The sequence below is a fragment of the Molossus molossus genome, unplaced genomic scaffold, assembly GCF_014108415.1.
Source record: "Molossus molossus isolate mMolMol1 unplaced genomic scaffold, mMolMol1.p scaffold_m16_p_7, whole genome shotgun sequence".
NCBI lineage: Eukaryota > Metazoa > Chordata > Mammalia > Chiroptera > Molossidae > Molossus > Molossus molossus.
Window position 1 is genome coordinate 27,385,693 of NW_023425401.1, and position 72,089 is coordinate 27,457,781.

The 72,089-nt window shown below is 37.1% G+C and overlaps 1 non-coding gene across 1 annotated transcript; it reads left to right on the top strand.

The window, feature by feature from the left end:
* Positions 1 to 22,687: 22,687 nt before the first annotated feature.
* On the top strand, positions 22,688 to 22,823 carry LOC118620587. The gene has a single exon (XR_004957489.1). It is a non-coding gene; the product is annotated as a small nucleolar RNA SNORA42/SNORA80 family (small nucleolar RNA).
* Positions 22,824 to 72,089: the final 49,266 nt, after the last annotated feature.

Here is a 72,089-nt window from a genome sequence, read left to right on the forward strand (position 1 = left end):
ATACCCAAGCAACTGGCAGTGTTACCGGAGGAATGAGGGGGCCAGATCCCTCGAGACTTGTGGGCAGGAGGTTTTTGAGGTGCAGTCAGAATACACATATTCAGAAGCCCCCACAGGAGAATGAATGGTTTTTATTGGCATGGAATTATATTTCAGGGGTTGTAGCATCTCGGTTCCCTCAGTCCAGTTCTGGAAGAGGTGCTCTTGTGGATTCAGCAAGGTTGGAAATAAGGCCCAAGTCCAGAGTGTCTGCTCCATGATGCTGCTGGGGCAGACATTCGGTCGGCGGGAAGAGACAGACTGCTTATTAAGCTCCGGTGCTGGCCCAGCGGAGTCACCTCCAAAGGCTGAGCCCTGCACCCGGGTTCCAACTGCCTTTTATACATGAGAAGCTTCCAGGTATTTGGGGACTTTCTAGTTCCGCTGTAGTTTTGGTGGTTGGCTGATGCAAGAAGCAAGTGAGACTGCAGAAGCCAAGGGTAGGGTCTCTGCACTGTGAGCTAAGGAGGTTGTCTGCAGCTGGCTTGCCTTCTCAGTGCAGCTGGGCCCCAGATCAGGCATCAGGCTAGATTCAGTCCATCAGTCCATTGTATGGAGTCCACATGGCCATGAGCCACATGGCGAATGCAGAGCCTGGGAGCCCCAGAAGCAATCTGGCGTAGGCAGCGAGAGAAAGAGAGAAAAAAAGAGTTTTCCTCTGTCTAGGAGACTATATATTCAGGTTTCTGGTGCTTACAGTGGCCATGTCTATTCTGTTCACTGACTAGCTCCCAGGTGTGACAAACAGGTAGGTACCTCCCATGTTACTCAGACCTTACTGGGCATGCGTCTAGACTGCCTTTGTTCAGTGCCTTTCCCCCAATGAGCGAATAGACCTGGAGTGCTAAATTAGAGCTTTCTGGCAAGGCTGTATAAATGGCATGCCCATAGTATCTGGTCCTCTCTTTATTCCCTTTCTGTTAATTAATAACCACATTATTGCAACGGTATCAGAAGTACTTCATCATAGCTAGAACATAAAACTTGAGAATAAGAGTGGCCTGATCATACCAGTGTTTATAAATCAAAACGAGAAGTTGAAGTCAATGCCAAGGGCAATGAGAAACTGTTTATTGAAAGCTATTTTGTCCCCTGGTAATATTTATATTTCAGAAAGCTTGGTGTGATTTCTATTTAGATGCTAAATGTCAGGGGTCAAATTTGAGGATGAAGTGGCCAGTTAGAAAACTGTTTTTAGTAATCGAGGTAGAAAATGGTAGAGCTCTCATTTACATGAGTGTAGACGGAAGAAACGTGATGGATTCAATATCTATTTATACAGTAGAATCAACAGAAATGTGTGATTTATTACACACAAGTAGTTGGGACAAACCGAATAGCGTGACTCAGTCGGTGACAGTGAGACAGCTGGGGAATAACAGAGGAGGCCCAGATTGGAGGGAGAAGCAGACAGCAGAAAATAAGTTACAATTTTGACGAGTTGAATCAATAGACTGCATCAGTGTCTCCAGTCAATGGCCTTTGGCATGCCTTCCCAATGGCCTTTAGGCTTGGCGATGGACTTGCTTTGGCACTGGGCAGACCTGACGAGAGCGGAGGCTGAAAAACAGGTTTGCACATCCCTGCTTCCTCTCTTGGATCCCACTGCCACCACAAGAAGCCTTGACTACCCTGTTGGAGGATGTGAGAGACAAGTAGAATCAACGTGTGGATGAAAAAGGGGTGACACACTAAACCTGACAAACTCAGAGGACTACATGGTGGGCCTACAAACTCGGAGACCAATAGTAAACCCATAGGAGGGCTGAACATAAAAATCCTTTACTAAAAGTGGGCCATGGCAGGTAGTCATATCCTAGGCCTATAGCTTTCTTGACAAAGGTCAATCTTTACCTTAAGTGACCCTGTCTGTTGTCTTTTTGCATCTAAGATAAAATACTTTCTTTTCTTGTAATCTCCTTTCCAGACCACTCAGGGCACACGCACCAAACCAGAGCCCAAGACCACAGAACCTCTCGTTGTTATCTTGCCCCCCCATACCATCTCTGTGCTGTAAATGTTACTTATAATTATTAATTATCCTGTCCCCAACATTGCAAAAGAAGCAGGCATCTATTCATTTTACTTTTTATCCTATCCGGGGTATTTCCCTCCTTTGCTTTCTCCCAACCCCTTAATCAATTACCAGTGGATTTCATGTAACCCTCCTTACCTCTCCTCCTTTGTTCCAGGAGACAAAGGCAGATTAGGCAGTGAGGGACTGGACCGGGAAAGAAAGCTGAGACATGGGGGAAGTTTGAGATGACGTGGAGCTCAGCACACAGGAAGGCAACTCAGCACACAGATATCTGGAGGTTTATTCAGACTCTATGTCTCAAAATAAAACTAAACTCAACAGGGGCATTGTGCACCCAGACCAGAAATTCCCAGCCCCCATTTATAGAAATGTAAAGCTCTTGGAAGGAGCACAGGTCAATTACACAACAGCAACCACAACAACAAAAACAGAAAGAATGGTTTCAAGCAAGGCAACAGGATTGTTGAGTGAGTTCTATGAAACTACAGGGTGTGTTCCTATAGCAGAAAGCCAGGTCACCTTAAGAAGGATTACAGAAAACCAAAATTGACTTAGAAAAGAAACCAACAGCAAGTATAGGGATGCTCCAAGGACATTTTCCCCTCTTCTCACTACCAGTCTGGGAGAAGTTGAAACCATCAAAAGAGGAAAGCTACTAAGGCCCCTATAAATGACCTAGGGCTGAACCCAGTCAGGTGGGAAACACAAGTTTTAAAACGTATGGATGTTGCTAAGGTGAATTCCTCGAGAGGACAAATGGGAGGCTAGCAAGACATATATCTGTCCCCAGAAAAAGAAGCCTCACCAGCAACCCACTTGGGTCCCCTCCCTGCTGGGAGGAGTCTGTCAGTATTTCAAATAAACTTTCTTATCGCATACTCATGCTTGGTCAGTAAACTCATACTTCGATTTCACAAGACAAGGAACCTGAACACCGCTGCTTGGTTTCAATTCTAATGTATAAAATAAGCTGCAAACTGCCATTTTCCAGAGCATTTTCTCAATTCACTGAGATTTTTCTCCTGGAAGTTGTCATCAGTTTGGCTCAAATAAACTCATAAAAATTCTCTCCAGATTTGGATGTTTCTTTTTTTTTTTTTTTATCCTCACCCAAGGATATTTTTACATTTATCTTCAGATAAAGCAGGAGGGAAAGAGGAAGGGAGAGAGAGAAACATCGATGTCAGAGAGACACATGGAGTGGCTGCCACCCACATAACCTCAGCCGGGCTGGAGACAAACTGCAACCTAGGTACATGCCCTTAGCCGGGGCCAACCCAGGACTCTCGGGTTCGCGGGCAGACACTCCAACCGCTGAGCCAAACTGGCCAGGGCAGGAGATTTGGATGTTTCTTATATCGACAACCTTGATTTTTTGCATCTGAGACCATCCTAGATCAGCCAAATCCCAGATGACTGACCAGCTGACCACTAACACACAAGGACGTCCAGTTGTGACAATCTGAGCCCAGTCCAGATCTACATAATTGCCTATAGACTCGTAAATGTTTGTTTTAAGCCACTGAGTTTAGGAGTGTTGTTTTAGACTGCAATAGATAATTGATACACTTATTTTGAAGGTTCAATTTTTGAGACGAACACAATTGGATTGTGGGACTAGAGCTCAGAAGAGAGGCCTGGTCTGCAGACAGGGCTCCTTGTCAGCATCAATAGTGCAACCTTACTTGATTGTTTATGGTGAGTTTCCATTCTGACTGGTTGGGCCTGTCTTCTGAGTCATTGATGTGCATGCCTTTTTTTCTTTATTTTTTTAATCCTCACCCGTGGACATTTTTGTATTTATTTTCAGATAGAGCAGGAGGGAGAGAGGAAGGAAGAGAGAGAGAGAAACAGCGACATGAGAGAGACACATTGAGTGGTTGCCACCCACACAACCCGAACTGGGCAGGGGACACACTGCAACCGAGGTACGTGCCCTTAGCGGTAACCGAACCCAGGACTCTCTGGTCCACCGGCCGTCACTCTAACCGCTGAGTCAAACCGGCCAGGGCGATGTGCATGCCTTTTACTGTTCTTCATGTGAATAGAGATTCCAGAATTGTTTGTGTGTACACGGTTAAGAAGCCATGGGAAAGTATAGGATTTCCCTCCAAAGTTAAAAGGGAGGATGACTTTTAGTGAGAAACCAGGTGCAGCCCCTTAGGCAGTGTGGAGACCCCGCCCCTGGCTGTTGTAATTCCCTACATCCGACAACTGCCTAAACTACAGCGGAACCAGAAGCCCCTAAATACCTGGAGGCTTATCATGTATAAAAGGCGTCTGGAACCCGGGCTGGGGGCTCAGCCTTTGGAGGTGACTCTGCTGAAACAGCAACGGTGCACATTAAACGGTCCTTTGTTAATCCTCCAAGTGCGTGCATTCTGTCTCTTCCCACCGACCGAATTTCTGCCACAACATTAGCAGAACCATTAGAAAAATAATATTTAAGGAATGGATGGGGTGAAAAGGAGCTCCGGAGGACCCGGGGAGGGAATGTGCATCAAGGTAAGAGAAAACCATGGCAAGACAGTGTTCACTGACGCTCAGGAGAAAGAATGTTCACAAAGGAAGACGTGGTATAAAACACGGCTGAAAAGTCAACTAAAAATGAGGCTGATTACCTCACATTGGATTTAGCAACATTAAGGTCTTTAATGAGCGTGAAGAGGGCAACGTTATGTAGTGGTAAATGATGGCACTGGGTGCACTTTGATTCCTGTGAAAAATATCGATAGTTTTTGTTTTGTGATGGAAAAAAATTAAATTAAGTTAAATTAAAAAAATAAAAAAGAAAATACTTGTCAGTCATTGCAGGCTGATTTAATTAGAAATTTGTCTCCTGTGATCAGTCAGATGCTCTAAATGTAAATTAGAAAGAGTGAACCAATATCTAAAAACACAGCAGCATATTTTTAATATGCATGACAACATCAGGTCATGGAATGTATAGTGAGCCTCGCCAAGCATACCACATTTAAAAAGCCTCTTGTTTAGAATTCATCCACATTCTCTCAACTCTAACCTGATTACCAGGGGACTTTGTTGTCGTGGAAAGTAATGAATGAATCATAGTTTGTAACAGTATGACAAATTTGAGTTAAGTAGCTTCCCTGTTGGTATGGAGGGAAATAACAACATTGCGTATTCATGAAACCAAGCAGCGGTGTTCGGGTTCCTTGTCTCTCGAAGTCGAAGAATGAGTTCACAGACCAAGAGTAAGCAGTAGGAAAGTTCATTTGAAAAATAGACAGACAGCTCGAAGCTGGGAGGGGACCCAAGTGGTTTGCCAGGGGTCTCTGTTGTCTAGGGGGTAGGTATATGCTTTGCTAGCCTCTGATTGGTCCTCTCAAGGAACTCTGCCTTAGCAACATCCACACATTTTAAAGCTTGTATTTCCCACCTGACTGGGTTCAGCCCTAGGTCATCTATAGGGCCTCAGAGGCTTCCCTTTTTATGAACATTTCAACTTCTCCCAGACTATTAGTGAGGAGGAGGGGAAACGCCCTTGGAGCAGCCCTAGGCTTGATGTTGGTTTCTTTTCTAGGTCCAATTTTGGTTTTCTAGAATCCTTTCTAAGGTGACCTGGCTTTCTGCAATAGGAACACACTTCATGCTTTCACAGAACTTGTTTAGCAGTCCTGTTGCCTTGCTAGAAACCAGCCTTTCTGTTTTTATTGTTGTTGTTGTGTCATTGACCTGTGCTCCTTCCAGGAGCTTCTAATTTGCATTTCTGTAAATGGGGGCTGGGAATTTCTGGCCCAAGGAGGCAAAAGTTGCCAGGTTGATTTGAGTTTTATTAGAGTCCGAATAAACCTCCAGATTTGCTGTGCACTGGGCTGCCTGCCTGTGTGCTGAGCTCCCAATCATCTCAAGCTTCCCCGTGTCTCAGCTTCCCTTCCCATGGTCCAGTCCCTCACTGCCTAGCCTGCCTCTGTCTCCTCATTCACCTATTATTCGCCCCAAACTCTGTATCTTCTCTTTTAATTGGTTGCTGACTGAGAGAGGACAGAGAGTTTTCTGTCAAAGCAGGCAGTCATTAGACTGTACAGTCACATCCGCAAATAAATAGGTGAGTCCAAAGATTTATTATATGGTCCACAGGTTACAAAGTAGTCTTTTTGCATAGTAGGAGATGAGCTATACCGGTCAGAGAAAATGTTTTTTTGGCACTGAAAAATAACTCAAAATGGATTAAAACCTCTATGTAAAATGTTATCAGCTTTTAATACAATGGCAATTTATAGTTTATATTATTATTTGTTTTTAACAGTGATATTTTAAAATGGATTCTAAACAGTTTATTGAGCACCTACAATAAATGACATACCTGCCATTTGCTCGGGATAAAAGTATGCTCCTTGAACTCTAGGCTATGAATAAAAGGACATATTAAAACAATTTATATTCAAACAAATGTTTCATAGGAAACAAAATCCAGTGAGAATATATATGAAATAAAGACTAATTAAATTTTATAAATATTTATTAAACTTCATCCAAGTGCAGAATGTTTTTCTATGCACTAGTATTTAAAAAATGAGTGACTGATTTCCTGTGTTTAGTGAACTTCAGTTTCCCTATTGCAGTTAAACTTGCGGAATACTTACAATAACATTTTTCAAAACCTTGGGCTGACTATAAAAGTAAGACATAATATAAAATTCAAAAAGCAAACATATTATAAAAAGAAATGTAAATCATAAATCAAATAGATAACCATCATCAATATTTTATTATAGTCTATGTTTATTTTTTAAGCAGACACAGTTTAACTTAATATAAAGATTTAAAAAGTTATGTATCTTGAGATATTTAAATTTAATATTATATCACCATTTATTTAGGGCATTGCTTTAAAACTCCAATTTTCTCTTTTGTCTAATATTAGTTAAATGATCATGTCATAATTGTTTGTTGACTCACTTATTATTCATTTAGATTTATTCCTCATATTTGGACACTATATATATATAGACAAAGTGTCTTTTCCTCTGTGAAAGACACTATTAAGTAAATGAAAAGACAGATTACAAAATGAAAGAAAATACATGAAAATCTCATATCTCATACCTGACAAAAACTTGTATCCAGAATGTAAGAACTCAAAACTCAACAGTTAAAAAAAAATTAAAATTTAAATAGACATTTAACTAAAGAGGATACACTGATAGCAAATAAACTTTATAAAATGCTCAATATCATGCGACTTTGGGGAAAAACAAATTAAAATTATGGTGAGATACCACTAAAAACTTAGTAGAATTGTTAAAATTAAAAAAAAAAAAATTGTGACACTACCAAATGCTGTTGAGGATACAGAGAAGCTGGATCACTCATACACTGTTGGTAGGAATGGAAAATGGGGTAGTCATTATGAGAAACAGTTGTCAGTTTTCATTTAGATAAACATACACTTACCATATAACCTAGCAGTCTCACTCTTGGGGTATTTGTCTTAGGATAGCAGTTCTCAAAAGAGCACGGGAACCCAGAGCATATTTCCCACTGTCTGGAGGTGTTTTCGGTTGCTACAATGGGGATGGACAAGGGCACTACACTGTCTCCAGTGGGTAAAGGCCAAGGAAGCTCCTAAATGTCCAACAAACAATGCGCAGGAAATCCCCAACATTGAAGAATTATGAGCCCCAAATGTCAATAGCACCAAGGTTGAGAAACCTCACCTTGGAGAATTGATAACTTACGTTCACAGGAAAATCTATACAAAAATGTTTGTATTAGCTCTCTACTCCATTCACACAATAGAGTACTATATAGCAATAAAAAATAAACTATTGAAGTGTACAACAACTTTGATGAATCTCAAAACTACTTTGTTGCATAAAATAATTCAGCCTCAAAAGGTTATGATCCCATATAACATTCTCCAACAGGCAAAAATAATATGTTAAACAGAGCAATTATACAGATGTTAGAGTTGAGACAGAGTGTGATCACAAAGGGAGAGCACAAGATAGTTTTGGGGAGACTATGGACTCTTATGTATCGGATTGTAGCGATAGATACATTTATAATGTGTTATAATTCATAGTATATAAAAAGGCCATTTTAGTCTATGTTAATATAAAGAGTAATTTTTTTAAAATGTAAAATGCTCTCTCTCCTTTTATATTCAGATGATTGTGTATAAAATTGGTATTTCTTAAATTAATTGTTTTTCAATTACAGTTATATTTTTGTTTTATATGCCTTTCAGGTGTTACAGTATAGTGGTTAGACAATCAGATACTTTACATAGGGTCCCCCCAATATTTCAGGTACCCACCTGGCACCATACATAATTATTACAACATTATTGACTAAATTTTCTATGCTGTATTTTACATTCTTGCGACTATTCTGTGACTACCAAATTGTATTTCCTAATCCCTTCACCTTTCCCACCAGGCACCACCCCATAAACAGTATGGAGTTTATTCAAAAAATTAAAAATGGAACTGCCTTATGAACCAGAGATTCCACTTCTAGGTATATATCCAAAGAAACCCAAAACACGAATTCAAAAGAATATAATCACCCCTATGTCCTTTCTCAAATTTTGATAGTTTGCTATGGAAGCCATCAAGACCTGCAGTTTTCATTCTGGGAAGTTTATAAGCTCTGTGATTTCAGTAGACTTAGGAGTAGTTGGACTATCTAACCATAATTATTTTTGCTTAACCCTTACTCTAAAATGAGGTTAGCTCTTATGGACAAGTTCTTTGAAGGAAATTACTGTGAAGTTGTAGACAGATAATTTCCATGCTAGCAACAGTTCTTCTTGGTTTACAATACTGAAATTTATAACATAAATTTCTCTGCTGTGCTGTCTAAACTTCACTTTTCTCAATCAACAGAAATTGTCAGCAATTGACTTACTCATGGTGCAGAATATTTGTCTTTCTTCTTCACGAAGAGATTGCTTCCTAGAAACCAATACAGAAGTGAGTAGCTTCTTATGAATTTTTGTGTCTTTGTCTTTGCTAATTCTTTGGGACAAACTTGATCCAGGAAAACTCCTGGTGATGTCCTATGCACTCTTTTCTTATTATTCCAAAAAAATATTCGGTTTCTGCCCCTAAGTGTGACACCTACATTTGTAGAACTATTCTATCAGTTTTCTTTCTCAACATCAGTTGCACACAACATTTTTTGATTTAGTAAATCTTTCTTGTATATTGTTATTTGAGACGATATGTGCATTCTAGTTTTGTAGGTGATAGAGTTTTCATTTCTGTTTATTTCCTTGCTATTCTAGGGAGATTTTTGGTTGGTGAAGGGAATCTTTACTGGTGCCATATTCCTCTGTCTCATTTATTTCAGATGAGTGTTTCTCAGTCAAGGATCTGCTGGAGGCCGATTGCATTACTGGAAAGTCATTAATTAATTGATTTCTTTCCCTGGAGCCAAAAAAAAAATTTTTTTTGGAAAGGATAGACTGTAGAAACTGGAGAGACCTTTTCACCCCACATGTGTAAGAAGTAATTAAAACTTTATAATGAAAACTTACACCTATGGCAGTTTAATTGCAGTTCAAACATCTTGATCTCTGGAAAATTAAGTTTTTTAAGAAGAATAAACTACTGAGTTAATTAAGAATAAAAGGAATTTGGGAGTTAAGATTTTTGCTTTAAGAGACTTCCGGTCAAGATGGCGGGTAGGTACACGTGGGATCACGTCCTCCCACAACCACGTCGAAGTTACAACTAAACTACAGAACAACCATCATTCAAAACTGCCTGAAATCAAGCTGAATGGAAGTCCTACAACTACGGAATTAAAGCAGCAGCCACATCCAGACTGGTAGGAGGGCGGAGGGGATGGGCTGGGCCCACACCCACGTGTGGTGGATAAAATCAGGAGGACACCTCGGCTGGGAAGGTCCTCTCTGAGGACTGAGGGATCCCCGTCCCACACCAGGTGCCCCGCTCAGGGTTCCAGTGCCAGGAAGAGAGTCCCCATAACTTCTGGCTGGAAAAACCAGAGGCAACTGAGGCTCAGGGAGGCTGAGGTGGCTGGAGCCCCAGGCAGCTCCTTAAAGGGCCCACGCATGGACTTATCGGACTCTCTCCCTCTAAGCTCAGAGAGGAGGCAGCTCGAGGGGCACCAGAGACATACAGGGAAGAACTGAGCTGTTTGGCACTGGAGCGAGGGCTGGAGAGGGGGCTTTCTCCAGGACAGATGTGCTGTCAGAGGCATTTTTTCCATTGGTGAGCTCTTCCCTAGGGTGGCAGACAGAAGCCATATCTGGGACTCCAGCAACCTGGCTCACACTGTTTGCACCACCCTGGTGATTCCCTGAGGCCCCGCCCCACCAAACTTTCAGGCCCACCCAAGCTGTCACCAGTTTGTTAACTATACAATTGGCCTGTCTTGGATCCTGCTTCCGGTTTTCCTAAATTTTTTCAAACAAGCAGCATCTGGTCTCAGTTAGCCCCATACCTCTCGTTAAGTAATACACAGAAACAAACACAGGGAGGCAGCCAAAATGAGGAGACAAAGAAACAGGTCCCAAATGAAAGAACAGAACAAAACCCCAGGAAAAGAACTAAGCGAAATGGAGATAAACAACCTGACAGATGCTGAGTTCAAAACACTGCTTATAAGGATGCTCAATGAACTTAGTGAGAACCTCCATGAACTTAGTGAGGGCCTCAAGAGCATAAAAAAGGACCAGTCAGAAATGAAGGAGGCACTAACTGAAATAAAGAATATTTTACACAGATACAATAGTAGAGTAGGTAAAGCCAAGAAGCAAACCATCGATTTGGAATATAAGGAAGCAAGAAACACCCAATCAGAACAGCAAAAAGAAAAAAGAATAAAAAAAAAAAATGAGGATAGTGTAAGGAGCCTCTGCGACAACTTCAAGTGTGCCAACATTCACATCTTGAGGGTGCCAGAAGGAGAAGACAGAGAACAAGAAATTGAAAACCTATTTGAAACAATAATGGCAGAAAACTTTCCTAACTTGGTGAAGGAAACAGACATACAAGTCCAGGAAGCACAGAGAGTCCCAAACAAGATGAACCTCAAGAGGCCCACACCAAGGCACATCATCATCAAAATGCAAAAGGTTCATGACAAAGAGAGAATCTTAAAAACAGCAAAAGAAAAGCAGTTAGTTACCTACAAGGGCGTTCCCATTAGACTGTCAGCTGATTTCTCAAAAAAAACTTTGCAGGCCAGAAAGGAGTGGCAGGAAATATTCAGAGTGATGAAAAGCAAGAACCTACAACCAAGATGACTCTATCCTGCAAAGCTGTCATTTAGAATTGATGGGCATATAAAGAGTTTCCCAGACAAGGAAGAGCTAAAGGAGTTCATTACCACCAGACCATTATTATATGAAATGTTGAAGGGTCTTCTTGAAGAAAAAGATAAAAAATATGAACAAACAAAATGGCACTGAATATATATCTATTGACAATTGAATCTACAAACAAAATGAACAAACAGAACAGAAACATTCTCATAGATATAGAGAACATTTTGTTGGTGCCAGATGGGAGGGGGGTTGGGGGATGGGAGAAAAAGGGGAAGGGATTAAGAAGTACAAATTGGTTACTAGACTGACAAACCTCAAAGGGAAGTGGAGTGGGGAGGTGGGAAGAAATAAACAAAGAACTTATATGCATATATGCATAACCAATGGATACAGATAACAGTGCGGAAAAGGTGGGGTGGGGGTCGGGAGTGGGGAGGAGGGGGTCAATGGGGGAAAAATGAGGAACATCTGTAATACATTCAACAATAAAGATAACAAAAAAACAATGCAAATATAAGCAAAAAAAAAAAAAAAAAAGATTTTGCTTTAAGCAATTTAGAGACGATAAAAAAAATAACAAAAGTTGCCCAGTTGGTGTGGGTCAGTGGTTAAGCATCAACCCATGCACCAACACATCACCAGTTCAGTTCCTAGTCAGGGCACATACCCAGGTTGTGGGCCCGATCCCCTGTTGGGGGCATGCAGGAGGTGGTCAATTGATGTTTCTCTCTCTCTCCCCCTCTTCCTTCCTCTCTCACTGGAGAATCAATAAAGAAAAATAAATAAATAAATAACAAAAACTGTTATTTATTGAGCACTTACTGTGCACAAGATACAACTCTGTATTCTTTAAAAAGATGGACTTACTTTCATTTTAAGTAAGTACGTACTACAATTCTCAAATTACAGATGACAGAACTAAGATTTATTGAGATTAAAGAAATATGTTTACTAAGTGGCAAAAAAAAGATAGTCAACTACTGCTAAAAACAGTCTACAGGCAAAGGTAAATGACATTTTACATGTGTTTATTCATTTACTTCTTCATTTTTCTACAAATATATGAATGTGTACTCAGTATTAGGCAATGTGTTATGTTTTAGAGCACAACAGTAAAACAAAATCTAAACAGTTTTAACCCTGGCTAGGTAGCTCAGGTGGTTAGAGTATGGTCCAGATAGGCTAAGATTGTGGGTTCGATCCTTGGTCAACTAATGAATGCATAAATAAGTGAAACAACAAATCGACATGTTTAAAATCTTTCTCTCTCTAAAATCAGTCAATCAATACAATTAAAAAAAAAAAAAAAAAATCAAACCAGCCTCAGTCTTTAGTGAATTCACAGTTGAGTTGAGGAGATAGATGTTCATTAAACAATAACACACATACATGAAATATAACAACTATGATGACATTTGTAAAAGACAAGTGCACAGTCCACAGTCTGCAGAAGTATATAAAATAGGATCCAAGACATTCTGGTGGGTCCTGGCTGAGGGAGAGAATCACCTTTAGAACAGAATGTGAAGAACATAAATGAATTAAGTTGGCAAACGGGTTAAAGATAAAATTTCAGTATAAGAAACAGCGGAGCATACACAATAACCCTAGTGTAGAAGCCCACCACATTTGAGAAACTAAAAGAAATTCAGTTTATTGGGAACACAGAACAAGGAGAAGTAAATGGTGGCTGGTGAGGCCAGAGAGGTTATTGGGATCAGATAGTGTTGCTTTGTAGCCTATGTTAAGCATTTTGGAATCTGTCATTAAGAGCATAGGAGCTACTGAAAGTTTCAAGCAGTAGCATAAAATAATACTTAATCTGCAATGTGAAGATCTTTTTCAAGGTGGGAACTGTTTGAAGAATGTTTTGGTAGTTCAGGTGAAAGATGAGTGTTCTTTGGACTAGAAAGAAAATGTAGATGAACAGAATTGAATTGAATAGAGACATATCAAGTAGGTTACATTGAAAGAACCTGGTAATTAATGGGCTGTGGTGTGATAAAGGTATGAGTTATTGATGATGACTGTCAAGTTTTTGTCTGGGGAATCTTAAAAGAGAGTGTCATGCACTAAAACTAGAGAACACTAGAAGAAAGACCATATTTCTTGCAGAAAACTGAGAGTACGTCTTTGGACATAGTGATATGTATAAGGCACCTTTGAGACAGCCAAAGCTCAATGTCAAGTTGGCCATTTGATATACAAATCATAAATTCTAATGATAGGTTTGAACTAGATATCCGTGTTGATGATCACTGACTCCATAGTTTTGGATGGCATATCAAGAGGAGGTTATTAGCCTAACCAGTGTGGCTCAGTGATTGAGCATTGACCCATGCATCAAGAGGTAGCTGGTTCGATTCCTGGTCAGGGCACATGCCCAGGTTGTGGGCCTGATCCCTAGAGAGGGGCATGCAGGAGGCAGCCAATCAATGTTCTCTCTCATCGATGTTTCTATCTCTCTCTCCTTTCCTCTGTCTCTGAAGAAAAAGAAAGAAGAATGCCAAGCACACTTTTTTAGGCATTCCAACATTTTAAGGCTGCAAACAAAACAAAGAATAACAAAGGTTAGAGGAACTAGAAATGCGTGGTGATGCAGAAGGAGGGAACGTTCAACGATTTCTGACGTGAGGCACTGACATTGCTCTTCTCCCATGGAAAGCCTTTTCCCACTTATCACATGCTCACTTCATCACCAACTTCCTCACCTTTGCACTGAAACTTTTTCTTATCACTTTGATTAAATTTACTTACCCTGGGCATCTCTATGTCTCTGCTTTGCTTTATTTTGTTTTTATCTGATATATTACTTACTTCCTTTTTTCATTGTTTGTCTCTCTCCTCCTCCATGAGTTATGGTGTTTGTAACTTTTGTTCACTGTAGTGGCCTCTATACCCAGACCTGGCATGTGCTATGCCCTTCAGGAATTAATAAGTAATGATGACTAAAAGAATGGATGAATTACAGTAACAAATATCAATAAATGAACAATAACAAATACCAATGAGAGGGCAAACATAAGGCAAGGATTGACACTATTTAACTGGACTTGATGTGGTAGTAGCAGTAGCCAAACTGAAGTGAGTTGGAAAATGAGTGATAGGCAAGCAAACTATGTTAATGAATACAGACGACTCTTTTTAGAAGTAAAGCTATAGAAAAGGAGAAAAATGGAGATGCTAGTAATTGGATAAGATGGAAACTTTGGATAGAAGTTTTTTGTTTTTTTTAAAAAATAGACAAAATATTGAATGTTTAAAATGCCATTGGGCAGATGCTTTTGAAAGGGAGCAGTTTAATGCAGAAAAAAAGAACAACATTGTGTACAGAAAAGATAGTGGAGGACACACTAGGGACCATTAATAAAGTCAGATTTTGGAGAAGGCAACTGGAGGTAGTGGTCTTTGGAGGAGGAGGGTGTCTTTGACTCTTCTATTTTGGAGGAGGATGCAAGGATGTGGGAGGGTTTAGAAGACAATTTGATATATTTGGTAACTAGAAGTTAGCATTCTAAGAATGTCTGTGGTTAGAAGGATATTTTTAATGGAATATTTGAAAAGAAGATTGAAATAGTAGTTTCAGAATGCAGTAGAGCGAGTTGAACCGTGGATTATGTTATGTTTGCTCTGGACAGTGTTGTAATATGCATAAATAGCTTTTACTAAAGAAAAGTATAAATAAATATTTTGGTTTTAGAAAACAGTTTTTAATCAATAAAATACAGACAGTTCATGATTGAGAAATCTTCAAAAACTTCCGGTCAAGATGGCAGCGTAGGTAAACGTGGTATCGCGTCCTCCCACAACCACATCAAAGTTACAACTAAACTACGGAACAACCACCATTCAAAACCGCCTGAAATCCAGCTGAATGGAAGTCCTACAACTATGGAATTAAAGCAGCAGCCACACGAGACTGGTAGGAGGGCGGAGGGGACGGGCTGGTCCCACACCCACGTGAGGCGGATAAAACTCAGGAGGACACCTCGGCTGGGAAGGTCCTTCCTGAGGACTGAGGGGTCCCCGTCCCACACCAGGTGCCCCGCTCAGGGTTCCAGTGCCAGGAAGAGAATCCCCATCACTTCTGGCTGGAAAAACCAGTGGGAACTGAGGCTCAGGGAGGCTGAGGCGGCTGGAGCCCCAGGCAGCTCCTTTTTTTTTTTTTTAATCCTCATCCGAGGACATTTTTCCATTTTTTGTACAGACAGAGTGGGAGGGAGAGAGAGGAAGAGAGAGAGAGGGAAACATCGACGTGAAAGGAACACATCGAGTGGCTGCCACCCGCACAACCAACCAGGGCCGGGGACAAACTGCAACCGAGGTACATGCCCTTAGCGGGAACCGAACCCGGGTCTCTCCGGACCGCAGGCGGACGCGCTAACCACTGAGCCAAACCGGCCAGGGCCCAGGCAGCTCCTTAAAGGGCCCGCGCATGGACTTATCGGACTCTCTCACTTTAAGCTCAGAGGGGAGGCAGCTCGAGGGGCGCCAGAGACATACAGGGAAGAACTGAGCTGTTTGGCACTGGAGCGAGGGCTGGAGAGGGGGCTTTCTCCGGGACAGAGGTGCTGTCAGAGGCCTTTGTTCCTTTGGTGAGCCCTTCCCTGGGGCAGCAGACAGAAGCCATATCTGGGACTCCAGCAACCTGGCTCACACTGGTAGCCCCGCCCTGGTGACTCCCTGAGGCCCCGCCCCACCCAACTTTCAGGCCCACCCAAGCTGTTGCCAGTTGGTTAACTATAGGATTGGCCTGTCTTGGATCCTGCTTCAGGTTTTTCCTAAATTCTTTTAAATGGCCAGCATCTGGTCTCAGCTAGCCCCATACCTCTGGTTAAGTAATACACAGAAACAAACAAAGGGAGGCAGCCAAAATGAGGAGACAAAGAAACAGGTCCCAAATGAAAGAACAGAACAAAACTCCAGGAAAAGAACTAAGCGAAATGGAGATAAGCAACCTAACAGATGCTAAGTTCAAAATACTGTTTATAAGGATGCTCAATGAACTTAGTGAGGGCCTCAAGAGCATAAAAAAGGACCAGTCAGAAATTATGGATGCACAGTCAGAATTGAAGGAGGCATTAACTGAAATAAAGAATAATTTACACAGATTCAATAGTAGAGTATGTAAATCCAAGAAACAAACCATTGATTTGGAATATAAGGAAGCAAAAAACACCCAACTAGAACAGCAAAAAGAAAAAAGAATTAAAAAAAAAAACAAAAAACGAGGATAGTGTAAGGAGCCTCTGGGACAACTTCAAGCGTGCCAACATTCGCATCTTGGGGGTGCCAGAAGGAGAAGACAGAGAACAAGAAATCGAAAACCTGTTTGAAACAATAATGGCAGAAAACTTTCCTAACTTGGTGAAGGAAACAGACATACAAGTCCAGGAAGCACAGAGAGTCCCAAACAAGATGAACCCCAAGAGGCCCACACCAAGACACATCATCATCAAAATGCAAAAGGTTCAAGACAAAGAGAGAATCTTAAAAGCAGCAAGAGAAAGGCAGCTAGTTACCTACAAGGGAGTTCCCATAAGGCTGTCAGCTGATTTCTCAAAAGAAACTTTGAGGCCAGAAAGGAGTGGCAGGAAATATTCAGAGTGATGAAAAGCAAGAACCTACAACCAAGATTACTCTATCCTGCAAAGCTGTCATTTAGAATCGATGGCCATATCAAGAGTTTCCCAGACAAGGAAAAGTTAAAGGAGTTCATCACCACCAAACCGTTACTATATGAACTGATGAAGGGTCTTTTTGAAGAAAAAGATAAAATATATGAACAAACAAAATGGCAATGAATACATATCTATCAACAATGGAATCTACAAACAAAATGATCAGGTAGAACAGAAACATTCTCATAGATACAGAGAACATTTTGTTGGTTGCCAGATGGGAGGGGGTTTGGGGGAATGGGTGAAAAGGTTAAAGGGATTAAGAAGTCGAAATTCATTGCTAGACTGACAAACCTCAAAGGGAACGGGGTTGGGGGGGGTGGGAAGAAATAAACCAAAGAACTTATATGCATAACGAATGGACACAGACAATAGTGTGGGAAAAGGTGGGAGGGGGGCAGGAGTGGGGAGAAGGGGTCAATGGGGGAAAAATGTGGAACATCTGTAATACATTTTACATTCAACAATAAATATTTTTAAAAAATAAAAAATTAAAAAATAAAACCTCTGAAAGCAAAAATAAAAAACTTTTTTTAAAACCAAAAACAACAACAACAAAAAACGAGACAGTTGATCATTTTGGACCTCTAATAAAACTATTTTCTAGTACACATTGATAGTTTCAAATAATTCCCTCACATCAAATTTCAGTGATAAAATTTGATTTGTTTCTGAAAGTACAAATATACTCTTTCTTCTAAGAGCATTTAAAGATTGCTAAGTTTGAAGGTATATAAACTTGCGATATTAAGTTTAAAATATTGCACTTCTCTCTATACATACATATACTCCTAAAGGCAAATGATGCATTGTTGATGTTTGTTTTTAGTCTGCATTGCATTTTAACAAGATAAAACAAAATCACGTGGTTTGCCTTGTCTTCCTAATTGTTTTGAATGGCAATTTCAATAAGCGGCTCAATCTCTAGAATTCCCACTGACACATCTTTCTCCGGAATTTGATCTGTCATTCCTCCAACTAGCAAAGCCTGCAGCCACGCTGGAGAATGGCTTTGTAATATATCTTGAGCTTTAACAAGGAACTTTTTGATGTATTTCAATTATGATGTACAAAGTAACATCTTAATTAAAGAAGAAATTCTGTTTTGAGGCTCTTTAAAGTGCTATTACAGTTTTTGGTTGAGAGCTTCCTCTTAAGATGCTTCTGCCCTCTGCATTTAATGAAAGAGATACGGAGCACTTGGGCTGGAGGCGTGGGGAAGGGAAAAAAACAGCCAAGAAAGGCTGCTGAAGACTCCTGAGGTTGAAGGATAAAATTCGGTTATAAATTGATTATTTTTAAGAGATCAGATTACATCTCAGTAGATATTTCAGCATAGTTCGGCCAGCAGTAATTTTTTGGTCACAATGATCTGAAAAGAACCAAAAATTTTGATTGAAACTAAGGATGAGAGAATTAAACGATGAAAATTAGATGTGATAAATACAGTCTGATATGGTGATCCTGGGAGTACACACAGGAGAAATTCCATTTATATGTGTTTTGTAAAAAAAAAAAACCTTCAAGAAATAGAAAGAAACATTGGCACATGGTTTCATTGGGAGACATACATTTATACACAAATGAAAAATTCCTAAACAAAAGTCAAACCGTCCACTTACACCTACATGTGTTAGGTCATCCAAGCTTTACTCTTGCTTTTTAAATCGATGTAATAGTCTGTGTGATCTGAATACTTTAATTTGGTCTGTGAGACTTTCTGTTCTAGGACAGTAATGCTCCACAGTGATTTTCATGGTAGAACACGCAGAAACTACCATTGAATCAAGTTAATTTTCCATATGACAGCCACCTACATGAATGAAACAGAGTCCATGTCTATAAGGACCTTATATTAATCCCTGTACTTGGTTTAAGGCTTTAATTCACCCACCCTCAAAACTTTCCTAGACGTCATAATGGCATCTTGCTATCTTCCTTATTGATTGTAGTTTCACTCTAGGTCTCAACACAAGTATAACTTTATCAAAACAGTGTTTGGGTATTTCAAAATTTAGCAAAAAAGATTCCTAGGTATATCCAAGATGACCTCTCTCCTTTGTTACAAAATAAAACTTAAAAATCTATCTACCCTTGTCTAGGAGGGAGACTGTGAACATCAGAAAATACAGAAGACGGGCAGTCCTCTCCAGGAGACTGCTGGTCTGACCAGGCCAAGCTTCTCTACGTTACATAAAGAGACTGGGTCTAAGTTTCAGGTGTGCTTTACTTCTAGGGTTCCTTGGTGATGCAATGGCAAGGAGAGTTTGCTTTCAAGTCACCAGTAAGGCCCCTTGGTACATGAACTGTGCAGTGGGCAAATTATTTCATATGTTAATACTTCCTTCTTTAAAAAATTGTAGTAAACAGTGAATAAAATGGTTTTTTGTGGAAGAGTTTTATAAACGATTGAATGATATACAATTGTTACTATATTCTATGTCAGTTGAAGTGTTTATATTAGAAAAGACGTCACTTTGTTGGAACCCATGGCAACAAGGCAATTCCTCCCTGTGGCTGGGCAAGCTTTCGCTTTACAGTTGATTAAAACATCATACTGACCACTGACAAGTGCAAAAACAGGTATACGTCACTGAATTCCCCGTCATACCGCTGTCAAAATGTGTTTGGAATAACAGAAGGAATAATTAGCAACGAAACAGTCTATATTCTCTACTTCCTGTCACAGCACACCAGACCAGAAGCTTTTAAACATTCTTCACACTAAAAAAAAAAAAGGCAAGAATGCAAATTTCATGGAAAGAGTCTTAAACCTGGTATAGTTCATTCTATAATGAAGTTGGGATGCAACATCTATAATGTTCGAACCCACAGTTTTGTTTTATATTTTGTATGTTTGTTTCTTCACTATTTTCCTCTCCCTCTGCCTTCTCTTTGCTTCCTTTTTTTTTTTTTTGACATTAAATTTGACATGGCCTTGGCTTTCAGCCATTTTAAACTCTATTGCAATGCCAACGTTATGAAAACTTACTTGCCCCTAAGGATTATGTAATAAGCTAAAAGAGAAACAAAAATATATTCTAGTCCTGGCCAGGTAGCTCAGTTGAGGGGAGCATCATCCCATACACCAAAATGTTGTGGGTTCGTTCCCTGTTCAGGGCATGTACAGGAGACAACCAATCCATGTTTCTCACGTCGATGTTCTCTCTCTCTCTCAAATAAATAAACGTATCCTCGAGCGAGGATAAAAAGAACATCCTGCAGTGGAATTACCTTGACTATGCTCACAGCAAATGTCTCATTGAAGATTTTTTTGAACAATTACATTTTGACCTTTTGACTTTGATTTTCTTTTCCAAACTCAACCTACTAATGTAGTGCAAAATATTCTCCTTATAACTAGGTAAAATTTGAGGATTTCTTGAAGAATGATTCATCTTTCTCTTTTCAGAAACATATTCTTTTATTTATTTATTTTTTATCCTCACCCGAGGACATTTTTCCATTTTTTGTTCAGAGTGGGAGGGAGAGAAAGAAAGAGGGAGAGAGGAAGAAACATTGATGTGAAAGGGACACATCAAGTGGCTGCCACCCACACAACCAACCAGGGCCGGGGACAAACTGCAACTGAGGTACACACCCTTAGCGGGAACCGAACCCGGGTCTCTCCGGACTGCAGGCTGATGCTCTAACTGCTGAGCCAAGCTGGCCAGGGCCAGAAACATATTCTTTATGAATTTAGGCTTTGCAATAATGCTCCTTAAATATTAAAAATGATTAAATAAACAACCAGGTGCACTGCTCAGAGTTTTGCCCACTGGGAGGATTTCTCTTCATTGCTGTCCCTTCAGGGATGTCCCAGAGCAGGGCTGGAGTTGTCCACTTCTAGGTGATACCGATATACCTAAACCCGTCAGTAAACCAGACCTAACTTTTTTCTTCCTCTGTCAGCTGACTGTAGGCAACTCCCAATGAGGCCGTAGTGCAGGCTGGGAGAGAAGGTTCTGTGGCAAGATTGGGGATTATGGCCATTTAGGCTATTTTATCATGTAACTTATTTATGCCTCGGGGCTTGACTGAGCCTGATCTCATACACATACAACTTTCATCTAATGATGGGTTGCTGACATGCCTGCCCAACTTTGTAGCTTAGTCGATCCAACAACATCCAGTTCATAATGGCAGCTCAGGTTATGTGGTAACTCGATGGTCCATGGTTAAGCGTTCAGTCCCAGCTGAGGCCCAACAGCAAGCCAAAGTTGTTTTTCAAAAACAGAGGAGTTATCCACAGAAGATAGTGGGGCTTTGCTCTAAAATCCTAAGTCTGCAATATGATTCCCCTATAGGAACCATTGGACCTGCTGGATCTGATCAAGCACCCCCGCTGCATCCTTCAAGTCTTTGACAGCAACACTAATCTCTGCAATCTCTCCAGGTATGCAGTATGCAGAGTTGTTTTTCACATTATTTAAAATGTTTGTTTTGCCTTTCATTTACTGTTTTCCTAAGAAGGCATTAGTGAAACTATTTGTAATGCTACTCTAATGCCGGATACATGACACCATGCATCTGTCAGAAGTCACTAAACTTCACATCACAAAATGTGAACTGGAATGTGTGTATGCAGATGTAGAAAAATAGTGTAAGAGATCAGGGGTTCTCAGGATGGATTGCAGAATGTGACAAAGCAATCTAACTGTACTACAAATGTACAAAACAATATCATTTAAGGGTTTGGGGGGATAGTACTGGCCTAAGTAACACTGGAAATAAGCGAAGTATATGACTAAAGGCCAAAGAAACTGATCGTAAACAATATGCTCTAGGTGATAAAGTCATTCCCAGTTTAGTAATTCTGATATACTATACACATATACGGAATTAAACAATGAAATAAATGGATGTATGAGCCAGGTTTTTCACCATGGGAGTGAGAAGTTACAGATAAGCAAGAGCAGGATGCTAGGATGAATTAGAGTTGGAAACTTGAGTATGAACTTAAGTTTAGCTTAATATACAGATTGTTACACTTAGAAATATTTACAGATATGTGCATATGTGCAGGTAAATATAAACACATATGCTCCCTTTCTTCATTACCTGAGAGGGCCTAAACAACAGCACTCTACAGCAACAAGCACATTTGACCTAGGTTTTGGTTTCTGACACTAGTGACGGAAGTATATGGATTTATGGTCATTTCCATATAGTTTCTTATGACCGTATATCTCTATAGATTTTGATATGCATATTTTTAGCAACTAACAATAAGCTGCTTGATTTAATTTGTTAAAAAAAACTTTATGAGCCCTGGCCGGTTTGGCTCAGCGGTTAGAGCGTCGGCCTGCGGTCCTGAAAGACCCGGGTTCGGTTCCCGCTAAGGGCATGTACCTCGGTTGCAGTTTGTCCCCGGCCCTGGTCGGTTGTGTGGGTGGCAGCCACTCGATGTGTCCCTTTCACGTCGATGTTTTTCTCTCTCTCTCTCTGTTCCTCTCTCTCCCCCCCACTCTACCTGAACAAAAAAGGGAAAAATGTCCTCTGGTGAGGATAAAAAAAAAAAAAAAAAAAATTTTACTCACTCTTAATGTAAATGCTCAATTGTAAATCTAAGGTATGATTAAGATGATATTTGTTGTACTCCAATGGAAAGTTAGAATACCCCATGATGATGATGATGATGATGCTTAAAAATGCTGTATGAGAGCATGGTAATGGATTTATGGTAGGCTCTTTTTTGTGGGCCTCCCATAGTGTACTCATGCCAGAATAAATTGCTGCCTTGAACCATTGCTTAGCTCCTTACCTGTGGGCAGTTAGCACTGAAGGGGGTTGTATAGTGTGAAAAAAAAAATGAAAAAAAAGAAGAAAAAAAAAATGCTGTATGAGTTTCCTCATCTCAAAGCATTCAAATATTCCTTTTTCTCAGGCTTAAAAAAGTATAACCGTGTGAATACTACCTCTACATCATTTTTTCCTACAATGTAACCAAAAGGTTTAATTAGTGGACTTCATGTAGATATTTATTTATAGCTTACGTGGAAATTCAGTGAATTCTAGGCGAACTTGGGTAGTGCTTTACAAACTATCACGTGCATGTGGTTCACTTGGGGATCTTGTCAAATGCGCTTTCTGTTCAGTAGTTCTGAGGTGAGACCTGTGAATCTGCATTTCTAGCAAGTTTCCAGATGACGCCTGAGCTTCTGCTTTATGACCTACTTTGAGTAGCAAGAGACCAAGCTTTCTCACCAAAGAAAACCCCCTGGGCATTTACTAATTTATTTTTTAATACCAATGCTTGTTCCCACCTAAGACCAACAAATCAAAATTTCTGAGTTCAAGTCTGAGCATAAATATTAAGGGTTGCAGTTGATTGTAATATTTAGACAAGCTTGAAAACCATAGCTCTTGAGCAGATAAGCCATAAATTAAATAAAATGTATAACATTACTTAGAGCAAAATAATATGGGCAGCGGGACTTACAGATACAGTTTTTTTAATGTGCTGGGAAGAACTGTAAAACAATTTGCTATTTTTGATCCTGGCTTATTCTAAACAGAGACTGACAGAATGGCAATTGTACTAAATTAACTGACTTGCATTGCATTGCAGCTTTGTGATAATGGAGCTGTTGATGAGGCAGACCATTAAATTTATTTTCACTCAAGACTGAAGTAAGGTTTGAACGGAAGTTCCAGAGGTGAAAAATGAATGTGTAAGCATATTTGTATTCACATATGGAGGAAATTAATTCATTTTGTCTATGAATAGTTTTGGCATAACATACACTCAAATGACTATAAATAGAAATCATTGTTTTATAGTGAAGAAAATCATTTTGAGATTCTTTTGTAGGCAGTTGAAGAGTTATTACAGAAATATACTTGTTCCAATAAAATGACTACTACTAATAACAACTTAGAAAGTATATAGTATGTGCCATGTGTTTTATATATAATATGTATAATATTATTCTCCCCATTTTATATGAGGAGGAAATTGATAGTCAGAGATGTTAAGTAACCTTTCCAAGTTTGCACAGCTGTGGTGGAGGCAAAATTGAACCCATTTATCTGACTTCAAAGTCCATGCATTTTCCTGTCCAGGCTCATCACAGCTAGAACTATTTGAAATGCTAACTACTCACTGTGTTAATTCATACTCAAAATGCTCATAAGACACATAAGGAGATATTTAAATGACACTATTAAGTATTTTTCAAAGTAATATATAACCATGAGTATGTTATTTTTTTTTCAGTGATGCATTTGCTCTAGAAATTATAAGCCTAGAGATATAAGTAGTTACACATTCAGTCCAGGAGTGCATGAAGTTTTGCCTTTTAATTAATGACTCTTAACAAATAGGCACCTAGTTCCTCATTCTATCATTAACACCAATTCCTAGTTTCATGTATGAACCCGAAATTTTCTTTAAAATACTTGATTTATAAAGAGAGACAAAAGAGATCTTATTTGTGGAGTGCTACCCATCAGATATGCTAACTGATTTTATATATGTGTATATTTTATATATGTATATTATATATATGTTATAATGTTATATATAGATTTTTTAAAAAGCATTACTTATATAGAACTTGAATATTAAAAACTATAAATATATAGGTAACTATTTTTCTCTTTATTATAGAAAAATTCAAATGTATATGATAGTAGCATTAAGCATATGATAAATATCCAAGAACCCCTCATTTAATTTCATAAATGGTCTACCATTAGCCATTTTGTTTTATCTATAACCATCTACTCATAAGTAATTTTTTATCTATAACTATACTCCTCTAAATATTTTAAAGAAAACCTCATTGTCTGTACTTATATCTAAAACATAAGAAGTTTTTTATTATAGCTGTTAAAGGTACTCCTATATGATTTTTATTTTTTATTTTATTTCTTAATTGAATTTATTGGGGTGACATTATATGAGAAGTTCGTAACATGATCACATTGTCATTATTGAACCTAAATATTTTAATAATTTAAAAATGTTGAGTGTCTACTCAATACTCAAATATCTCTAATTGTATTACAACCTTCGTCTCTCTCCCTTTCTGACTCTCTTTTTCTTATAATTTTATTATGTGAATCAGGATTACAAAATTTAAGACATGATTAGATTGCTGTATTTTAAAGATCCTTTCAGACCATAATTACCCCTTCATCAACTTTTTCTTGAATGTTTTTATTGATTATTTAGAGAGAGGAAAAGAGAGAGAGATAGAAACATCAATGTGAGAGAGATACATTGGTTGGCTGCCTCCTGCATGCCTCCTATTGGGTCTCGAGCCCGAAACCCAGGTACATGCTCTGACTGGGAATCGAACTGGGACCTCTCAGTTTATGGGGTGCTCAATCCACTGCGCCACATCACCTGGGCTCAACTTTTTTTCCTACGTCCTTTGCTTGTTGCTATTGTTAACTACGTGGGGATATTACTTTTTGTGCAGCTTTCTATACCTTGGAGTTTGATCATTTTTATCCTTATGCTATTCTTACACATTTTCTTGTATTCCCTGAATTTCCTCTAAATTGGTAATTAGATATAAGGGTTGATCAAATTTAGAAAAAAAAAAGAACATTTTGGTGAGACTACTTCATGAGGAGATAGATATATAATATCTGTATCTTTCACATGATCATAAAAGTTCTTGATGATAATTGCCTAGACCCAATAATTAATTAAAGGTTCCAAAAGGATGATATTCTTCTATTTTTTTTTTTGGCTGGAATTCTTCTATAATTTTTTTTTATTATTCTCTGTCTACACATTGGTAAGCCTAAAGGCCAGTTCATACAGAAAAAGTAAATTATATTATTTATATTATTTACTAGTTTCCAAAATAATGAGTTGACTCTTCAGCACCATCCAATTACCTATAAGGAGTTTTAAAATATCCCTTTTTGGTATCACTATGAACTCATGAAATTAAAAATATTTAATTTGTTTCAATTTAGTGCAGCCTATATTATGAGCTTTTTTTTTTTTGGCTCCTCATTTTGAATACTTTTGTCATGACCATAACAGTCCTAATGTTTCCACTCATCAAATAATGTCTGAGCTACACTGGTACATTGTCTTTAGGCTTTCCTGGGAAACAGAGATAGCAAAAGTGTGTGTGTATATATTTTAAGGATAAAATACATTATGAGTTCTTATTGATTTTTCAAAATCAATTTCTATACTGTGAGTTTTAAGGGTCATAGATCTCAAATCTCTTTTTCTTACAAGCTGAACATACTAGCTGTAAAGAACATCAGCTTAAATATTCATTTGCTGTATCCTGTATATATACTCATAAAATGATCTCAGAATAAAAGTAAGTAAAAAAGTACCAACAATATTATTACTGAAAGAACTTTACAAAGTAAGTTTTTTTAAAAATTTTTCCTAGGGTGTATTTTATTAGAGTTGTGAAATCAAGTCACAGTATATTAATTTGAAGTAAATGGTCTTTGTATAATTATATCACCAACTGGATAATTAGGGTAATTGTTTTATTTCCTTTACAATTTTAGGAAACACATTTCAAATTATGTAAAATGTATGTCACCAAAGTCAACTTTGCAAATCAAAACATGTTTTAATAAGTCTAGTTTTTATTCCTGTCCCTTGTACTCAGTTTCATCCATTCAGCACATATTCATTAAAAAAAAAAAAGATTCTTCTTACCTCTACATTGGTTGGTATTGTTCTAATAATTATATAAGAAGCTTAATCCCACCCCTTCTGTTAACAACAACTACAAAAAAGATTTACTTAAAAGAATAATATTTAATTTAGTTAGTAACCATCTCTTCCCCTCTATTCTTATATTTTTTCATCATCTCATTTTAAATAGTATACTTTTCTTTTTAATCCTCACCTGAGGATTTTTTTTTCCTCATTAATTTTCAGGAAGAGTGGGAGAGAGAGACAGAGAAACATCAATGTGATAGAGACACATCATCGATTGGTTGCCTCCTGCATGACCCCAGCAGGGCTGGGGATGAACCGCAAAACCACAACTGAGGTACATGCCCTTGACCGGAATCAAACCCGCGACTCCTTGGTCCACAGGTCGATGCTCCAACCGCTGAGCCAAACGAGCCAGGGCTAAATAGTATACTTTTAATTATAGTTGAATCAGTAAGTTTGTCTCAATTTTTCTATACTCTCACTTATTTGTCACATTTTTTCAAATTAAATAATTAGAGCATAGAGCCCTTATAGAAGTGTATCTTTAGTTTTATACTTAAAGGTCTTCTTACTTGTCTTATTCCATTAATCTATTGTACTTCTTAAGAAACTTCTATAAAATATACAGGGTGGGCGAAAGTAGGTATACAGTTGTTCATATGGAAAATAATGCAATAATTAATAAAAAATAATGCATGAAAAATCCCTACTTTGCATACTCACAACTGTAAACCTATGCCTATGTTCTCTACCACTTGCTGTAAAATTCCTTTTTTAAAATTTTTAAATCTTTTTTTTATTGCTTTTAGAGTGAAAAATTTCATAATTTTATCTTCTATTTTTCCTAGGGATTTCCCCATTAAATTTATTTTCTCTTCTACATTCTTTTGTTTGCATTTCATTTATGAAGTGACTCATTCTTTAATTTCGAACTTTTTTCTTATTTTTATATCTCTTTTTTCAAATATTGTACATATTTGCCTCAATTTTATTATAATTATGTCTGTAAATCTTTCATAGTTTAATTTATTTTCTCAATTACTTTTGGTTTGTTTTGAAATATAAATTAAAATTTTATTAGTTTTTTGGGGGCATTTCTTTCTGGTGTGCTTTCCTTTTTATAGAGATATAGTTTCTTACTTTTTTCTTTTTCTGACATTAAAATTGTGCAGGATTTGACTCATTTTTTTCTAGTGCTTATATTTAGGTAAAAGGGCTATCTTAGAGTTGTAGAACTAGGGGTAGATCAGCATTACTTTTTTAGCTTTGTTGTTCTAGAAATACTTCTTGTTTTTGTGAAGGGAAATATGACCTCATACTTTTTGAGATATTTTTCTATTTTATCTGTTCATATGCTGACACCAATTATGTCATATAGCTATTAATATTTAAAATATATTCACTTATCCACCCTTTCCTTGTCTTTTTTTAGTAGATATTGTCTTTTGGTTTTGTTTTGTTTAGTTCTTTCGTATGTTTTACGGGGAGGTTTCGAGAAATTTAGAAACTAAGCGGCTACCATCAGCATTTTTCTCTTGGTGTCCTAAGACTCATAGCTTCTCATTGTGCTTCACCATTATTCCTCATTGTACATAGAAGAGCAGAGTGGCTTGTTATTTAATTTTTAAAACATACCAGTTACAACAAATTTGTATTTTGTTATTCTACTTGATGCTATGGGGGACATTTATTTTATTGAAATAATGTGTGTGTCTTTTAAGCAACTGAAAACTGGAAATAAAATTTATAATTTTATGAAGGTTATGCAATAAATGACATCTTAAGCATTAAATGTACAACAGTTGTTTTTGCCTTAAGGTGATCTTTAAAATGTCTCAAGGGACAGCCATGAACCTTTTAAATTCTTGGAATAATTAAGAAGATTTCTGTGTAAAGATCAAACAGAGGGTAAAAGTATCTATAGGAGGCAAAAAATCAAGCATTCCCAATGAAGATTGATGGTCGCTTGTCATCTCAGGCTTTTTAGAGAGAAATGTCTACTAAAGTTTGCCTTTCTGTAGTCATTAACTTTTACTTATCTCTAAAACAATGAGAACAGAGTGGCTCAATTTTCAAAGCTTCAATGTAGTCACTGACAATGATAATTAAAAAATGTAACAGTCAAGTCTGGCACCATGAAATAAAAACATTGAGCAGTCATCAGCTCAATTTCTGAATTTCACAAATCTCTAGCGACAGAGAGTTTTATGGAAGTTTGCATCATTTACTTCGAAAAGCAGAAGCACTTCCAAGGCAAAATGGCTCTTGCTACTCCCTGAAAAGTTTTTATTTTGGACCTCATCTATTTGATATAATTATTTGGGGGTTTGGAGATTTAGAGTAAACTATGGAACTCTTGTTTTCTTGGACTAGAAAATTGACTAAATAGACATCTTGTTCAGGTGTGAGTAATGAAGAGAGATTGGCTTCTTTCTTGAGATGGACAGACTTCTGAGGAAAGTAATGGTATTATTCCCTGAGATGCAGGTGGATGATGCTGTTCTTGTCAATGAAAGAATTGAAGTAAATTTCAAGAACTAGTATATTTTGACAATTTCCATTGTAATGAACTTGAAAGTCAGGCCTCTGATAGTATATATCTACTCTGCATTAAAGTGACTTAAATTTAAAGTTAAAAGTTGTTAGAGTTTTAAAAATTTCTTATATATTTTTTTAAATTTATCTTTATTGTTGAATGTATTACAGATGTTCCCCCTTTTCCCCCTACTGACCCCTTTCTCCCTACTCCCACCCCCTCCTGCCTTTCACCACACTGTTGTCTGTGTTCATTGGTTATGCATATATGCATATAAGTTCTTTGGTTTATTTCTTTCCACCCTCCCACCCCCGTTCCCTTTGAGGTTTGTCAGTCTAACAACCAATTTGTACTTCTTAATCCCTTCACCTTTTTCACCCATTCCCCGACCCCCCTCACCTCTGGCAACCAACAAAATGTTCTCTGTATCTATGAGAATGTTTCTGTTCTGCTTGTTCATTTTGTTTGTAGATTCAATTGTCAATAGGTATGTATTTATTGCCATTTTGTTTGTTCATATTTTTTATCTTTTTCTTCAAGAAGACCCTTCAACATTTTGTATAATAATGGCCTGGTGGTGATTAACCCCTTTAGCTTTTTCTTGTCTGGGAAACTTTATATGGCCATTGATTCTAAATGATAACTTTGCAGGATAGAGTAATCTTGGCTGTATATTCTTGCTTTTCATCCCTCTGAATATTTCCTGCCACTCCCTTCTGGCCTCAAAGTTTCTTTTGAGAAATCAGCTGACAGCCTTATGGGAACTCCCTTGTAGGTAACTAACTGCTTTTTTTTTGTTGCTGCTTTTAAGATTCTCTTTGTCTTGAACATTTTGCATTTCGATGATGATGTGTCTTGGTGTGGGCCTCTTGGGGTTCATCTTGTTTGGGACTCTCTGTGCTTCCTGGACTTGTATGTCTGTTTCCTTCACCAAGTTAAGGAAGTTTTCTGTCATTATTGTTTCAAATAGGTTTTCACTTTCTTGTTCTTTCTCCTCCTTCTGGCACCCCCATGATGTGAATGAAGCTTGAAATTGTTCTAGCGGCTCCTTACCCTATCCTCATTTTTTTGGATTCTTTTTTCTTTTTGCTGTTCTGATTGGGTGTTTTTTCTTCCTTATATTCCAAATCGATGGTTTGCTTCTTGGCTTTACCTACTCTACTATTGAATCTGTGTAAATTATTCTTTATTTCAGTTAGTGCCTCCTTCATTTCTGACTGGTCCTTTTTTTACACTCGTGAGGCCCTCACTAAGTTCATTGAAATTCTCACTAAGTTCATTGAGCATCCTTATAAGCACTGTTTTGAACTTTGCATCTGTCAGATTGTTTATCTCCATTTCATTTAGCTCTTTTCCTGGAGTCTTGTTCTGTTCTTTCATTTGGTACATGTTTCTTTGTCTCCTCATTTTGGCCGCCTCCCTGTGTTTGTTTCTATGTATTAGGTGGAGTTGTTATGTCTCCTGGGCTTCCGGGGGGAGCCTATTGTAGTAGGTGTTCTGTAGTGTCCAGTGGCACAGCTTCCCTGGTCTCCCAGCTGGGCCCTCGAGATACATCCCTCATGTAGACTCTGGACGCTTCTGTGTAATTGAGTCTTGACTGCTGTTGGCACATCAATGAGAGGGATTTACTCAGGCTGACCAGCTGCAAGGGCTGGCCATGCCCACTATCATCCGACCTCTTATCTACCGACCTCTGACTACCTTGGATGATCAGCTGTGCAGGGGCCCACCACACAGAGCAAGACTTATTTCAGTTATGCTCTGGTACCCACTGACTCCATTCCTTGAGTGTGTCACTTATCGAGGTGGTTGGATGTGGTACTTCGCTGTCTTCTGAAGCTGTCCACTGGGTGTGCTGGCTCTGGGGCAAGCTTAGCCACTGCCTGTGTTCTACCCAAGGACACCAGACATACGCTTACAAAGCATTCTGCAGCTGGCTGCTTCTTGTGCAGGCCTTGGAGGTACCCAGGCAAAGACAAGTTGTGAACCAAGGCTGACTGCTTTTAATGCCAGGCTTGGGGCCACTTAAGGAGTGGTATGGGGCTCCCTGAGACCAGATGCTGCTTGTTTGAGAGAATTTAGGAAAATCTGAAGCAGGATCCTAGACAGGTCAATCCTATGGTAAAGCAACTGGCAACAGCTTGGGTGGGCCTGAAAGTTGAGTGGGGCGGGGCCTCAGGGAGTCACCAGGGCGGGGCTACCAGTGTGAGCCAGGTTGCTGGAGTCCCAGATATGGTGGCTGTCTGCTGCCCCAGGGAAGGGCTCACCAAAGGAACAGCGGCCTCCACCAGCATGTCTGTCCAAGAGAAACCTGCCTCTCCAGCCTTCACCCCAATGCCAAACAACTCAGTTCTTCCCCGTATGTTTCTGGTGCCTTTCGAGCTGCCTCCCCCATGCTGGAGCTCAGAGAGAGCAAGTCAAAGAAAGTCCGTGCGCGGGCCCTTTAAGAGGAGCTGCCTGGGGCTCCAGCCGCCTCAGCCTCCCTGAGCCTCAGTTCCCGCTGGTTTTTCCAGCCAGAGTGATGGGGATTCTCTTCCTGGCACTGGAACCCTGAGTTGGAAGCCTGGTGTGGGACGGGGACCCCTCACTCCTCAGGAAGGACATTCCCAGCCAAGCTGTCCTCCTGATTTTTATCTGCCACACGTGGGTGTGGGACCAGCCTGTCCCCTCCGCCCCTCCTACCAGTCTCGGTGTGGCTGCTGCTGTAATTTTCTAGTTGTGGGACTTCCATTCTTTCAATTTCAGGTGGTTTTGAATGAAAGTTGTGCTCTAGATTAGTTGTAATTTTGATGTGGTAGTGGGAGGAGGCGAGACCATGTTTACCTATGCTGCCATCTTGACCAGAAGCCTCTATTTTTAATATTTAAAACATATTTTATTTTTATCTAAAAACTAAGGACATATAGAATAAGTTACAAAGCATCTATAATTGCATAATTCAGAAATAAAACATTGCAATTTGGAATGTCTAACTTTTTTCTATGAATAGTTATTAAATTTTAGAAAAATAAGTTAATATTCTACTGTCAACTGCTTACTATATTGTTGATAATTTCTTTATCTACATGTATATCAATACAATATTTGTTTATTTGTATTGATATTTAGAAAGAAGAAGAGAGAGAGAAATATCCATGTGAGAGACATATGGATCAGCTTCCTCCCACACGCAGCCCCATGGTGGACCAAACCTGAAACCTGGGCGTGTGCTCTCACGAGGAACCGAACTCTCCACCTTTTGGTGTATGGGACAACGCTCTAACCAACTGAGCCATACTGCCAGGGCTCAATACAATCAATTTCAATGGCTGATTTTTCTTCCGTAGGCAATATGTGCCATAGTTATGTAATCAAGCATTTATTAATAGATTTTTGGGTAGTCTCAGTTTTTCAGTATTGTTAATAGCTTAACAGTATTATTAAAAGTTAACATCTCAAGAAACAAATCTTGCAAAATGCTTCTAAGATTTCTCTTAGAGAGTAAATTCATCGATGTGGGATTGTATATTTCACTTTAGATAATCCTGACAAATTATCCTACCAATACTCAGTATTATTATTCTAATTTTTTTACCTGTCAATTTGATAAGTGAAAGGTGCTTAAATATTATAATTATTTTAATCTTAGAAGTAATATGAATTTTAATTTTTAGTAGAAAATATGAATATTATTTAGTGAATATTTGCATTTCTGCATGTATGAATTGGCCATTTGTTTTCTTTGCTCATTTTTTTACTGAGGCATTCATCTTTTTATCTTATTGAAACAAGTTTCTAATTTACTGATGATATCATCGCTTATTTAATTTTAGTTCAAAAGTATTATATTTTCTTCCCAATTTATCTACTCTACCATAATCAGTTTATCTGCTCTACCAGACAATTTCCATAAGCATATACCCACTCTGTTATTACTATTACTTAAAACAAAAACTACATACCAATAAGCAACAAACTGCTCTCATCTATGGACAAAAGAAGGGGTTCAATGGAAAGTAACCTCACAGGGTGATCTGATTTTGAATTCCTAACTAGATTGATCATGCTGGTTAATTACACCCATGCATATAACTTATTTAGCAAAAGGCTTATATTTTACTTAAATAAGCCCTGTCCATTATTTCTGTGCATCTAGGTTAACGCATCTTTGAAATAAGCACCTTCAAAAGTGCATTAATCCGCCCTGGCCTGTTTGGCTTAGCAGTTAGAGCATCGGCCTGTGGTCCAGGGAGACCTGGGTATGGTTCCCGCTAAGGGCGCGTCCTCGGTTGCAGTTTGTCCCTGGCCCTGGTTGGTCGTGCAGGTGGCAGCCACTCGATGTGTCCCTTTCATGTCGATGTTTCTCTCTCTCTCTCTTCCTGTCTCTCCCTCCCACTCTGTCTGAACAAGAAATGGAAAAATGTCCTCGGGTGAAGATAAAAAAATAAAAAAAAAAAAAAATATATATATATATATATATATATATATATATATATATATATCAAGGGGAAAAAAGGGGCATTAATCCAGTTAACTGTTCTGTAATTCATTCCCCATCTCACTGTTCCCTCTTTAATTTCATATGTATAACAGAAGTGCAAGTTGTTATTATGGGAGGATTTATCTCGCTCTCCTGAGATATCGCTTCCAGGTGTATCCTCTTTTTTGGTCCAACATTTTTTTTTTATAAGATTTCTCTACAGGTTCAGATGTCCTTGTATAGACAAATCTTACTTCTCTCTCCAGATTCCACCATATTTCCAACAAAATTTCTGAAAAGAGACTTCTATAGTTGTTGTCTTTTTCTCCTTCTATTCTACCCTAAATCTTTACCACTCAACTAAACCTTCTCTTGACATGTTCTAAAGACCTAATTTTCTTCCTCTAAAATGCAGATTCTCAGTCCTTGCCTTACTTGAACTAAAGTCAGCCTTTGACATACGTTCAGTGTCACCCTCCTCTTAGAATGCCTTACTTCTCCTTGTCCCTCCTTCACTCCTTGGTTCTTCAGCTTGTCTTCTCCCCAACTTTTAGAATTTAGAGTGCTCCAAAGGTTCAAACCTTGTTCTTCTCCTTTTCTGTCTTCACTCTCAGTAATTTTAAGGGTTCTCTTGAGTTGAATCACATATAACCTGGACTAGTGTGAATCCTGACAATTTTTTTTTTTTTTTAAATAATGCAAGTATTTAACCTACGCTTTGATTGTTGGAGCATCCATTTCAAAGAAGTACCCACTTCAAAGCCTGCTATCTCTAATAAACACATACATGTGGTCACAGGACTAGATACAGTGGAACCTCGGTTCTTGAACTTAATTCATTCCCGCAGGCTGTTCGAGAAGTGATTGTTCAGAAAGCAAATCATTCTTTTCCCATTAGAAATAATGCAAATTGAATTAATTCATTTCAGACCCCCAAATTATTCCTGGTTTAAACCTTTCTTATATACAGTACATGTTTAATGTTCTTTTTTTTTTTTTAATTTGTTTTCCTTTATTGATTTTAGAGAGAGAGGGAGAGAGAGGTAGAAACAACGATGAGAGAAAACATCGATTGGCCACCTCCTGCATGCTCTCCACTGGGGATATGGCCCACACTCTGGGCATGTGTCTGACCGGGATCGAATCGGTGACCTTTTGGTGCATGGGTCGAAGCTCAACCACTAAGCCACACTGGCTGGACTCTTTTATATATAAACAAACACTTCTTTTCTTACATTTATTAAACCACCCCCTACTAGCCTTAAAGAAATCACTTTCAGCACTCATTGCAGGGGGGTCTTTCAGAAGGTTAGCATATCATTGCTTCCGAAATGCTTGTCCCCAGCTAACTGCTTTTTGTTTATCTCAATCAGCAAGGGGTTTTTCTACCTCTTCAGTTGCCTGTGATCATTGTTTCTTTTATACCTTTAGAACTCTTGATGGCCTCTTTATGTTTTAAAATTACGCTAATCATCCATTCACCAGCAACAAAAGCAAAAAAATAAATAAAAAGAAAACACACACACACACACACACACACACACACACACACACACAACAAATAACAAAACATACCGCACTGAAATATTCACAGCAGAATTTTGTGAGATGTTAACAGGGCAAGGTTTAGCTGTAAACTGACTCATAGACTCATAGTGGAGCAGTCTCTCCTTTGTTTGTGGTCTGAGAGAGCTTTTAGTCCCGCTGATGTATCAGCAGGAAAGGTTGTCCAGTTAACCAAGATGCTTTTGTGAACAACTTGGTCGAGAACCAAATTGTTCCAGATGGGAGACATTTGAGAACCGAAGATTTACTGCAGAGTCAAGTTACCTCCATGCCCTGAGACTCCTTTTAGAGATTTTGGTTGATTTCAGTAACTGAGGATTTGGGCTACTTATCTGTTTTCTCTCGCCCTGCTTTAAACTGCCACCCTCATGTTTTAAATTCACCAGTAAAGAGTGAGTCCACAAAACTCCAGGCCCTTATGTCCACCCCAATAAAAGCAGAACCTCAGGCATGTGCACCCTCTCTCTCTACCTGCGATCTCACTGTATGGCCCAGATGTGTTGTGCAATTTCCAGGTCTTCTATGCAGTAAACCTGTATCTTTTCAAAGTGTCCTGATGGTTATGGCTGAAAGGCAAATTGCAATCATAGTAGGGGTTACAAGGGCCAGTCCAACCACAAACTTGTTATTAATATGCTGAGAATAGTACAAAACACCTGAAGACTTTCAAACTTATGTTTCTTGATCCTAAACTCCTCTGAAGTTCAGACTCCTATATTAACTTCTCAACAGACATTTTTGTTTGGATATTTTAATATCCAAACAAATGTAACTCAAATGTAACAGATTCAACATTGAGTTCCCAGTGTTTCCTCTCAAATTTTTTCCTTAGGTTGTCTCCCCATCTCAGGAAATGCAACTTCATATTTCCAGGTCCTTAGGCTAGCAACCTCGGAATCACCCTGGACCCTTCTCTTGTCCTACTCTGTGTGTAACACACCCACATATTCTGAAAAACAAATCTGAAAAACAAATAATCTGTGTATCAGAATTTCACTATAACTGTCCTGATCTGTAGCACTAATATCTCTTACCTAGATAATTGCTATAGACGTCTATCGACTCTCCCAATTTCTGCCTGATGTACATATAGTCTATTCTCACAGCCAGTACAATCTTGTCAAAGTAGAAGTGTATTTGCCATTTCTATTTACTGTTCTGTGAACTGTCTTGATGTACCCATTTTATCTACTATAATTTTAATATCTTTTCCCAGCTACTTATTTTATCCCAGGTTTTTGCTTGTCTTTATACTTTTCTGTTAAATAGAATATTTAATTTTGTTATATTTAAAATTATTACCTTTAGTGACTTCTGCTTTGAAGGACTTATCTAAGAAATACTTCCACTTCACAGAGGTCATAGGATATTTTATATTTTCTTCTAATATTTATGCAATTTAATTTTAGTGGAGTTTTAATAAAACTAGGTCCATAATTCAGTTTTTGAATAGTTTTTGAAACAGGAGCTCAACACCATATCAAAAATTAATTATAACCACATCAGATACTGAGTAGTTTACCTCCCCCCCCCCGCGCTTTTTTTTTTTTAGTCCTCACCTGAGGACATTTTTTGATATTTTGTTCAGATAGAGTGGGAGGGAGAGAGAGAGAGAAACATCGACATGAAAGGGACACATTGAGTGGCTGCCACCCACACGATCCAACCAGGGCCGGGGACAAACTGCAACCGAGGTACATGCCCTTAGTGGGAACTGAACCTGGGTCTCTCCGGACCGCAGGCCAACGCTCCAACCGCTGAGCCAAACTGGCCAGGGCTTTTCCCCCATTTTTAATGCTGTATTTAATATACAATAAGTTTTTTTATATATATGTTTATATATTTATATCTTTGTTCTGTTTGTCTGCCTCTGAGCTAATTTAAGACTTTTAACTTTAATTAACATGTTAGGCCAAATGTTCTCTCTTATTTTATTTTTTATGTTTTCTTGGTTATTTTGAAATTTATTGTGCATAGAAGTCCAAGTGAGACATTTCATGAAAAATAATACTGAAATTTTGTTCCATTGAATCTGCATATTAACTTAAGTTTTAATGAACATTTATGATACTGTATCTTCATATTCATGAAGGTATTGAGTAGGGTATTCATTTATTCAAGTCTTCTCTGTTGTAGCATTTGATAATCTATAATGATTTTGCATATCTTATCTTAAATTTGTGCTACAGATTTGTATTATTTTATAAATTGAATCAGTTCTATTTTTAAAATAATATTTGCATTTGGGTATTGCTGATCAATAGCTATTAATCTTTATGAAATCTTTTTATGGAAGTATAACAAACATAAATTAGATCCCCAAATTGTAAGTATAATGAATTTCCACAAAGTAAACATCCCAGCACCCAAATCTAGAGAAAGGTCATTTCAAGACCCTCCAAAGTCCTCTTCTGTCTCCCTTCAATTACTGTTCTCCTTCTCCAAATAATTACTAGGTGATTGCCTAATCTATTGATTAGTATTGCCTGATTTTGAAGTTTACACAAATGGAATCATTCAATGTATACTCCTTGTGTCTACATATTTTTGTTTAATCATGTTTTAGCCACACATTAAATAACTACCACGAATGTGTCTATTTCTGAACTTTGTATTGTGCTCCTTTAGTCTGTTTGTATGACTTTGTGCCAATTTCATGCTTTATTTTTTGCATGTTTATACTAAGTCTTAAGGAAGATACAGTTCTGAACTTTTTCTTATTAATCATTGTCTTAATTATTCTAGACACATCACATTTTTCTGTAATTTTAATATTAGTGGGTAAATATACAATACATGTGATAGGCTTTTCACTGGAATGGAATTAAACTTATATGTCAAATAGAATATAAATAAAATCTTTAAAATACTAAAATTTCTACCCTAGCCAGGTAGCTCAGTTAGTTGGAACATCGTCCCATACACAAAAAGGTTTCAGGTTCCATTCCCAGAGATGGTACATACTTAAGTTGCAGGTGGGTACAGGAGCCCACAGATCTGTGTTTCTCTCTCACATCAGTGTTTCTCTCTCTTTCCCTTTCTTTCTAAAAAATCATTAAAAACACGTCCTTGGTGAAAATTTAAAAAGAATAATAATTTTTTTGTTTTGTGAACACGAAATTACTCTCTAGCCTAATTTATCTCATGAATGTTTTGTTACTTTTAGTATAAAGATCTTGGCTATCTTTTGTTAGATTTATTCCTAGGTATTTGATTTTTTTTTTTTTATCTTATTGTAAAAGTTGGCTTTTTTAAAAACTAGGATGTAAAAACACAATTGGTTTTATATATTGACATTTTCATTATTATTATAGCTTCGAGGGAATCAGTGCTTATGTTTTCAAAGATTTTATTGAAATATCAATCCTAATATATTTGAATTTTGAAAAACTATCTTGTGTCTAAAATAAGTCTCAGAGCCCTGGACGGTTTGGCTCAGCAGTTAGAGCATCAGCCTGTGGACAATGAGTCACAGGTTCAATTCCAGCCAAGGGCACATACCTCGGTTGTGGTTCGTCCCCAGCCCTGGTTGGGTCATGTGGGAGGCAACCAGTCAATGTGGCTCTATGACATTGATGTTTCTCTCTGTCTCTTTCTCCCTCCCTCCTACTCTATCTGATGATAAATAGAAAAGTATCCTCAGGTGAGGAATAAAAAATATATTTATTTATATATAAATAAATAAAGCCTCAAAATTTTTGTATACCTCGAATTTGACAAAGTATTTATCACATAGTAGGTGATGTATAAATAACTGTTGAATGAATATCTCTTTACAATGGTTATATATGGCATCATGAATTAAATGCTTCTTGAAAATAAATCCTGCCAGCTCACTGCAATTATTTTATGTAGTATTGCACTGAGTAAAACAGACATTGTTAATTGCTTACACATTACCCATTCTCCTCCTTTTTTTACTATGTGCTAACTTTGAGGTAGCAATATCTTTAGACTTAAGTGTTGGGTGATGGCTCCCAAGCAACAATCAAGTTTTGGACAATGAAATCTATGGTGAAATTTTTAAAATTAATTTATTTTTATTACAGTTGTTTCTTCCTTTCTCCTCATTGACACCTTCCTCCCATTCCCGCCTCTCCCCCACCCTCAGCATCGTGGTCTATGTCCATTGGTTATGCATATATGCATAAGTTCTTTGGTTTATCTTTTCCCTCCCCCCTCCCCACCCCCTCCTCTGAGATTTGTCATTCTGAGCCCTACTTCCATGTCTCTGGTTCTATTTTGTTAATCAGCTTATTTTGTTCATTATATTCCATGAATAAGTGAGATCATGTGATACTTGTCTTTCTCTGACTAGCTTATTTCGCTTAGTATAGTACTCTCCATGTCCCTCCATGTTGTCTCAAAGGATAAGATATCTTTCTTTCTTATAGCTGCATAGTGTTCCATTGTGTGTATGTAGCACAGCTTTTTTATCCACTCGTCTACTGATGGACATTTGGGCTCTTTCCGGATCTTAGCGATTGTAAATAGTGCTGTTATGAACTTAGGGGTGCATATATTCTTTCTGAATGATATTTCAGCCTTCTTAGGATATATTCCAAGTGGGTTTACTGGGTCAAATGGCATTTCATTTTTAATTTTTTGAGGAAACACCATATTGTTTTCCATAGTGACTGCACCAGTCTGCATTCCCACCAGCAGTGAATTGCGGTCCCCTTTTCTCCACACCCTCACCACCACTTCTTGTTTGATGATTTGTTAATGGCAGCCATTTTGGCAGGTTGAAGTGATACCTCATAGTTGTTTTAATTTGCATCTCTCTGATGATAAGTGACATTGAGCATTTCTTCATATGTCTCTTAGCCATTTGTATGTCCTGTTTGGAGAGGTGTCTATTTAGTTCCTCTGCCCATTTATTAATTGGGTTCTTTGTCTTCCTTTTGTTGAGTTGTATGAGTACTCTATATATTTTGGAAATTAACCCCTTATCTGATGTATTGTTGGCAATTATGCTCTCACATATAGTGGGTTCCCTTTCCATTTTGATGCTGATTTCTTTTGCTGTGCAGAAGCTTTTAGTTTGATGTAGTTCCATGTATTATTATTTTTCTTTGTTTCACTTGCCTTAAGCATTGTATCTGTGAAAATTCTGTGGTGAGTGATGTCTGAAATTTTGTTGCCTACATTTTCTTCTAGGATTTTTATGGATTCATGAGTCACATTTAAGTCTTTTATCCATTTTGAGTTTATTCTTGTGTATGGTGTAAGTTAGTTGTCTAGTTTCATTTTTTTGCATGTAGCTATCCAAATTTCCCAACCCCATTTATTAAAGAGGGGGTCCTTACTCCATTATATGCTCTTGCCACCTTTGTCAAATATTAATTGAGCATAATGTTTTGCATCAATTTCTGGGTTCTCTGTCCTGTTCCATTGGCCTCTGTTCTTGTGCCAGTACCAGGCTGTTTTGATTACAATGGCTTTGTAGTATAACCTAATATCTGGTAATGTGATCCCTCTACTTTGTTCTTCTTTTTTGAAATTACCGTGGCCATTTGGTGTCTTGTTTGGTTCCATATAAACTTTTGGAGTGTTTATTATAGTTCTGTAAAATATGTTGTTGATATTTTAATGGGGATTGCATTGAATCAGTAGATTCCTTTGGGTAGTACGGGCATTTTAATGATGTTAATTCTTCCAATCAATGAGCAAGCTATATGCTTCCACTTTTTTATATCTTCCTCTATTTCTTTTTTCAATGTCCTGTAGTTTTCTGTGAACAGGTCCTTTACTTCTTTGGTTAAGTTTATTTCTAGGTATCTTAATTTTTTTTGTTGCGATGTTAAATAGGATTTTTTTTTAGTTTCTCTTTCTGTGTGTTCATTATTGGTATATAAAAAATGCCAGTGATTTCTGGAAGTTGATTTTGTATCCTGCTACTTTGCCAAATTCATTTATCAAGTTTAGTAGATTTTTGATGGAGTCTTTAGGATTTTCTATATACAATATTATGTCATCTGTGAATAATGACAGTTTCACTTCTTTCTTTCCAATTTGGATCTCTTTTATTTTTTCTTTCTGTCTGATGGCTGTGGCTAAAACTTCTATTACTATGTTCAATAAGAGTGGTGAAAGTGGACATCCCTGCCTTGTTCCTGTTCTTAAGGAAAATGCTTGTAGTTTTTGCCCATTGAGTATGATGTTAGCTGTAGGATTGTCATAAATAGCCTTTATTGTGTTATGAAATGATCCTTCTATTCCCATTTTGCTGAGAGTTTTTATCAAAAATGGATGCTGGATTTTGTCAAATGCCTTTTCAGAGTCTATTGATACGATCACCTGATTTTATTTTTCATTTTGTTTATGTGGTATATAACATTTATTGATTTGCAAATATTGTACCAGTCTTGCATCCCTGGGATAAATCCCACTTAGTCATGGTGTATAATTTTTTAATATATTACTGGATTCGATTTGCTAAGATTTTTTTGAGTATTTTCACATGTATGTTCATCAGGGATATTGGCCTGTTATTTTCTTTCTTTGTAGTGTCTTTATCTGGTTTTGGTATTAAGATTATGCTGGCCTCATATAAAGAGCTTGGAAGTCTTCCTTCCCCTTGAAGCCTTTGGAATATTTTGAGGAGAATAGGTGATAGTTCTTTTTTGAATGTTTGGTAAAACTCTCCTGTGTAACCGCCTGATCCTGGGCTTTTGTTTGCTGGGATTTTATTGATACTTTTTCTATTTCCCTTATTGTTATTGGTCTGTTTAGGTTTTGTGACTATTCCCAATTGAGTTTTGAAATAGTATATGATTCTAAGAATATGTCCATTTTACCAAGTTGTCAAATTTGTTGGCATATGGTTGTTCACAGTATTTTATTACAATCCTTCATATTTCTGTAGTGTCCATTGTTACTTCTCATCTTTTGTTTCTGATTTTATTAATTTGAATTCTTTGTTTCTTGGTGAGTATGGCTAAAGGTTGATCAATCTTGTTTATCTTTTCAAAGAAACAGCTCTTGGTTTCATTGATCTTTTGTATTGTTTTTTAAGTTCCTATGCCATTTTTTTCTCCTCTTATTTATTATTTCCTTCCTTCTACTAGCTCTGGGTTTTCCTTTTTGTTCTCTTTCTAAATATTTAAGTTTTGGGGTTAGTTTATCGGAAAGTTTTCTTCATTCTTGAGGTAGGCCTGTTTTGCTATGAAGTTCCATCTCAGGACTGCTTTTGCTATGTCCCATAGATTTTGTACTGTTTTTTGTTCATTTTCATTAGTTTTCCCAAAGTTTTTAAATTTCTTTCTGAATCTCATTGGTAACCCATTTATGGTTTAATAACATGCTATTTAGTCTCCATGAATTTGAATGTTTTTATTGTAATTGATTTCAAGTTTTATGCCATTGTGATCTCAGAAGATGCTTGATATGATTTCAATCTTCTTGAATTAGTAGAGACTTAGTTTGTGTCCTAATATGTGATCTATATTTGAGAATGTTTCATATGTACTTGAGAAGAATGTATATTCTACAGTTTTATGGTGAAATGTTATGTAAATATCTATGAAGTCTAACTGACCTAGTTAATCATTTAAGGACTCTGTTTCCTTTTTAATGTTTTGTCTAGAAGATCTATCCAGTGGTTTCAGTGGGGTGTTAAAGTCACCCACTGTGATTATATTGCTATTGATCTTTCCCTTGAAGTCATCCAGAAGATTTTAAATATATTTTGGTGCTCCTATATTCAGTGCATATATGTTTACCAGGCTTATATCATCTTGTTGGATTGATCCTTTTAATATTATGTAGTGACCTTCTTTGTCTCTTATTATGGCCCTTGTTTTGAAGTCTATCTTATCAGATATGAGTATTGTTACACCAGCTTTTTTTCATTTTCATGTGCCTGGAAAATTTTTTTCCATCCCTTCACTTTCATCCTGTGTGAGTCTTTTGTTGTGAGATGGGTCTTTTGTAGACAGTGGGTCGTGTTTCCTTATCCATTCAGCTACCCTATGTCTTTTGATTGGAGCATTTAAGCTATTTACATTTAAGGCTATCATTGATAGATACTTATTAGTTGCCATTTTTATTTTATGCCTGTGTTCTTCTCTCTCTCTCTTTCTCTCTATTTCTTCTTCTTACAACAGTCACATTAACAGTGGTTCTGAACCTTCCTAATGCCACGACCCTTTAATACAGTTCCTCATGTCGTGGTGACCCCAACCATAAAATTATTTTTGTTGCTACTTCATAACTGTAATTTTGCTACTGTTATGTCTTAGGCAACTCCTGTGAAAGAGTTGTTTGACCTCCAAAGGGGTCGAGACCCACAGGTTAAGAACTGCTGCTTAGCATTTCTTGCAATGCTGGTTTCGTGGTAGTAAATTTCTTTAGCCTTTTTTTTTTTTTTTTTGTCTGTGAAGCTATTTATTTCACCTTCAATTTTGCATGATAGCCTTGCTGAATGGGGGATGGTGCTTGGCTCCTGACTGGTTGCTGCTTCTGGAAGCAGGTACCTTGACAGGGTCTTGGATTCAGATCCTTGCCTTTCATTGCTTTCTATACTTCATGCCACTCCCTTCTGGCCTGCAGTGTTTCTATAGAGAAATCAGTTGACAGTATATGGGAGCTCCCTTGTAAGTGACTTTCTGTCTCTCTCTTGCTTCCTTTAAGATTCTTTCTTTGTCTTTAATGTTTGCCATTTTAATTATGATGTGTCTAGCTGTGGGTCTTTTTGGGTTCATCTTGCTTGGGACTCTGTTTTTCCTGGACTTGTGTGACTTTTTTCTTCATCAAATTAGGAAAGTTTTCTGTCATTATTTCTTCAAACATGTTCTTTATTTCTTTCTCTGATTCTTTTTCTGGTATCCCTATGATGCAAATGTTGTTACGTCTTGTGTTGCCCCAAAGCTCCCCTAAACTCTCCTCCTGGTTAAATTTTTTTACCCATTTACTGCTCTATTTGGGTGTTTTTCCCTACCTTGTCTTCCAACTCACTAATTCAGTTTTCAGCTTCTTCTAATCTACTATTGAATCTTTCTAAGGTATTTTTTGTATTAGCTATGTCATTCTTTATTTCCACTTGATTTTTATTTATATCTTCTACCTCTTTTTTAATGCTGATGTCATTACCACTGAGTTCTTTATAATTCTCATCAAGTTGCTTGCAGTTTTCACTAAATTGTTTGAGCACCCTTACAATCATTGCTTTGAATTTTTTATCTGACAAGATGCTTGCTTCCATTTCATGTAGTTTTTTTTCTGGTGATTCTCCCTCTTCTTTCATTTGGGTGTTGTTTCTTTGTCTTATCATTTTAACAGTCTGTTAGTTCCAAGCCTGGTGAGGGATCTTGGGATGTGTAGGCAGGTTGGTATGTATCAAATAAGGCTGCTGTACCTCCCAGACTGTTTTGATTTATGGCACCTCTTGTTTGCTGTGGGTCCTGGAGGGTTGACCACTGGCAGCTGGTATTGGCCTGTTGTGGTAGGTCCTGCTGGGGTGTGTGGGTCCAGCTGGTGTGCTGCTGGGGTGTGCTATTTCCTGGTGTAGCTCAGGGCTTGATCAGTTGCTGCTGATGCTGCTGGGGGTGAGTGTCAGCTCCTAGATTGTGATGCTACTGCTGTTGCTGTTGCCAGGGGGTGATCTCAGCTCCCAATCCTCTGCTGCTGTTGGGGGCTGCAGATGCTCAGCTCCCAGGACTTTGTTGCTGCTGGGGGAAGGGCTTCACTCCAAATATGCTGCTGCAGTTTTCATGCACGGTCTTGGCTGCCCAAACCTTGCTGCTTCTTGGCTGGGGCACTGCTCCTGACCAGCCTCTGCTGATGCTGCTGGGGATGGGTTTCAGCTGCCGATCTGCACTGCTGCTGCCTGGGGATGGATGTCCACTCTGGAACCTCTGCTGCTGGGGGTGTGTCTTGGCTCCAGAGCCTCAGCTGCTATTGGGGGTGGGGCTCCACTCCTACCCAATCACTGCAGCTGTTGAGGGTGTTGCTCTACTCCCAAGCTGGTGTTGTTGATGCTGCTACTATGAGAGATAGTGCTAGGCTCCTGAGCTGGTGCTACTGCTGCTGCTGTGGGAGATGGTGCTTGGCTCCTGAATGGTTGCTGCTTCTGGAAGCAGGTACCTTGACAGCCCCGCTACTGTGTGCTGGTCCACATTGACACAGCAGGGTCCACTGGTACGATGGTGCAAGGCATACTGGTGGACTCAGGTCGCTTGGCTCTAGCCACTCCCGGCTGCCTCCTCCCAGAAAAGACCAGGGATCTTTCAAAATGTCAGGCCCTTCCAGCTGTGCAGGGAGAAGCATCCTAAAAAGCCACTTACCATGGTAGCTGGGTAGTCCCTAGTCCACAGTACCAGAACCCTCTGCCCCATGTTTCTCCACTGCTCAAAGTTGCTCATCCACACTCATGTCCACTCACACTCTCTCTCACACTCGCTCACACACTCGCCCTCACTCCAGTCCTGCCCATCGCCATCTTTTTCATGGTGAAATTTGATATGCTGTTAAAAGGTATCAGATCTGTCTACACTTTCCCTTTCCCTTCCACTATTCTTCTACCTTGAGTTTAGACTTGGTGTCCTGAGCTACGCTTAGGAGTCATTGCACTAGGTCAATAAGCGTGAGATGAGATACTAACATGCTTTTTGTGTATCAGGAAGGTAGAAATAGATGTAGTTATTATGTCCTCACTGAGCAGCCAAAGCAATGTCAACTATCTTCTTCTGAACTTCTTTTGTGAAAAAAAGAAAAGAACTTTTTCAACTTACTGTTATTTGGTTATCTATTACTTGAAGAGAAATGCATTCTTAACTGATATACTTAGTTTATCACATGTTTAATAGCACTGAATGTATTATTACTGAGTTTGAAATAGCATTGACCAAATAAAGCATTTACATATAAGTTGACCCGGGATCCTTATAGAATCCTGAGACAATCCAACAAAATAATATGGTAAAACCAATTTGAATGAGGGTAAATGTTGAATGACAAAACATTATATTTTACATTGGAAGGGGAGATCTCATTTTTTAATATTCATTTAACAACATACAACTTATTTTCCAAGACTAAATTTGATCTTTCTTCATCTAAATTCTTCTCTAATTATTCAATCTTAATATTTTTAGTGTTTTAAATATTTTCAGTAACAGCTATTAGTATCACAGTTTACACTAACATTATCACCTATGGTTCTCCTTTTCTGTGTATGCCTTTAACCCCTTCTACAGAGGTAGAGATCATGAGTAGAGTGTGCAGATGCACCTCTTTCCTCTCATTCTCAGGCCAATCATTCCAAAATGACCGTAGCATTATTTCCCTCCAAACCCAGATATAGCTGCAACTTGCTTTTCAAAACAGATATCTAGTTGGTTACTACCAATTAATCAGAGTTGGAAAGCTAGTCATAACTTAATATTCCTGACGGAGCTAAAATATAAACTACAAGATATCACAGATTTGATCAGTTTTATCTTTTTTCTCAGACATTTTTATTTTATTTTTTGGTGCTGTATTCTATTGATTATTGTTAATAGATCATCAGTGATATAGCATTGCTAGGTTAGCCCAACTTAAAATATAGATGTTTTGCAAAACTGTGTATATATCACAATGGCTAGCATTATAAGAAAGTACTGAAAATATGAACAGAGCTTATTTTACAATTGAGTAATCCTGAAAAAAGCTTACTTTCTCAGGCTTTTGACCATCTCCTTTTTACATAGAAATGTTCTGTTCAGCTGGTGATGTTAGAATTCTTTTCTCTTTGTATTAAGTTAGCACATCAAAATCTTCTGTCAAAACAAATCAATGACAATGAGCAATAGATCTAGATGAGAATTGGATGATATGGGAGTGAAGAAAAATTTGTTCTGTTACTAATCCATTTAAAGTCTGAAGTCAGACTGAGAAGGTGGATTTGTTTTGGTATAAAGAGCATTACACTTGAAGTCAGAAAAAGCAGGTTTGCGATAATATTATTTTTATTTTGCAAAAGCATAAACCAGAGCTTAGTCCTTAAATCATATTATTCATATAAGGTCTGAAATATTAACCCATTCTCTGTCTTAAAGATAAGTTTTATTTCTCTAATTCATTACATGTCTAAGTACTTTGTTTAACCCAACAAGGTTCATTGTTAATTCCTATACACTTTCTGTCCTTTTCCCATGTCTATGCCTTTGTGAAAACTTTGTCTTCAGCCTGGAATGCCTTAACCTGTCATAATCATGCATCATTTACACAGCACAGCAATATACACGTAGCTTTTCTATAAAGCTTTATGTAGGCCCTCAAAAAAAATTACCCTGCTATCTATGTTTCAATGTCATATCTTTACTATTATTTCAGTACACATCTTTACATGTTTTCTCTATTGGCTCATGTTATGGGTATATCGTATGTTTTAAAGTAGATTCTAATGTTATAAGCACTCACATGCTCTCCTGTTCTTTTTTACTTATTTATTTTTTTATCCTCATTTGAGGACATTTTTGCATTTATCTTTAGAGCGGAAAGGAGAGAGGGAGGAAGAGAGAGAGAAACATTGATGTGAGAGAGACACATCGACTGGCCACCCACACAACCCAACGGGGCTGGGGACAAACTGCAACCGAGGTACATGCTCTTAGCAAGAACCGAACCCGGGGCTCTCTGGTCCATGGGCCAGTGCTCTCACCGCTGAGCCAAACCTGCCAGGGCTGTCCTGTTCTTTTATGTATACCCCATATTATCAAGCACTGTGTCCCTGAGGTACTAGTGGCTAGATATGCCATTTGGTGTATTTCAATTGCTATCTAATAAATGACTGCAAAGTCAATAACTTAAAATAATAAATATTTATCTCACTGTTTGCGTGAAAGAGAAATCTGGGAGAGGCTGGCTGAGTGGGTGTGACTCCAGGTCTCAGAATGTGGCTGCAATGTAAGTTTCCTTTATGCCTAAAGTTATTGACAGACTTCAGGTTTTTTGTTTTGTTTTTTTTTTTTTTTAATTGGCTATTAGTCAAAGATTTCGATTCCTTGCTGCAATGGCCTCTTCTGGGTCTGTCTGGCATGGAATCTGGCTTTTCTCAGAGAGAGATAGATATACAGACTTAGATGGAAGACAGTCTTTTTATAATCAAATCTCAAAAGTGACATATAATCACTTCTGCCACATGCTATTGGTCATATTGACCAACTCTGGTGCACTGAGGGTGCGCCAAGACAGGAGGCACAGGTCACTGGAGACCATCCTGAAGGCCACTTACCTTTCTTGGAAGTGGTGATAGATTCAATTATACCTTGTTTTGGTCTTAGTGTACTAGCTAGAAAACATCACCTGCGCTTCATACTATTTCTTTATTTTAAATATATTTGTGTCATAATAAACCAACAGCCAAAATATGTAAATATGATTAATATATAAATTCATTTAGAGAAAAATTAAAATACATTATATATTTTTCACATTCTTTTCAGTCCTGTGACTGGGTTCAATTAATGTTTGATGTGTATTTGTGTGTGTGTGTATGTGTGTGTGTGTTTACTGTAATTGAAAACTTATTAAACAGCGGCTATCATTTTGAGAGATTATTGTGTCAGTTATACAAATTTTTACAGTAGTCATAAAATTTCAAACAGTTCTTAATAACTGTTAAGGATGATTTTAAAGGGCAATGAAAATAGATTTATTATGAACTAAATAAAATGAAAATCAATCGAATTGTTTACTCCTGATTGACACTCTACATTTCACATAGGGGATTGTCTTTTCATTTAAAATGATTTTTAAACAATTCCATAATGTTTTTCTTACATCAGTTAAGTACCTTTGTATTTAATGCAGGAGAAATACCTTACCTTTGAGGTCTTGCTCTGTGCATTAAATTACATTTGTAAATGCTTCACTGAACAGTATTTTTCAAATATAATCTACATTTAGTAATCATGTTTAAAATATAATTTTTCATAGTTATGACCCATCTGCTCAATACTGATAAGAAGTTTAATAAAGCAGGCTGCAAAAATCAATGCTTTAAATGTTTATTAATTACCTAGCACGTGGCTTAGCTTACTGAGCACATTTAATACCCCAATACATACTTCAAGGTATGTATGGGAATTTTTACACTTAGGTTTAAAGATACATTTTAAGCATCCTTTCAGCTGTGTTTTTTAATCCAAATTTATAAGCAGTGCGCTTATTCCATTTAATCTGATCTTTCACTGAGGATACAATTTTGCTGAAGGTAAGGCAGACAATTTATATCTGGCTAAAAAAATCTTAAAAGTACATTGTACATTAAAAACTACTGGAGCATAATGGGCTAAGCTGCACATGGACCGGATTTCAACATTTGCCAAAATTATCAGTACATTTAAGACCCATTCTAATTTTCTCAGCTATTATTTCAAACTCCAGTAGCACCAGGAACTGATTTAATCAGCCAGAAAGGCATAAAGCATTCAGGTCAAGTAGATGAGCACAAAAATGTTTTCTGATTCCTTTCATTCTTGTCTCCTGGAGGTCTTTTGTCACTATTATTGGTGCTTGGGTTCTCAAGTTATTTCTCCTTCCAAACTATACTAATGTGTGTGTGTGTGTGTGTGTGTGTGTGTGTGTGTGTGTGTGTGTGTTTTAATTGGTTTTTTAGAGAGAGAGATAGAAACATTGATGTGAGACACATCAATTGGCTGCCTCCTGCGCGCCCCCCTACTGGGGATCAAGCACGAAACTCAGGCATGTGCCCTGGCCAGGACCTCTCAGTCCATAGGATGATGCTCAATCCACTGAGCGACACCAGCCAGGCTACACTAATGTGTTTTAAAGTGGTAAGAAAGAAATGTAATTATTGCGACACTAGAAATGGAAGCTGAAAGGTTAATTCATGTCTTCCAGTAGGTCTATTTTTTTTTTCTATCTTTACTTCACGATCCTCATTCCATTTTCACCCCTGCCTCTGCATCTAACATATTGCCTTAAACAGAGTATTATTCCAAAGTGCATATTTAAAAAATATGTTGGCTTTGTTGAAATATATCTTCACAATTCCGGTGTCAAACTCATGAGGTGAGAGGCTAACATGCTTTGGTGAGCAGGTGCGTTTTGACCTCCTCACTGTCATTTTCTGTTAATAAACTTATCGAGCAATAGGTTTATAAATTGTGATCTAAATGAACTAGATAAAATCTTAGTAATGCAATGCCTTTCAAGTCATAATGCTTAAAATTCTATTATTAGGGATTAGCTCTTTGAGTCTTGAAGCTTGTGAGAAGTCTAAGAGTTTTGCTTGGACTGTTTTGATGACCTAACCACCTCTGGTTTCCTGGTCATTTTTTCACTTAGGTGTCAGTCCGAGCTTTCTATAATTTGCACATTTGATCATTTCTTTCCATTTGGTGGCTCTTCTATTGCCTGAAGGATAACTCAAAATTCCACAATAGCACCCACATGGTCTTCTTAAAAATTTTTTTTTTCTTTATTGATTTTAGAGAGAAAGGAAAGGAGAGGGAGAGAGAGATAGAAACATCGATGAGAAAGAACATTGACTGGCTGCCTCCTGCATGCTCCCCACTGGGGATTGGGCCCACAACCTGGGCATGTGCCTTGACTGGGAATCGAACCAGCGACCTCTTGGTGCATGGGTCGATGCTTAACCACTGAGCCACACCAGAGGGACACCCACATGGTCTTTATGTCTTTGCCCCAGCTTTTCTCTACAGGTTTGCCTCCATGAATCCTATATTCTCTTCCCATTCATCTATGTCCCCCTTCCATTATGCACACTAATTCCTTACTCGTCCATCCATCTGCCCTGTGTACACACCCATCTATCCACATACCCTCCATCATACATTCTGTATTATCTACCATTGAGCTTTTCACTATTTCTCTTGTTATCTCGGAACTTCTCATGTTTTATTCCACATGGCTAGAACATCCTCAACACAAACTGCCTTATACCCTCCTATTTATTAAAAGTCTCGCTCAAAATTCATCTTGTGTGAAGATTTCCTGACAACATCTGGATTTCCATTTGTCCCCAACCCTATACAGACAGCCTTCCCACCATTTAACTCTTTATTGCAGGTGACCAAAATGTATTATATGTATCTATATTTCAGGGCCTTTCATTTAAAAATAACTCAATTACATTCATTTTGACACAGTATAATAGCTAGTATGGCTAAGTTAAGAAAAACTCACTGAAAAATGTCTGGTCCAATACATCATACTGCATTTATCGTCTGTTACTTAATAGCAGCTGGAAAAGGGATTTAGGACAAGGTAAGTCATTGGTAGCCAGCTCAGGAATTGTCTTAGGAAAACTTCCTTGAGTGGTAACGAAGAAACTGTCATCTTTATTCTTAGCTTGAAAAATTAGACAAAAGGACAAGAAGACTGCATTTAATGTACATAGTGGAGTGTTCAGGTGCCATGTTCTCAGGACTTGATCTAAATGTAATAAATTATAGCCAGTTGATCATAGGCTACATTTTATGATTTTTACATTCCAAACTGTTTCTGTTGTGAGACAGTCTCATTAAACCTTTCCAACTTAAATGGGTCTTTTCCCTTATTTTGTTTTCTTTTCCACCATCTTTTATTCCCCAATACATACTTTGTTTTATTCCCCCCATACCCTCTTCCACCTCCATCCACCCCTTGCCCCATTCAGGGGCTTTAACTTTGAAGAAGCAGAACAAGTTTTCAAGCTAATCTATGGTTATACTTACCTAATATCTCTGAGATGTGTGTGTGTGCGTGCGCGCGTGCACATTTCTGGATTTATTGATGTTATCTGAGTAAGTCATGGTCATCATATATATCAAATGTTATCTAAAATTCATCCATGTATACCAAGGACTTGATTATCATGCTTCCTTTTGAAGAGAAGAACATTACTGTGGAGTTCAGATTAATTGTCTTTTTAAACCAGGTAATTGTGGGGAAATAGAAGATAGAGCAATATAAAATATGTAAAACAAAGTATTAGAACTGTTGTTTGAAGAATATAAAATTATTTTTTATAAAACATTAATTTTTCTTATATTTTATTCCAAATCAAGTGAACCACAAACCTAATGTATTCTTTCTTTAATATAATTACTACAAAAAAATTTAAATTGTTAACAGGAGGTTAAATGCTTAGGGCAATATACTACTGATGGATGACTAGGGGATAATGATAAATGAATCTCATTGTAAATTCTGTCAACGAAATAAATCACTAATGTCATCAATTTCACTAATATATTAACGTTCCATTTAAACAATATACCTTTTACTTGTCTTTTCCAGGGAAGCCTGTTCATTTTAGTCATACTTAACTTGAGCTTTATGGAACTGGAAAACTGTGATTAATTGTGGTCACTCTACACAGGAAAGCCCTTTTGTAGGCCCCATGTGTTGGGAATTGGCCTTTGTTTTCTGACCACATAGCCAGTCATCCTTGAGGTGATAAAAACATCATTTCTCTGCAAAATGGGCACAGTTCCTGGAAATATGTGCCAAGGGAGAGTTTCTAGCTTGTGATAGGATGTTCAGAATATAAACATGAAATATATCTAGATTACACAGCGGTGAAAATATTGAATGAGTTGGCACTGTATGTAAACAAATGGAGTATACTTTAGAGTAGAAGTTCTCTGGATATGCTACACCTAAAACCTGGGAAGTTTCAAATGGGATAATATTCTGCATAAACACTTAATTTAAATAAGTTGACTAATCTACCTGACCTAGGAATTAAGATAAACTCAAATGGATTGCTTGAAAATAACTTCTATAGAAGTATTCCTAAGTTAGAGCATCTGTTTCCCATAAAACTGATAGCTATAGGGATGTTAAATAGTAAATAATGTATCAAATAAAGGAGTTATCTTAGGTAACTGTAAGGTAATGTTGATGATTTTTAGTTACAAACTCCTTCAACTTGGAAACACAATTTACTATACTACTTAGGATAATTTTAAAGTTTACATATATAGCAAACCAGAAAATGTTCACATTATGTATGTATGATTTATTAATTTTATTAATACATGTATGTATTCATTTATTGATTTGATAAATATATAGTCAGCACCTATAGGTACCAGATACTGGGAAGGCTGGGGATATAACAGTGTATAAGGCAAAGTTGTTGCTTTTTACAGCCTAGCAAGGATGATAAGAACTTATAATATATCATATATAATATATTTTATTAATTCTAAGGTACATTTAAATAATATTTTAAGGTCTGGATACAGATGTATCTTATAATGATTGTTGATCAGAAAATGAGATTAATTAATACATATTTTATTGTCTGACAACATGGTAAGATTGAGAAAACAGCAATAGCAAAACTTCCATAATGGGAGCCAAAGCTTAAAAGAAAATCTTAGAGACAATACATAGTGTTCCTTTAAGAAATGCCCCTCATTGCCCTGGCTGGTTTGGCTCAGCGTTTAGAGCATCAGCCTGTGGTCCAGAGAGACCTGGGTTCGGTTCCCGCTAAGGGCATGTACCTCAGTTGCAATTGTCCCTGGCCCTGGTTGGGTCGTGTGGGTGGCAGCCACTCGATGTGTCCCTTTCACCTTTCACGTCCATGTTTCTCCCTCTCTCTCTCTTCCTCTCTCTCCCTCCCGCTCAACCTGAACAAAACAAAAAAAAAAGGAAAATGTCCTCGGGTGAAGATAAAAAAAAAAGAGAAATGCCCTTCATCAACACTCTTAATGACGCTGCAGCTTACATTGTGTTGAGAAACACAGATGTTAATAATACTGAATTGAAAATATAGACAAAGATATTGGATACTAAAATGAAAATGTTTCAGGTACAGGCGACCCTTGAACAGCATGGGTTTAGACTGCATGGGTGCACACTAATTTTTAAAAAATAAATTCCCATATGGTTTTTGATCTGCGGTTTGGAGTCCGTGAATGCAGAGGGCAGACTATATGCATTGTTCTAAGCCATTTCACATGTGAGACTTAAGCATTCGCAGACTTTGGTGTTTGTGAAGGTTCTGGAACCAATCCCCCATGGATACTGAAGGACAACTTAAGTTTTTGAAGAGTCAAAAATTATATGCAGAGTATCAACTGGAGGGAGGTCAGTGTCCCTAACCTCTGCATTTTTCAAGGATCAACTGTAGCAGAGTATACATTTTTTTACAATTTTAGAAAGAAAAAAAAAAATCACATTACTATTTTGCATATGAAAGAAATTTAAATGATATATCTTTTTGTTGAGGTTTTGTGTCTGGAGACATTTTGTATAATATCATATGGTATAACAAATGTAATTAAAATTTTCAAGTAACTGGAAGTGTTTTAAATCTAATTGCTACATTTCTTATTCTATTCCTTGTAATGATTGATGTGAGAGAATTCAAGCAAGTGTTAAGATTTGTTATATGGTAGCATTATATGTTTTTTTCCATTAGAACAAAGTTGCCAGCATAGGCGAGTGGATAAAAACACATTATTTTTTAAAAAATTTTAATTGATTAATTAATTTTTGTTACAGATGTTTCTCCTCCTCCCTACCACCACTGACATTATTTTTATCGAAATACAAAAATCTGTGTGAAAATTCTATTTTTTCTAGACTGGAAACATGGATATCGAGGTACCTTATATTTGAGTAATTTGTTCAGTTAAGTTTTGTTGCAGGGATGTGTTAGATTAGATTATTTGACTGGAAGGGGAGTACCCTGAAGTATCTGCATAAAACATAAATAACAAATTTTTCTAACTTCAGTATTAGGAAATATATCATAATATCTTTGTTAAGAAAAGAATTAGGCAAAATAAAACTCATATACAAATTAGTCCAAATTTTATATTTTTGAACATTTATATGGGAAATCCTATCTTTCTTCTATTATGTCTTTGACTTGTTCCCATAAATATAATTGAAGTACATAATACTTTGTATATCTGTTGGAATTATAAAAATAGCATGCACATGTTCTGAAACCTAGCAACTTTAAATTGCCCAGATACCAAATGAATTGTCTTAACAAGATCACAAAACTTAAACAAGAAACAAATCATATGGTATTGAATTCAAAACTCAAAACTGGGTAGACTCTAAATTTTTGTAGTTGGCATTTTGCTGTGGTTTCAGGAGAAAAAAGTGAGGTAATGGCTGAAGATCAAGGGACCATGCAGTATTGGGAAGGTCCTATCTTAGTTTTACCAAAGGAATAATCAAATTATCTCACTGTTGCTTGAATGAAGAAATATTTTAATGTTTTAACCGGAAACATAAATTAGCTTAAGTCCATTTGCCAGGGTTTCATTTTGTTTTTGTTTTTTTTATTTTTTTATCCTCACCCGAGGACATTTTTCCATTTTTTGTTCAGGTAGAGTGGGAGGGAGAGAGAGGAACAGAGAGAGAGAGAGAGAAACATCAATGTGAAAGGAACACATCGAGTGGCTGCCACCCGCACGACCGACCAGGGCCGGGGACAAACTGCAACCGAGGTATGCGCCCTTAGCGGGAACCGAACCCAGGTCTTTCTGAACCGCAGGCCAACGCTCTAACCACTGAGCCAAACCGGCCAGGGCTCATTTTGTTTTTATAAGTTTGTTTTTATATATTGTGACAATCCCAACTTGTGATACTATCTCTGTAGCAACACCAGACACAGAAAGTCTACAGGAGTAAAGAATTATACAAATCTTAAGTAAGCCTATTTTTTAAAAACAGAAATATCCAAAGGCATAGAGGTGGTAGGTAGTGCATGTTTATAAAAATGTTCTGTGACACAGGCTTTAGATTTTTTCAATTTCTCTCTCTCTCTCTTTTTTTTTTTACAGGCAACAGTAAGCTCAATATAAGGATGGAGTGTAAGGTACCTAACAAAATCAAATTCAGTCTCTGTTTGTGGCAAGAGGAGATTGTATTAGCATTGGGAAGTGTTAGAATGCAGAGACTCTTGGATCAAACTGACTGCTCTTACAAGCTGTGTGGGCTTGGTCAAGTTGTTGAACTTCTCTGAAGCTCTGAGACTGGGGTTAGTAATACTACCTCATAAATTTGGGGTACTGTCTGTAGAAATAACGTGTGGAAAATGTTTTCTGTAAACTTTGGAACAAAGTAAATTGTCTTAACTCCTAGATGTAATAAAATTATTGTTATTATCAAGGTGACAGTCATTTGGAGCTCTGCTCTATTCAGATTTCCACTGGAGGGGTTATTTAACATGATCTCACACACACACACACTCTCACACACACACACACACACATGCCCCATTATGTATCTGTGACCACTCTGAAAGAATAAACAAACTAATAAATTAGGATAATTGGGAGAAATTCATTAAAAGACATGTTTAAAATTATTTAAAAATTTTTAATTTAGGGTCCGGCCCGTGTGGCTCAGTGGTTGAGCATCGACCCATACACCAAGATGTCACCAGTTTGATTCCCTGTCAGGGCATATGCCCAAATTGTGGGCCCGATCCCCAGTGGGGGGCATGCAGGAAGCGGCCAATCGATGTTCTCTCTCATCGACGTTTCTATCTCTCTCTCCCTCTTACTTCCTCTTTCTCTAAAATCGATAAGGGAAAAAAATTTTTTTTAATTTATATTGGAATTATTTAAAGATCTAATGAGGTTTCTTTAGAGGCAATTGTTTTATTTTCACCAAAAACCAGTTCAGTCATGACCTAGGAAAGCACTTGACAACACGCTGCGGAGATTCCTGTGTATTCGGAGGAATTACATTAAATGGTCTTTAAGATCACTTTCTACTTTGACTCTACAGCATATGGTAGCTCTGACTGGAAAATAAATTAATGGATGACCTGCCCTGTACTCACATCCGTTTCCTGTTTCTTATCATCCCCTTTTGTAACTTCTAACAATATGACACAGTGGAGGCAATACACTGCTTTTAGCAACTACCAGTGTGGGAGTGTCTGGGAGGTACGCGTGAACGATAAATGTGACGAGAGACATAGCCTGATGCCTGCACTCCTGGCTGCTGTGTTCACACCTTGCAGATTCCTTGGGGTAGAAGCTAGTTCAGAATTCCTCTTTCTGTAGGAAAAGTGTACTCAAAGGGTTTGTGATGATAACAATTTAAGGAAATTTAGCATCATGGATTACTCATGGATGAAATATAGATTGAGTTTTAGGATACTAACTTCAATTTGTGTTAGTAATTCCTTAATGTACAACTTCAGAAAAGGGGCGTCTGCTCTCTCAGTCTCAGTTTCATCAATATGACAGGGAAGGACTTGGCCCGGATGGGATCTACATTTCTTTAATTCTCTGGTATCCTATGAGTCTATCGTAAATTTAGGAGGTCATGCAACCCATATCATCTCAAAACTTTATCCATAATTTCTATTCATTTAAAATGACTGGGAAAGCAAAATATTAAGTATTCAACTTAATTTTAAACTATATCTCATCGGTTTAATGATATGGTAATATAGTCTTTATTTTCCAAGATAGGTTTTCAGTATGGTCCATCCCAATAGTGGTATTACCATGTATGTCTTCTACCTTTTTAATGTTAGGAATATAAATACAGACAAATTAATATGTTTATGGATATTATGAAGTAAACCATGTAACAAAAATTACATTCATATACAATAAAAGATAATAGACATTCACCTGACACTTTATTTCTTACAATCTTATTAATTTCACTCTTCTAGAAATGAAATAAAATATTTATGTTTTGCAGTGGAACAAACTGTTTCTCATTTCTTTTATCTCCTAAATGCTCTTCTCTTTTCATAACTGTTAATTGTTCTTACTAAATCACTTTACATATAGTTTTCCTTTCTTATAAGCAATAAATGATTATATGGTTTTGATAAAAAAATTAAGAAAATTAACAACTCCAGAAATAAATATTAACACCAGATTAAGTGTAATCTATCAAGAAGGGTCTGTTAACACCTTTAGATTTCTTTCATTGGGGCATATCAGGTCAGAGCAGCAAAATTTTCTGACATGTTAAATAAATTTGCTCTGGCTGCTGTGTGCAGGGTAGACTGTAGGGGTCCAGAGGAGAAGCAGGGAGATCAATTAGGAGGCTATTAAGCCATCCAGGAGAGAGAATATATGGCTTGAACTAGGATGGTAGCAGCAAAGGTGGCGAGAAATAGTTAAAATGGAGATATATATTTTAAAGATAGAGCAAAGAGGATTTGATAATACAATGGATGCAAGGTATAAATGAAAAAAGGAAAATGGGAATTATGAACCTGAGCAAATGGATGAAAAGTGGAGTCATTTACTGAGATGCTAGGAAGGAGATAAACTGACCTTTGCTTTGGGCATGAAAATTTTGAAATGCCTGATAAACATCTAAGTAAAGATGGCATTGTTAATTGGCTAAATGCTAGGACTACAGGGGACATGTTCAGGCTGGAGATACACTTTGCTGGTCTTTCATGAATAGATATACTTAAAGTTATCATGCCACTAAAGAGTGAGTTTTAACAGGAAATAAAGAGGTATAAAGACTAAGTTCTGATGCTCTTCAACATTTGTGGAGAAAGACTCCAACAGAGGACACAAAGAAGGAGCATGTTGTAATGTAGTTGAACCAAAGGGGTCTAGTATTCCAGTGGCCACCTGAAGGAAGTTTTCAAAATGAGACTGAGCTGTGGCAAATAAATACTGAAGGCTCAGCTCATATTTTTCTACTTCAGACATATATTTTTTTTTTCAAATCTTTATTGTTGGATGTAAAATGTATTACATTTTTCCCCCATTGACCCCCTCCTCCCTACTCCCTCCCCCCTCCCACCTTTTCCCACACTATTGTCTGTGTCCATTGGTTATGCATATAAGTTCTTTGGTTTATTTCTTCCCACCCCCCAACCCCTTTCCCTTTGAGGTTTGTCAGTCTAGCAATGAATTTGTGCTTCTTAATCCCTTTACCTTTTCCACCCATTCCCCCAACCCCGCTCCCAACTGGCAACCAACAAAATGTTCTCTGTATCTATGAGGATGTTTCTGTTCTACCTGTTCATTTTGTTTGTAGATTCCATGGTTGATAGATATGTATTCATTGCCATTTTGTTTGTTCATACATTTTATCTTTTTCTTCAAAAAGACCCTTCATCATTTCATATAATAATGGTTTGGTAGTGATGAACTCCTTTAACTTTTTCTTGTCTGGGAAAGTTTTTATATGTCCATCGATTCTAAATGACAGCTTTGCAGGATAGAGTAATTTTGGTTGTAAGTTCTTGCTTTACATCACTCTGAATATTTCTTGCCACTCCCTTCTGGCCTGCAAAGTTTCTTTTGAGAAATCAGCTGACAGCCTTGTAGGTAACTCCCTTGTAGGTAACTCACTGCCTTTCTCTTTCTGCTTTTAATATTCTCTCTTTGTCTTGAACCTTTTGCATTTTGATGATGATCTGTCTTGGTGTGGGCCTCTTGGGGTTCATCTTGTTTGGGACTCTCTGTGCTTCCTGGACTTGTATGTCTGTTTCCTTCACCAAGTTAGGAAAGTTTTCTGCCATTATTGTTTCAAACAGGTTTTCAATTTCTTGTTCTCTCTCTTCCCCTTCTGGCACCCCCAAGATGCAAATGTTGGCATGCTTGAAGTTGTCCCAGAGGCTCCTTACACTATCCTCATTTTTTTGGATTCTTTTTTTCTTTTTTAATCCTCACCCGAGGACATTTTTCCATTTTTTTTTGTTCAGGTAGAGTGGGAGGGAGAGAGAGGAACAGAGAGAGAGAGAGAAACATCGACGTGAAAGAGACACATCGAGTGGCTGCCACCCGCACGACCGACCAGGGCCGGGGACAAACTGCAAGTGAAGTACGTGCCCTTAGCGGGAACCGAACCCGGGACTCTCCGGACCGCAGGCCGATGCTCTAACTGCTGAGCCAAACCGGCCAGGGCTGGATTCTTTTTTTCTTTTTGCTGTTCTGATTGGGCATTTTTTGCTCCTTATATTCCAAATCAATGGTTTGCTCCTTGGATTTACATACTCTATTATTGAAGCTGTGTAAATTATTCTTTATTTCAGTTAATGCCTCCTTCAATTCTAAGTGTGTATCCATGATTTCTAACTGGTCCTTTTTTATGCTCTTGAGGCCCTCACTAAGTTCACTGAGGTTCTCACTAAGTTCATTGAGCATCCTTATAAGCAGTATTTTGAACTCAGTATCTGTTAGGTTGCTTACCTCCATTTCGCTTAGTTCTTTTATTGGAGTTTTGTTCTGTTCTTTCATTTGGGACCTGTTTCTTTGTCTCCTCATTTTGGCTGCCTCCCTGTGCTTGTTTCTGTGTATTACTTAATGTGAGGTATGGGGCTCGCTGAGACCAGATGCTGCTTGTTTGAAAGAATTTAGGAAAAACCTGAAGCAGGATCCAAGACCGTCCAATCCTATGGTTAAGCAAGTGGCAACAACTTGGGTGGGCTTGAAAGTTGGGTGGGGCGGGGCCTCAGGGAGGCACCAGGGCGGGGCTCCCAGTGTGAGCCAGGTTGCTGGAGTCCCAGATATGGCTGCTGTCTGCCGCCCCTGGGAAGGGCTCATCAAAGGAACAAAGGCCTCTTACAGCAGGTTTGTTCCCGAGAAAGCCCCCTCTCCAGCCCTCGCTCCAGTGCCAAACAGCTCAGTTCTTCCCTGTGTGTCTTGGCGCCCCTCGAGCTGCCTCCCCTCTGAGCTTAGAGGGAGAGAGTCCGGTAAGTCCGTGCGGGCCCTTTAAGGAGCTGCCTGGGGCTTCAGCTGCTTCAGCCTCCCTGAGCCTGAGTTCCCGCTGGTTTTTCCAGCCAGAAGTGATGGGGACTCTCTTCCTGGCACTGGAACCCTGAGCGGGGCACCTGGTGTGGGACGGGGACCCCTCAGTCCTCAGGGAGGACCTTCCCAGCCGCGGGAGCCTCCTGATTTTTATCCGCCACACGTGGGTGTGGGACCAGCCCGTCGCGCCTGCCGCCGCCGCCGCCGCTCCTCGTGCCACCTGGATGTGGCTGCTGCTTTAATCCCGTAGCTGTAGGACTTCCATTCAGCTTGATTTCAGGCGGTTCTGAATGATGGTTGTTCTGTAGTTTAGTTGTAACTTTGATGTGGTTGTGGGAGGACGGATACCGCGTTTACCTACCTGCCATCTTGACCGGAAGTCCCCTTCAACTCCAGACATATTTTTAAAACATAATTCTTAATGTTTGAAATAATTTCTTATTTATATGAACCATAATTTACCAGAGCTGAGTACTAGCTTCCTTTTATTGTTGCTTTTGCAAATAACAGGAGAATAGTCTACATGTTTTCGAATGAAGAGATGAATTCCTCAGAAGATAAAATGCGATGTGAAATTTGTTAGAAACACAAGCAAAAGAGGGAAGATAAAAAGCAGAAAAAGGATGATGATGATGAATAAACATACCTTTTTGTTTCTCTCAAGCAAACATCTAAGAGAAAAATTGTTGCATATGAGTCGGTATAGGCTTAGATTTATAGGAAGTTGTCAGATAAGTTTTTCAATTTTATACTCACACAGGACAAAACTTCTATTCCAGTTGCTCCACATACCTGCTAACACTTAATATGAATAATATTTTAAAATTTTAGCCATTCTAATGTAATTGTAGTGAGATTTTATTGTTTTAATTTGCATTTGCAACTAATAATCTTTAATAATTTCTCAGTGTTTACAGGCCATTTTCTTTAGCAAAGTTTTTTTTCCCTAGTATTTTGCCCAATTTCAACTAGTAATTTGTCTTTTTATTGATATATAAATGTTCTTTATATAGTCTGGATACACATTCTCTGTCAGATACAGGTATTGCAAATGTATTCTTCCAAGTTAGGCTTTAAGTATTGATTCTATTAGCGGTGCTTCTAGTTTACATAAATTTCTTATTTTAATGAAGGAAAGTTTATCAATATTCCACCTTTATAGTTATCTATATCCTAAGAAATGTTTACTACTAATGGTCATAAAGATGTTTCACGTATTTTTCAGATGATTTGCAATTTTAGCATTTGTGTTTAGGTCTATGAGCCACCTTAAAATGATTCCTGGATGTAGTGTGCATTAAGAGAAAAAGTGTGTGTGTGCGTATGTGTTCCTTTTTATTGATTTGTGTTACCTTTTTTATGCCCCCTCCTTATTACTGTAGCTAGGCTCTACAGTATAAGACTGAATATATATGTTGTTAGTGGGAATTCTTGCCTTGTTTTCTGTCTTGATTGAAAAACACTCAATTATCCAGCATTAAGTATGCTGTCAGCTGTAGTTTTTCTAGATGTTCTTTATCTGAATAAAGATATTATATTTTCTTCCTAGATTTCTGAGTTTTTAAGATTTTATTTAGAATGGATGTTGAATTTATATACATTTAAAAAAATTGTTAAAATTTTAATTTTAAAGTATGCACCCATCTAAATGATTATGTCATTTTTTAATTTATTTTATTAATTTGAATTACATCGGTATTTCAGTGTTCATCTTGCATTTCTGGATTTTGTTAATATTTTGACAAGGATATTTTATATTCTTGTAAATGATTATTATTGATGTGGATTATCTTTTGTGGCAACGGTCTTGTCTGTTTTTAGATTTGAAATTTTGTTACATTCATAAAAGTTGGGAAGTAAGTTTTCCTCATGTTTCTGAAAGTTTGTCTAATATTGATATTTTTTATTTTTTAAAAAATATTTGAGAGAATGCATTAGAGAAGTCATCTGTGTGTGAAGTTTTTGTTGTGGTAAGATATTTAGTTCTGGATTCAATTTCTTGGATATGGGCTTTTTCTTTTTTTTTTTTTTTTCTTCTTGTGTCAGTTTGATAATTTTCTTAGACCTATAAACAAGTTCATTTTATCAAAGTTGTTGACTTTATTGACAAAAAGTAGGTTATAGGTCTATAAACAGTGGCAATATCTTATTTTGCATTTGTTTTGGGAAAAGATTTTTCTGTTCAGTCTAGCCAATGTTGATCAACTATATTTATTCTGTAAAAAGAATAAACATTTAGTTTTGTTGATTTTTTTCTATTGTTGATATGATTCTATTTTACATGTTTCCCCTCCAGTGATTATCATTTCATTCATCCTGCATACTCTCCACCAAATTTGATCTTCTTTTGTAATTTCTTGAAATGAAAGCTTAAGTCAGTGTTTAAAATTATTTTTATTATATAAGCATTCAAAGATACAATTTGTCTCTAAGCACTGTGTTAGGTGTATTCCACAAGTTTTGATTTATCATGTTTTTATTTTCATTTACTTTGAATTTATATTATATTCCCAGAATAATTTCTGAATAAATAGTGTCCTTGTATTGTTTGGGATAAGAGTTCACTCAGGGCCTTCTTTTTAATTATTGCGCCCTGGGAGAAAGGCAGGATTTAGCCACTCTCTGTTTATAATGGTACCAAGAAAGAGAATGACTTTACCAAGCTCTATTACAAGGAATACTGTGGTTTGTTTGTCAAAGATCATTTTATGTTTCCTTTCTCTTTAATTAAATAATAGTAATTTGAAAGAAGAGATATGAAGCATAAAATGTAAAAAAAAAAAATTGATTATGTTCTATATGAAGGAAGTGTGCTGGACATTTAAAAAATATAATCATATTGAGTTTCAAGCTTTAATTATACATACTCTTTTTCTATTTACTGTTATCTCATTTTATTAAGTAATGAATATTCATTTTGTGGTTATTTTGTTTTCGGCTGTGAATAGAGAGAAATATCTTACACATTATTTCAAATTATTCATAGTTCTGAAAATCATTTTTGTACCATTTTTATTTAATAAATTTTAAAATATGTTTTTATTGATTTTTAGAGAAAGAGGAAGGGAGAGACAGATAGAAATATCGATGTGAGAGAGAAACATTGATCAGCTGCCTCCTGCACGACCCCCACTGGGGATCAAGCCCACAACCCCGGGCATGTGTCCTGACCAGGAATTGAACTGGGACCTCTCAGTCCATGGGACAATGCTGAATTCATTCAGCCACACTGGCTGGGCTGTACCATTTTTATTTTATAAAGGTATTTTATTTTTAAGGGAATAAGGTTGACTGCATTTTTCTTATTTTTATTTATTTTTTTAATCCTTACCTGAGGACCTTTTATCGATATTTTGTTCAAATAGAGTGGGGGAGAGAGAGAGAGAGAGAGAGAGAGAGAGAGAGAGAGAGAGAGAGACATCAACGTGAAAGGGACACATGGAGTGGTTGCCACCCACACTACCCAACCACCACACGACCCAACCAGGGCCGGGAACAAACTGCAACCAAGGTATGTGCCCTTAGTGGGAACCGAACCCGGGTCTCTCCAGACCACAGGCCGACGCTCTAACCGCTGAGCCAAACCAGCCAGGGCCGGTTGACTGCATTTTTCATGTGTAAATGAAAAATCCTACAAAATTTATTTTATAAGTAAAAATCTAAGAGTCTGATTCTGAGTACCTGGTAGTGAATTTTCAACTGCTTGAACCACATGTTTGTTAAACCTGTCAAACAAGAAGTAAATGCTATTAAAGGTATAGCATCAGCTGACTCACAGAGGCTAATGGGCCAATTCCCACAGCCCTTGTTTTGTTATTATTTTATAAAATATAGAACTATAAAAATAAACATTTATTTGTAGTTATAATAATTGCTAGTTCATAATTTCTTTTTTTCTTTTTCTTTTTATCCTCACCAGAGGACACTTTTTTTTGCATTTATCTTCAGATAGAGAGGGAAGGAGGGAAGGAGGAAGTGAGAGAGACACACTGAGTGGTTGCCACCCACACGACCCAACCAGGGCCGAGGACAAACCACAACTGAGGGACATGCCCTAAGCGGGAACCGAACCAGGGCTCTCTGGTCCGCAGGCCGAAGCTCTAACGGTTGAGCCAAACTGGCCAGGGCCAGTTTATGATTTCTAATTAAGTATATAATTAAAATAAAAAGCTTATAAATATATAAATAGCAGTACAATTTTTGCTAGGTGTTGATGTGAAATAACTCTTGTCCCTTTTACCCTTTATTAATAAAAAGAAGTAAAAATGCAAAACTATGAATGCATTCATAACACTTTGCTTTCTATTAAGAGTTCTGTACCTCCTACTGAAAGGGTAGACATTTAATTTTCAATAGTTCTTTCCCTTTCAATTTCCTTTAGAAATGATTATGTGGACATAATGAATTTTGTGATTTTATATATTTATTCATTTAGTAAAAATTCTTATTTATTAAAACATTTTATTAATTTAGTATAGATATGGTAGTTACTGCCACTCTGACAATGAGTATCCTTTAGGCTGAAAATAAAAAGTATTTACTAAATTATGTGCTTTTTCTTGGTAATAAAATGTTTCCTCAAAGGATCCAAAGAATTAAAGTTATTGCCCATATATTAGACTTCGAATGATATGTAATCTTTGAAATACAATGGACACTAATTTTTAAGAGTAATTTTTACTTTGCTTTATATTATATTACAATTATTACTTACCGTTGTTTCCTGCTCTGTAAAACTAGAAGTTATATACTACGAAACTTATTATTAGTTCTCAAAACTTCCTATGTGCAGATTTGGTATAAGTAAATCTTGCACTGTGGCCTGGCTTATAGCACATTGATAATACCTGTTAGTTCCTCCTCCTCTTCTTTTTCTCTATCCACGCTTCTCCTCCTCCTCTCCCTCTTCTTAATATCATACTATTCAGTTACAATACTTTCACTTTATTATTGTGTACAAACTAAGAATTAACATAACAAGAATCATATCCATTATTCATCAGATAATATTGTGCCCTTGTATATCTGATGAGTGATTTGTATAATCCCTTTGAATTAACGCTTATTTAGCTGATGAGGTTGGTGAAAGGCTAGTTTACTCACATAGGATTTAGCAATGGAGATCAAATTTGAACCTGGCTTTGTCTTACATCAATATATGTACTATTCTACAGTATTAAATTTTCTTTTAATTTAAAATAGCAGATTTTATATATACTCAATGTATCAAGTGAAAAGAAAACTCTAGATAGATAATAAGATAAAATACAAAATTTACCACCACCATTCTAACCCAATAGTTTATTATTTTTTTAGCTTTCTCTATGCTTATGTTAACCATTTCAATATATTTATGCTTATTATTTCTTTTAAAAATTTTACCTCAATCATTATTCTGCTACTTACTTTCCTCATCATACAGCAAAGCATATTGCAAATCTCCCTTCAGTTCAATAAACACAGACTAATCCATCTTTCTTTAGGCCAATCCATCTTTGTTAATAGCTTTACAATTTTTTTCTTTTTGATAGATGAATAATATTTTATTATACATGTATCTAACAATTTCTTTATCTGTTGACAGATGTATAGATATTAATTTTCAAAATTTTACTTTTTCCAAGTTAACATTTTAGTATTGCTTCTAGCTCAATTGCATTGTGGTCAGAGAACACACTATCTATTAATTCAATTGTATTTCTTATGTGGTTATAAACAAAAAATATTCTACAGTCTTTTTTGCAGTGAAATAACAGTAAACACACACAAAAATACATGCACACACACATAGAACACACACACACCCACACACACACACAAAATATAGACACACACACACATTATAAAATCACCGTTAAGTCAAGTTTCCTAAATATGTTGCTTAGATCTTCTAATAAATTCTTACTGATTTTGTGGCTTCTTGTCCTATCAGTTAGAGTTAAAGAAGAATTTTATTATAACTTTTAAATAGAATTACAGTTGTCTCTTTCTATTTTTAGTTCTATGATCTTTAGCTTAATATATCGTAAGTGTATATTTTAATGTTACAAACAAAATTAGAACTGTTATATAATTCTATTAAGTTAAATATTTTATCACTATGACATGTTCCTTCTTTCTCTAGGAATGCTTTTAGCCCTAATGTCTTCTCCTAATACTGTTATATCACTTTTATTTTAATTTGTCTTTACATGGCATAACTTCTTTTATTCTTTACTTTTATCTTTTCTGTATATTGTTTTAATATTTTTTCTTTATTGATTTTAGATTGAGAGGAAGGGGGAGAGAGAGATAGAAACACTGATGAGAGAGAACATTGAGATTGGCTGTCTCCTGCATGCCCCTCTGGGGATTGGGCCCACAACCTGGGCATGTGCCCTGACCAGGAATCAAACCAGTATGGGTCGATGCTCAGCCACTGTGCCACACCAGAGCAAACTTTGCTTTCAATTAGAGTTTTATCTGTTTACCTTTATTTTAATATAATTCTATATAATTGAATTCAATTTATTTTATTGAGGTCTTTCTATTTTTCATCCTTGTTATGATTTTTTGGTTCACTCATTTTCTACCTTTTTTTTTTTATCCTCATCTGAGGATATTTTTCTATTTATCTTCAGGTAGAAAAAAAGAGAAACACCAGCGTGAGAGGGACACATTGACTGGTTGCCTCCCACATGACCCCGACCAGGGCTGGGGATAAACTGCAATCAAGGTATGTTCCCTTGGCTGGAATCGAAACTGCGACTCATTGGTCCACAGGCTGATGTTCTACCACTGAGCCAAAATGACCAGGGCTCATTTTCTACTTTTTTTTTTTTTTTAAAGAAGATTTTGTTTGTTTAACCTAGAAATTATCATGTGAATCTTGACTTATCAAAGACTAATGCTAATTGGACCCTTTCCTTCTTTCATGGAGCTTTGATTCTTAATTGTCTTTATTGCCTTTGTATTTACAAACTACAGTTATGTTTGTTAATACATGTAAATGTCACTAGATGATAGTATATTTTCCCTCTTTCTCTTTATCTCTTCTTGCAAGATGCTATTTGTATTCATTTTTTCTTATTCCTGTAGAATTTCCTTTAGATTTTCCACAGTTGTATTTTCTCAGTTTTGCATGTCTGAAAATATATTTATTTCACCTTTATTCTTAATGAATATTTGTACTGGACATGGAATTCTTATTTAACAGTATTTTATTTCACCACTGTAAAGATATCATTTTGTTATCTTCTATTCTCTACTGAATTGGTTGATAAACTCTCAGTGTTACTGTTTTCCCTTTGAAGGCGGTCAATCTTTGCAACTGTGGCTACCTGTAAGATATTGCACTTTAGTCTTTGGTTTTCAGAGATATTAGCATAATGTGATTTGAAATACATTTCTCTTTTCTTTTTAAAACTTGGCATTGTTAGACTTCCTGAATTTTTGGCTGTGAGTACCACTTCTGGAAAATTCTCAGTCACCATTTTTTAATATTGAGGCTGCCCTGTCCTCTCTCCCCTCTCCTTGGGGAATCTAATATATATGTTACATATTTTAACCTGAGTGCTGTATCATTTACTTTCTTTCCCTTATTTCCATGTTTTGTCTCTCCATACATTAGTGTGAATATATTCATTTTTTGAACTGTGTCAAACTATCCACTAAATTATTTTTTTTTAATATGTTTTTATTGATTTTTTAAGAGAGAGAGAGAGGAAGAGAAACATCAATTATTTTTTAGAGAGAGAGGAAGGGAGAGAGAGAGAGAGAGACATCGATATGAGAGAAAAATATCAATCAACTGCCTCCTGCACTCCTCCTACTGGGGACCAAGCCCACAACCCGAGCATATACCCTTACTAGAAATCAAACGAGTGACCTCTTGGTGCATGGGACAATCCTCAGTCCACTAAGCCACACTGTGTGGGCTCCACTGAATTCTTAATTTAAATTATTGTTACTATTAAGTCTAGATTTTCTGTTTCTCTCTTTTCCAAGACTACAATATTTCTGCAACCAAAGACATTTTTATCCTGAAAAATTCAACTTGGTTATTTTATATTCTATTAAGTTCTGTTGAATGATGTAATATATAGACAACCTGTGGATCTCTTTGTTTTGTTTGTTAATGCTCTTGTCTATGTAATTTTTCCTCTCCGTATCACTGCTTATTTATAATTTTGTGATATATATTATGTGTTTAAAATTTGAAATAATGTATGGTTCAGGGGGTCGTATTCATACACAAAGGTTACATGTTTACTTCTCTCATGTATCTGGAGCACTAAAAATTCGAGAACATCTTCATCCAATTTCAGGCATTAAGATAATATGGGGTTGGGCTACAGCCCTCGGGAGGGCCAGTTTACTTCAAGTCTAGCTTCTTTTCCCAACAATATAGCTCTGTTGGTTCCCAAATAAATTCAAACAGTTTGAAAGCCCCCCCCCCCCACATACTTAGGTGGCCATATTCTCCCACTATTGTTCCTTTAGCATTAGGAAGCTGTTAATTGATGTACTGAGAATCTCAGAATTAGCAAACATTCAAAGGTTGATAAGTTCCAAATATTGAGCCTTTATCTCTAAATTTCTGTCTTCTCCTATATTTTGACCTGGTAATTATTTATTTCTTAGGTCTCTTATGCTTTCAGGAAGAAATTTTTCCTCCGGTTTTCTAATTTTCTTCAGAAGGAGGGTTAGTCTGACTTATCTAATCTTCAATTACTAAAATCATAAATCTTTATTGATTTTTAATTAAAAGAAGTATTTATATAAAGAAGAAATAATTACAGCTTTTAAATGGTCTTAATATTGATAATACTTTAAAGTACCAACCAGTCTGGGGTCCAGACTTATTTAGTTATAGATGTTCTAGCAATAAGAGCATTTTTATTTTATTTTACCATGAAGGTGTTCAATATGGGCTAACTGTCACTCTAAATACACACAGATGGTAAGTACTTTCCTGCCTTCCTTTTTTGATCATAAGCTAAATTAGTTATTTAATGCATTCTTTTTAAAAAATGCTCATGTCGCATATGACTCATATTTCTATCTTACTTGTAATTCTGTTACCAAACCCTTTTTAATGCAAAGCCTCCTTCACGTGGTGAATTGAAAAAAAAAATTTAGAGTTTAGTATAAAAAAAGAGAAATAAAGTAATGACTAATAAATTCCATGATAACATTTGAATATATTAGTTACATGATTTATATATACAGTCTTACTATTTCAGTTCACTTTAATTGCAGCTGACAGTAATTGTCATTTATCACAATACAGTATATTGTAGAGATTTGCTGTATGTTTATTTTTTTCTCCTAAAGTTAAGCCTTATTACTAAATTAACTGTAAAATTACTTTAAAATCTAGATAGGTTTAGCATTTTTAAATTTATTTAATTCCTCTTATTCAGAAATCTGTTTAACAGAGAAGTTTAAATACTATATTCTATCATTAAAAGATATATTTAAAGTAGATGCTCATCCAATTACCACAATAACCTTCACCAATATTCACTACATATCTGTATGGAAAGAGATGCCAGTATCATTGCTTAACTATTTTTTTAAATATGTTTTTATTGATTTGTTTTTAAAGAGAGAGGAAGGAAATGAGAGTGAGAAACTTTGATGTGAGAGAGATATATCAATCGGCTGCCTCCTACTTGCCTCCTACTGGGGATCGAACCCACAACCCAGGCATGTGCCCTGACCAGGAATCAAACTGGGACCTCTCAGTCCACAGGACGATGCTCAATCCACTGAGCCACACTGGCCAGGCTCATTGTTTAACTATTATATATGTAGTTTTTTTTTTTTTTTTTGGACAATCTCCAGCTTGTATAAATTGTTCTTTAGAGAAACTATATGTTTAAAATTAATTCTTTTAGTGGTATCAACACCAATATCATATGTTGATAGTGGTCATGTTAACTTACAATTTGAAGATTTCTCATTGCTAAAATTAGGCTTCAATGTTAGGTGAAATTTTATATATCTGTTGTTTTTGTTTTGTTTTGTTTTTTTTAAGTAAAGGACTCCTGTATATCTAGTATGATTTTCTTTTTGGTGATTATATTTACTTTTCTTTTTTAGAAAATTTATTTATTTATTTATTTACTTATTAATTAATTAATTTTTGTTACAAATGTTTCTCCTCCCCCCCCACCACAGATCCTCTACCCTTCCTTCCCATCCTGTCCCAGTTTTGTTATCCATGTCCATTGTCCATTCATACATGCATATAAGTTCTGTGGTTTATCTCTCCCACCACACCCTCTTCTGGAGACTGTCAGTCTGTACCCCACTTCCACGTATCTGGGATTACGCCATTCCTCAGACTGTATGTTCATTATATTCCAAAAAAAACTGAGATCATATGATACTTGTCTTTCTCTGTTTGGCTTGTTTCATTTAGGATAATACTTTCCAGGTCCCTTCATGTCGCCTCAAAAAAGAAGAGATCTTTCTTTCTTACAGCTGCATAGTACTCCATTGTGTATATGTACCACTGCTTTTTCATCCATTCATCTACTGATGGACATTTGAGATGTTTCCAGATCTTAGCTATTGTAAATAGTTTTGCGACAAACATGGGGGTACATATATTCTGTCGGATTGGTGATTCAGGCTTCTTAGGGTATATTCCTAGAAGTGGGATCACTAGGTCAAAAGGCAGTTCCATTTTTAATTTTTTGAGGTAACACCATATTGTTTTCCATAGTGGCTGCACCAGTCTGCATGCCCACCAGCAGTGTACTAGAGTCCCCTTTTCTTCACACCCTCACCAACACTTGTTGTTTGATGATTTGTTGATGGCGGCCATTCTGACAGGTGTGAGGTGATACCTCATTGTTGTTTTAATTTGCATCTCTCTGATGATTAGTGATGTTGAGCATTTCTTCATATGTCTCTTAGCCATTTGTATGTCCTGTTTGGAAAGATGTCTATTTAGTTCCTCCACCCATTTCTTAATTGGGTTCTTTGTCTTCCTTTTGTTGAATTGTATGCGCACTCTATATACTTTGGAAATTAACCCCTTATCTGATGTACTTTTGGCAATTATGCTCTCCCATAGAGTGGGTTGCCATTCCATTTTAGTCGTTGTTTCTTTTGCTGTGCAGAAGCTTTTGAATTTGATGTAGTCCCATGTGTTCATTTTTTCCTTTGTTTCTGTT